This window comes from Malania oleifera, chromosome 9 (genome assembly GCF_029873635.1).
Source record: "Malania oleifera isolate guangnan ecotype guangnan chromosome 9, ASM2987363v1, whole genome shotgun sequence".
Taxonomy (NCBI): domain Eukaryota; kingdom Viridiplantae; phylum Streptophyta; class Magnoliopsida; order Santalales; family Ximeniaceae; genus Malania; species Malania oleifera.
Window position 1 is genome coordinate 5,682,993 of NC_080425.1, and position 72,089 is coordinate 5,755,081.

At 35.4% G+C, this 72,089-nt stretch overlaps 2 protein-coding genes across 2 annotated transcripts; one reads left to right on the forward strand and one right to left on the reverse strand.

Moving 5' to 3' along the window:
* The first annotated feature begins 9,383 nt into the window (after nt 1–9,383).
* LOC131164290 (uncharacterized) lies at nt 9,384–10,264 on the forward strand. The gene has a single exon (XM_058121373.1). It carries the CDS (start codon nt 9,464–9,466, stop codon nt 10,124–10,126), a length of 663 nt encoding a protein of 220 aa, XP_057977356.1. The 5' UTR covers nt 9,384–9,463; the 3' UTR covers nt 10,127–10,264.
* Nucleotides 10,265–12,896: 2,632 nt separating this feature from the next.
* On the reverse strand, nt 12,897–48,358 carry LOC131164547 (regulator of nonsense transcripts 1 homolog). Its single transcript, XM_058121822.1, has 29 exons — nt 47,442–48,358; nt 44,416–44,667; nt 44,154–44,324; nt 43,930–43,980; nt 43,580–43,672; nt 43,340–43,435; nt 43,103–43,153; nt 42,877–42,995; nt 40,765–40,873; nt 38,572–38,694; nt 38,414–38,485; nt 36,143–36,214; nt 35,985–36,051; nt 33,726–33,868; nt 33,582–33,653; nt 33,271–33,399; nt 25,039–25,194; nt 24,639–24,752; nt 24,446–24,544; nt 24,288–24,365; nt 17,443–17,577; nt 16,967–17,041; nt 16,577–16,685; nt 16,039–16,412; nt 14,949–15,011; nt 14,769–14,840; nt 14,076–14,207; nt 13,880–13,999; nt 12,897–13,633 (listed from the first exon to the last, which is right to left on the reverse strand). Exons 1-29 carry the CDS (start codon nt 47,964–47,966, stop codon nt 13,502–13,504), a joined length of 3,804 nt encoding a protein of 1,267 aa, XP_057977805.1. The 5' UTR covers nt 47,967–48,358; the 3' UTR covers nt 12,897–13,501.
* Between the last annotated feature and the right edge of the window lie 23,731 nt (nt 48,359–72,089).

Genomic DNA, 72,089 nt, shown 5'->3' on the forward strand with positions numbered 1-72,089 from the left:
ATTGAAAAAGTTTAAATTTTATTTTTTTTAATGACAATTAATTTAATACACTCTACTCAAAGGTATAAATTAAATTTCCTTGATTCCACCTAAAATGAGTTAATATCATTATTTATTATAGAATTAGTATAGAATCTTGCCAGCAACTTTGATTCATTAATTTTTCGAAGAATTACGAAAGATTACATTATTTTTTTAATTTCCCAATTTGTATTGAAAAGTAGGAAAATATTTTTTTTATTATTCTCGATATTTTTAAATATTAAGTATTCTAAATTTGGGAGTGGGATTCGAATCTTAGATTTTGTTTTATATGGATTACGATGAAATATAAAATAAATTTATATTAAATTTTTTTTCTAAATCCTCACAATCCAAATTCAAATTCCAAAATCTATAATCTCAAATAGTAACTCATACAATTTTTAAAAAATTAAAACATAAATTATTTTTGGAATATATAAATAAAACATAAAAATTATTTTACACAACAGAACAAATTCTTTATTTTTAAAATCCTTTTAATATGCATACTTAAAAACTAAAAAATAAATTAAAATTTTAGTAATTTTTGAAAAACATAAATAAAAAATAAAAATATTTTGTGCAAGTAAATAGGCACTTAAGTTCTTTTTGGAACTCAAATGATCATTTTTATTTTTTAAATAATCCCACATATGCATAAATTTTTTTCTTATTTGCTTTCAATTATGAACATATATATATCATACCCTTGAAGTATTTAAATTTTATTTTTATTATTCACTAAATAATCAATCTTTACAAACATTCTTCATCATATCTTAGCAAGCCTATAAAAATTTTCAAAAAATTAAGTTAATTAATGCCAATTAGTATGAGCTTCTCATAAGCAAAGTTTGAAATTAAAATTTCTGAAAGTCTTATAAAGAAAAGCCAAATCTCCAACATATTCTAATAGCATTGAACGTTTCAAATCTCCAACACGGTCTTATGTTATAAATATACACTATGATAATGATATTTATAATTAAATATTAATTATATGTTGTTTTACTTAATAGAATGTGTTTAAATAATAATAAAATATATTTATTAATTATTAATTAGAAATTACTAATAATGTGAATTCAGAATATTACTTTGAGAATAATTATATGGTTTTTACTGACCTAAAGAAAGCTTAGATAGAATACCTAAAAAAATATTTTGGTGGGTATTAGAAAAGAAAGGAGTTTGCACTCGATATACAGAGATCATTATGGATATGTATGATAGAGTAATAATTAGCGTTAGGACTATAGGAGGAGATTCTAAAGAGTTTCCAATCGCAATATGTTTACACTTTACATGAAGGTTCTACGTTGAGTCCTTATCTTTTTACTTTAGTAATTGATGAACTTACTAGGAATATCCAAAATATTGAGATCCCTTAGTGTATGTTATTTGTAAATGATATTGTGTTAACGTTGATTGATGATAGTAGGAGCGAAGTAGAATCTAACTAGAACCTTGGAGAGACACTTTAGATCGAGTCTAAATTAGGGATAAGACAGAATATACGAAATGTAATTTTAGTAGTATAAGGAGTAGCAATAGAGAGAAGATTAAATTGGATAATCAATAGATTAATGACATTGATAAATTTATATATCTTAGATTTGTTATGCAAGCTAAATGGGAAATTGAAGAAGATGTAGTACATAGAATTAAGCAAATCTCCCATCGGACAGCGCCCCTAAGCCCCCCCCGGGTCCTCCTCCGGATAAGGTTTATGAGGCTCCTCTTACCCAAGCTGGTCCGTCCAAAGACCTGGGTATCGAAGAACCTCTATCTCCTACTCCTAACCTGAACCCTCTTGGCCGGTTGGTTAGCTGCTGACTCTTTGCAATAAGTTAGTTAAACTAGAGAAGTGTGTTAGGTGTGTTGTGTGATCCTATAATACTCTCAAAATTAAAATTAAAATTTTATAAGACAGCTATAAGGTTAGTTATGCTTTAGGGTTCTAAATGTTGGACAGCTAAAAAATAGCATTTACAAAAAATGAAAGTTACTAAGATGCATATGTTAAAGTGGACGAGTGGTTTAACTTTAGAAGATAAGGTAAGAAATGAGCATATACGCAATAATTTAGATATGACACCAACTTGAAACAAGATAAGCGAAGGGCGACTCAGATAGTATTTGAGACATAGGCCTAGTAGAGCACCTGTGATAATGAGTGAGTTAATTAGTATTTTTGACATGAAAATGGGTAGAGGTAACTCTAAAATAACTTGAAATAAGTAAGATAGTGAGGAAAGATTTTATAACTCTTAATTTAATAGAGGAAAACGCTCTGAGTCGGGTGAATTGACAAGAAAGGATTCATGAAACTGACCCCACATAGTGAGACTTAAGGCTTGTGTTGTTATTGTTTAGAAAATAATCAGACGTTATTTTACTATATATGTATTATAACATATTAATTATTGAGACAATATAATAAATATAAATTCATAAATACTTATTACATATACTTTGTTAGATATGTGAGTATTTAAATATCACTTATTTAATCTATACTTATAATCAACAATTATTTTTATATATTATCAAATAACATATGATGGACAAATTACCCTTTTGGTGTTTGTGTGTCCTCAAATCAAAGAAAAAATACTAGGTTAGACAGTTAAATCAATTGCAAAAATTTTGAATTAAAAAATAACCATTTTATTTAAAAAATTTTCAAATTATAAAAAATCATTCAAAATTCAAAAAATGTAATTGATTATTTAAAACACGATATAATAAACTGTTTAACCTAATAATATTTTCAAATGAATTATCATGAACAGACAACACGCCACATGCATTACATTTAAATGTACCTGCGGCTCTTCAAACTCTTCCTTTCCTTGTAGTCCAACAAAAAGTAGAGCACAAACATGGACAATAATTAGTAAGATTAGTTAACAAAAAGTAGTACACAAACATGAACTATAATTAGTAAGATTACTTGCTTTTGTTCTTTGGCTGTTATCTTTTTGTCTTTGGGTGATTGTCATATGCTATATGCCTCCCATTTTCAAAACATAGTGGGTAAAAATCAAAACACATTCCGTGAATCATGACTTTTGTTTGGACTTTGAATCATAATTGTGTTGAATTTTACCTTCACTTTTTTTTTCTTCCATATTTGTTCAATAATGGAAGGTTGCAACAGTAGATTTTTGATGACTAGGGAACTCCAGCCACCGACGAGCCCTTTAGACCCCCCGGTACGGCACCAAATGTAACGACCTGCTTAATTAACATGATTTTTTTTTCACTGTAATAATTATCATACTTTGATACCATAACATTATCCTAAGCAGCGAGAAGTATAATACAAATAAACATTTCCATACATAATGATATACCATACTGCACAATACTAGAGTGCTATCATGTTTCCCAAAAGAATATATACATGTGATACTAAATCCCCAAAATTGCCCTCAGCCAGTTAGGGCAAATACAAAAACCCTCTACTGTACTCACTTTGCTGTCAGGGCACTACAGACGCCCCTCTACCTGCGAGTCTGATCTGCTCGCCTACCTGGATCACCTGAAAAAGGATTCAACACTGGGATGAGCCAACGCTCAATAAGACGATATATGCTATTACTAGTGTGTGGCAAATGAGTCATCATATCATAAAAATCTGTTACCATATAATCATGTATATCTGAATCTATAAATACAGTACAAATCATAATATTCATTACCATTTTCATAACATTTAACACATCTGTATTTAAGTTACTATTGAACATACTTCTAACATACATAAGTAATTCCCTTATCTCTGTAAATTAGAATATACATAATAATAACTGTAAACTTTCCCCTACGGATATCTGTATGTCATGATTTACCCCTCATGACAGAGTTGTGCGGCCCGTAGGTGGGATCTACACTGGCTGGCCAACCAGGTAAATCACTATACTCCCTTGGTCGATTTGCCCACCTTACCCATATCTGATGGGGAGCCTGTCCACGTCAAGGGCACTATACGATCGACCTACAACCTATTATCTGAATAGGCGGTTGCACTCTGTAAACTATATACTGCATGTAGATACGGTATCGTGCTCTGTAAACTGTATGGTCCAACAGGGTCTAATACTATATACATATTCATATATATACTCTTTCATTGTTTTCATCATGTTTTCAAAATTACCATAACGCTATCTTTATGTTCTGTACATACTATAATTGTAGCATCTCGATGCTATCTCTGTATAACTGTCTATATATTCTGTAAATGTTCTGTCTGTATACTTTGAATGTTATGGTAATAGAAAACATGGCATGCTTTAAACTCTGTAAATCATAATAATGGAACTACGTAATCATAATACTGTATCCGTAATTTGTATAATCATGGTATTAAAATCCGTAAAATCATGGTACTGTAATTCACATATTCATAGCACTAAAATACATAAAATCATGAAACTACAATTCATAAAAAATACTCTCATACTACATACATATTCTCAAGCCACACAATACTTGAGTACATAATTTTCATAAATAAATACACTACATAATATTTAGAAATTTCCTAGCATAGCATATATCCTTTACCTTATCTTTGAAAAACCCCTACTGTACTCTAACCCGATACCCGCAGGGCCTCCTACAAAACACCCTGAAACCAATATTTGTTAGAACTAAACATTAGTATTTTTCTGCCTGTATCATTTCCTATAACTACCACAAGGCCAAAAGGAGACTAAAAGGTCTTACCCTGAATTTGGGATGATTTCCAACTCCGATTTCCCGACGATCCGCTCCGGTAGATGCGTAGAGAACTCCTCCAGGAGCGTCGTGGTAGTTTCGGATCATCGATCCGGCGACTGGTGGGGCCGAAAATGAAGAGAGAAGGGAGAGAGAGTCATACGAGAGAGAGAGGAGAGAGAGAGCGGCGAGAGAACTGATAAAGAATCTCGAATTTCCTCCTTTTATAGGGCCAGGTTCGTTGACAAGACACGTCACCTCGTCGACGAGCCCTTCACAAATTTCGTCGATGAGACCCTGTGTTCGTTAACGAAATTCAGAGCAGCTTGAACCGTCTCTCGGTATTTTCTCGTCGACGAAGCCCTGTGTTCGTCGACGAAATTCTGAAGACCTTCGTCGATGAGACCCTATGTTTGTCGATGAAGCTGGGCAATTTCCTGAATTTATGATTATTTAATATTATCTCCAAAATGCAATGTCGTCGACGAAATCTACGGCCTCCTTCTGTTTCTGTTTCTATTTTCTCTCCCTTTTTAATACTTAAAATACTATTATTCTTCGGGTCACTACACCAAACCCCGGAGCAACGATCCCCTTTGAATCGCGCCCTGTAAATCCGGATGCGATCACAATCTACTCACAGTTAGGTTAGACGTTCGTCCAACTCGCATCTTAGGACACATCTCAGGACACAAAACCTCTAGACACGGTAGACCCTCCGCATCAACAGCAGGCTCACTGAGTGCATCTACTAGGATTCGAATCCCCAATGCTCCCACTAGATTGCCTGATTGCTTTCCACTACGCCATGCCTATGGGGGCAATGAGAAAATTGTAGTTAATCACGATGTCGGTGGTGGTCTCAGGTTATTATCATCTCAGCTCGAGAGTATGTGAATTCCTTTTTTGGTTTTTCTTTTTCTTTTTTGAGTTTTACTTTTGTATTTTGATTAAAAAGTAAAAAATGACAACTATATCATTAATATTTAGACCATTAAAATCATGCAAGGCTTTAGTGACTATATCTGTGGTGGACTCAGGTTAGTGCTCGTAAAATGTTTAATAGATATTTAAAGAGAAAATTGTGATTAATCACTATGTCAGTGATGGTCACAAGTTATGACCACCTTAGCTTGAGAGTACGTATCCCTTTCTCTTTCTTTTTTAATTTTTTTGTTTTTTAGAGTTTCATTTTTGTATTTTAATGAAAATTTTTTTAAAAAAATCCTTATAAGGAATGATTTATTTATGTAGCCCACAAATTATAGAATGTTACATTAATATTTAAACCACTAAATTCATACAAGACTTTAGTTACTTTAGGGTCTCGGGTTCAATTCTTTACTTATGGTTTGTGTAGTAAATTATCATAGGCAGGCAACAATGTTTAATTTTCATCACCGAGGTTTGTCTAGTGCAAGGTCTCGGGTTCGGTGCCGTCTAGATAAGTCTGAAAGGCTTGATAGGTTGGAGCTCGGGATCATAAAAATAAAAAAATAAAAAAAGTGTCATGCACAACTTGCATATTAAAATAGTTCGAGAACCACAAACACTAAAACATTCATCTCCCTTGTGCTGGTTAAATGTTAATGCGGTATATTTCACTAAATATGGGCTAATGATTATTAACCTGCCCTAGTTTATAAACAAAATGCATCCTAAACCATTAATCAAATTGAATTTTTCGTTCTTGAAGAACTAAAGACAAACTGAAATTAAATTTCATTTTATTTCAAACACATTCCATTTGGGCGTGAAGTGCTTTCATAAAAAATAAAATCTTCATCATGATATTTCGAAATAAAGAATGATTGAAACATCCAATCATGCCACTGTTCAATTTTTTTAAGCATAGAAATTTGATTATCTTAGGGGTGGCTGTCAATTGCCATCCTATGCTGCCCCTCATTTTCAAAACATCCATCATGTGTCAAATCAGAAAAACATATTTCTTGAATAATGGCCTTGCTAACAATGCTTTCCTTTCGTTTTTTTTTTTTTGAATGATAAAAAATTGTGATCTTAAAACATTCAAATATGTGAAAATCGAATTAATTGATCAAATTCAATCGATTCGATTCTGTTAATTTTAAATTTTATTCGGTTTGATTTTATATTTCGGTAAATTTTATTATTCGATTTTTGATTCGGTTATGAAGAAATTATATTTCGTTTAACCGATTTATCCGAATTATATGATTAATTAATAATTAAATATAAATTATATAATTTATAACTAGAGTTTCATAATTATTTTATAATTAATAATTAAATACAAACTAAATATTGAAAGCATACAATCATATTTTTTTTTATAATTAATTATAATTTGATTCGGTTAAATTTGGTTAACCGAATTAACCAAAAATTTGGTTCAATCGGAAAGGTTTGAGTAAGAAGAACATTTAATTTTGTTATTAGGTTCGATTAAATTCTGGTTAGGTTTGATTAAGGATCTTTAGTTCATGTTCGGTGAACATAAGAGTAATAATAGGATTAAGCAAGAAGAGGAGGGTTGCACCATTGATGTGAGATAGAGTTGGCCAACCTTGTCTAGTCTATGATTTTTCCAAATTAAACAATTTCTTCCCCCACCTCGACGTCCCGTCGATATCAACACTTTATGTCACTCGGTTCCACATATTAGCTCGCCTTTAGCTCCGAAATCTCTGATCTTGCTCTTGTGTTTCAACTTCGAGCTTACTTTTTAGCTCGTGCTCTTTTGTCTCAACTCAATCTAGTATGCCATTTTTAAAATTTAATGATAAAGAAAAGTATAAAAGAAAATAAATATATGTATATATAAAATTGATTAATAAAATTTTGCTTTATGCACAATTAAAATTTAATTTTTAAATTAAAGTTCCGTTTATTAGAAAACTAAGAAAATATATATATACTTTTTAAATAAAATTCTTAATTTAAATGAATCTTAATGGCATCTTATACTTCTTTGATGAAGTTACAATGGCATTCATAAAAATTGATAAATAATAAATAAATAAATTTACCGACACAAAATTAGGAAATGTATAAATAGGTGAGTTTGATGCTTTGATCCCTAAAAAAAATAATAAAATAGCATCAAATTGTTCTAATTTTCTTAATTTAAATAAAAAAAACAATACGGTTTCAAGTAGAATGCAAGGCTCCAATGGATGTACGAAAATAGAAAATGACTTAATTTATGGTTTTATGATTTGCATCAAATCCTTATAATTTGCTTGATACGCAGCGGACATATATATATTTTGATAATTAATTTTAATAATATTATTAAAACTTAACATGTTATTTTACACCATTTGTTTAGCAGGATTGTTCGTATCTTTGTCAAAAAAATAGAAAATACATATAAGTTAAATTTAAGAAATGTAAGACTTAGAACCTACTAATCATAAAATTTGACAATATCATATTGATGGTCAATTTTTTTTCTACTTAAGTGCATGTTTGATTTCTTAAGAAATCAAATTTTAATTAAGATGTTAAAAGTTAAGGGTTTATTGTCTTATTAAAAGTTTAGGATGTTTTTTTTTTTTTTTTATTACATAGAAACTCCAGCCATCAACGAGCCCTTCGGACCCCCTGGTGCGGCACCAAACCTACGGATCATCGTCCTTCACCCCCAGGTCTTACTGATTGGGGTAAAGTTCGGAATGCGGACACGGCTTATGTGCATCAGTTAGACATTCAGTCAACTCGACCCTCGGGATACATTTCCATTACCATCCACGGTCTCCGCTGGCTCACAGAGAACTCTCACCATCTATGGTCCTCGCTGACTCATATAGTAAACTCTCACCATCCACAAGTATCGCTGACTCCGTGAGTGTATCTACCTGGAATTAAACCCCCAATGTTTCTTCTTACTTGCTGATGTCTTTCCACCGCGTCATGCTCATGGGGGCAGTTTAGGATGCTTTTGATTCACTGATCAGGTTATTTGTCATAATTCCATATCAAATGTATATTAAAGAGATCTTGAACTTATAAGGATTAAAGATAATTTAGACTTCAATCATGTAAGACGCCTTTGAGGTGCCTTATATAGGTCAAAATGGATAACATCTCATTAGAGTTAGGTCTAAGACTGATACATTATAGTAAATTGGATTAAGAAGTTTTAGTCTACTTGGTATAACACATAAGTAGAATAGGATTGACCAAGAAAAGAAGGCTTGGCCCATTCATATTGGATAGAGTTGGCTAGCCCATGATTTGCCCAAATTGGACAATTTCTTTTCCCACCTCGACCCCCTATCACCTTTAGTCTTAGAACCTCTAATCTCGCTCATGTGCTACGATTTAGCACCTAAGCACATGCTTTTTTACCTCAATTCATTCTCATACATCTTTTTTTTTTTTTTTTTTGTTTTTGACTATAAAGAAAACAGTTTTAGAAAAATGTATATATAAAATTAAAAAAAAAATCTAATTTTAAATGTACGTGAACAAATTTTATTTTTTCTCATCTAAATTTTCATTTCTAATAATAAAAATATATCCTTAATCTAAATGAATCACATCGAATTCTTCTTTTATGAGGTTTATAGGGCACTCACATATATTATTAAATAAAATAAATAAATTTATATAATAAAAAATGAATAAAAGGGTACGTATTCCGACAGTTGTTTGATGCTTTGATTCCCTTAAAAATTAATAAAATAACATCAACTTGTCCTAATTGACTTGATTTAAATACGAAATGACACCGTTTCAGTCGGAACGCAAAGCTCCAATGGGCGTACGGCACATAGAAATTAACGGTATGAAGCTGGCGATTCTCGAAAGCGACGACGTCTACGACTCGGTTACCGGTCGTCCACTCACCGGGTCATGGCTGTGGGACTCGGCCCTCGTCCTGTCTCGCTGGATGGCGAGTCACGGCCAGGCAGAGTTCAGCCTGCAAGGCAAAACCGTCCTCGAGCTCGGCGCCGGACTCGGACTTCCTGGGCTGACTGCCGCCCTACTCGGCGCCCGCCGAGTCTTGCTCACCGACGTCGGGTCGCTGCTCCCGGGGCTGGAGAGGAACGTGGAGGCGAACGGACTCGGGGACCGAGTCGAGGTGCAGGAGCTGGTGTGGGGATCGGACGAGTCGATGGGTCGACTCGGCGAGTTTGGAGACTTCGACGTGGTTCTGATGTCGGACGTGTTCTTCGACGCGGCGGAGATGGCGGCGCTGGCGAAGACGCTGAGGTGGGCGTGCGGGAGGGAGACTAGGTGTTGGGCGGCGAGTGAGGTTCGGGAGTGGACGTGGGTATGCCTGAACGAGTTGGTGACCGAAGGTTTCCGACTCACTGAGTTACCGAGTCTCTCTGGTCAGGATGTGTTTGCGGTTTATCACATATTCCCACCGTCCATATCCTAGGCTTATGGGATATGGAATCCTGTACTTTTTATTTATTTTTTCTTTTTCCTTTTTCTTCAAATATTATGCGTTCGAAACCCTTAGGACGCTCGACCAAACCCTAAATCATGGAATAGCGAAACACTATCCTATTCTTTTTCACTTAAATATTAAAATTTAATCTCAATGAAAGATTAAGAACTTCATAACTCCCAAAAAAAAAAAAGCATCGAGTTTATTATGATACTCTAAAGCCTAATCTAATTTTCAAAACTAGGGATGACTGAATCGAAAAATTAAAAACTTCAAACTTCAAAAAATAAAAAAATTGAGTTTATTATAATACTCTAAAGCCTAACCTAATTTTCAACACTTGGGATGACCAAAGCGAATCACACCTGTGAACCTGTGATAAGCATTTTCGAAGTTTTATATGAAATTGTTTGAACTTCTACTATTTAAAACATATGTAAATTTAGATTTAGTTGTGGAAATATTTTTTTATTTTCAAAATCTTTCTTTTTTAAAAAATTACAAATATTTTAGTTTATTTTTAAAATTTTTCAAGATTTGTATTGAAAATGTAGAAAATAAAAAGTTTGTTTAAATGCGTAAAATAATTTTTTATTTTATATTTTTGATTTAAAATAATTATAAAAAATTATAATTTATTTTTAATTTTTTTAAAATTAAATAAACCAATATTTAGAGTCATGGATTTTGAACTTAAAATTGAATTTATATGAATTTAGAAGAATCTCTATACATAATTCACAGATATTAAAGTTCAATATCCAAATTTCATGTTTACATATGTTAAGTAAGAGTTACAAATCTACAAAAATAATGAAAAGATAGTTTCTAACTTTTATGCGTAAATTTGAAATATTGAAAAGCAGGTGTATTTTTATTGAAAAATTAGAAACAAAATAAAATTATTATCACAAGCATATAGTGTCAAAACCATTTGTTGTTGTTTATTAATTTCATAAAAATGTTATAAAAATGAAATTTTAATTAATTTTTTAATTTTTTAAAAATTTAATAAAAAAATAAAAGCTGTATTTTGCAACTAACCGGACCCTTTGGAATTATGATTAGCATTAATGTTGTGGAAAAATGGATTATAGAGGATGTTAGAGATGGAATTTTAGGATTAAAATGATTTGCTAATTTCCAACAATTATCAAATTTAAGCCAACTTCATATATTTTGTTGTTTTCCTTACTTTGTGTTATTGTATTTGGACTATTTTGTATTTGCATCTCTTTGATTTAATATAATCAATCTTGCCTTTTCCCAAAAAAAAAAAAATCACAAAACTCGAACCCTCATGCTGAATTAGGGATACAAACAAATAAGTCGCATTAAATTTTACTATGTTCAAAGTTGTTTTTTTCAATATTTTTGAAGTTTGAGAGGCTTGAGCAGAGCTCACAACTAAGTTTTTGTTAATGATAGCAATTTATAGGATTGGTATAGGTTTAATTTCCTTCAATTCGTGAACGAGTAAGAAGTAAAAGACGAAGAAGAGAGTGAAAATGGTTGATTGAGTTTATTAAGATTAATACGTTCATTGTATTCATATATTAGCCTTTAAATTAACTCATTAGTGAGCTTTTAAAGTGACATAATCTTAATCCAAATTTGTGTATGAATCCAAAACAATCTTGTTGAAAAACTATTAATGTTTGAAATAACTTAAACTTGTTTAAGCTTGACTTCGTAAGTTATTGTCAAACCAAGACCAAATAGGTATTGAATGGATTAAAACATAAAATACAAATATAAAGTGAGAAATTGAAAACTTTCTCAAAAAAATCAATTACTGAATATCTCCTCGAGAAGACAAGACACTATCTTTTGAGACTTTCGAAATTAATTTTTTTAAAAAGCTAATTTCGCATTCTCATAATATCTTGTACTCCTCAAACACTTACAATATAATTTCTTAAATGCTACCAAATCTTTGGGTTTTTTTTCTTTTGAATTTTTTTTCGTGCATGTTTAGGGTTGTTTCTTATCGTTGTTTTTTATTTTATGTTTTAATTGTCGATTTTTCAGCTGTTTGCCAAAAAATTAAAAATCAAAATTTATAATTTTCAATTGTTTTGACAACTTGTTTCAAAAATTTTAATATCCAACAATTTTTTTAGATCAAATTATTCATTTTATACATTTTTAAATTAAAATCAAAATTAAATAATCATATAAATTTAAATATAATTAAAATAAAAATGTACATAAATCTCAAAAAATAACAATAAAGCCAATTATAAAATATTTTTACTATTTTCTAATTGTCATGTTTAATAAAATTTTTATTGTTAAGTAAATTTTGAAAGTAGAACAATTAAATAAAATAATTATATTAAATTTTATGACTACTCAATTCTCCAGAATGACCATTATGCTTGAACAAATTGAGTGATTCTGCATGAACTAGCTGTACATTATTAAATGAATGAAGTAGGGCATCCTGCACCAGTACGTTAGATAACCAACAAACTGCTGAAAATTTGGAAGGGTGGGGGGGGGGGGGGGGGGGGGGGGGGGGGGGGGGGGGGGGGGGGGGGGAACGAGGGAAGGTCGTAATTAGAACCTATGCAGGTGATGGCACCATTGCCATTTAACATTCTAGTAAGCCTGAAAAACAGCCCAATCAAAAATAAGAGAATGCAATTGGCGATTCATGGCCTCTAAAATCCGAACCCCAAAATTTACAACCAAAAATAACAGAGAATGCGATTAGCGATTAAGACAGAATTCAAGGCAAATCACTCCCACAAGAAAATCAGTAATCACACTTCATATATATCTTCAAGGCCTAAAAGGTAGCAACACCGTAGCTGAGATTTAACTATAGGATATCGTCACCGTCTATTCAATAATAATTATCTAGAGTATAAGTACATGTCAGGATGAGCTGAAAGGGTTAGGTGACTTCACTTCCTCCGCATATGCTGTACAAAAATTCCCATTGGTAAAACTGTTCTGTACGAGTAAAGTGGGCTTCCTGTGTTAAAGTCAACCAAAGCAAATGGGTCTGCTTCCTCATAACCCCAACCCTTTCGACAAAGCCATTCCATGTAATGCTCCCTTGCTTGCACTGATTTCACCATCCAAAACAATACACAACTTCAAGCCGACAGGGTTATTCTTCTCTTCCTCTGCCCCAGGTGTGCCGCCCGTGCTTTCTTGGAGATCCACAGCCATTTGCCATCTCAAACTAATTGATTTCCACCATTTGGTATCACATGATATTGGGTTTTGGAAAGAATCAGCTGCCTCAAGAAAATGGCAAACCTTAACTGCATTTTAGGGCGTGACAGCACACACCAGGTTGCTGGATGCAAAACTATAACCCATCACATATTCAAACTCACCCCTGGTCTCTCAACCACTGTAGTGTAGTTTTTGGTTTTGAGAGCTTTGGCCCTGTTGGGGTGATTGTTGTGGAGCCTGCATGTTCACTGGCTGAGTACTGTAGTGGGCAAAGGGCTGAGAGTAGAGAGGATTCATCAGGCCCTGTATGCAGGGTACGAGTTTAGTTATAGTTTCCTTTAGTGTAAAAACAACAGCTAAATCAAAGCTAGGCTGGCAATATTAACAGAGGCAGACTAATGGGCATTTAAAACTCTTGCCAAATGAGTGGAGAATTGCACAAAAAGGGAAACAAGTTGCAAGGGATGGCCAATAATTTCCCACACTGCCATTTGATAACTAATCCAGAGTGTCTTAAAGACTACAAAAAGCATTGGAATAAGAAGAAACCTGAGACTGAAGAGAGTTGGGATTCGTCACTCCAAAGTGGGCTTGAGAAGCATCATCTTGTGATGGGTCATTAAAGCCCACCTGTGTGAATAGAGCTTGTGATCCATGAGTCATATAGTCCTGTGATAGAAGTGCAAAAAAATTTCACAACAGGAACACAAACATACAAAACCAAAGGGTGGTAGCTTCACCAAACCTGAGACATGAAATCATTTCCACTACCAAAACGTGAATATCCTGCTTGAGAATTCTGGTTCAGAAAGTTTCCAGGGAAACCAGCTTGTGCTCCTTGTGTAACATAATCGACAGCATATCCACTTTGAGAAGCCTGTGAAGCAAAGCAACAATCATTTAAAATAAAATTAAAAGGAAAAAAAAAAAAAAAAAGACCAACAATGTCATTCACTATCGAATCAACACATCCCTATTTTTTTCTCCGTTTCCCTGGCCACAAAATTTCTATTAGAACACATTAACATAATTTAAACTCCCTTTAACATCATCTTCTTGCCATCATGGAATGGACATATGAATCGTGTTTCTCCAGACTTCCTGAATATATCAGCCATGAGCCACCACCTAAGCCCATCTTATTACTGTTCTCCCTTCAATTCTATATTACAATAAAGGCCAGCCATATTTGGCAACTTGGAAGTAAATACAATTTGTTGTCCTGTTTTGACTTCTATACTCTGCAAGGGTATGACCGTTCACACCTCACTATTTCTACTTCATTAATGAAAGTCTGCCTATTAATTAGACAATACAAACACTCACACACACAAATATACAGCTAGAGAGAAATAGAGAGAATCAGTAAGCATTCCTTCAGTTCCAACACCGCTTATCAATTTAAATAAGTAAATGCTGCCAATTTTCCCACATGTACCTGTGTAGAGAAGTCTGCAACATTATAAGGAACATGAGATCCTTGGCTTTTAAAATCATCACCCAAGAAATCCTGATCAAACGCAATTGGGAGACAAATTTTCAAAAAGTAAAAAATAATAAAGAAATTTTATGACAACAAATTATATATCAATGTGGGAGGAAAAAAGGAAGAAGATACCTGAGACATTCCTCCAATGGAAAAACCATCACGAAATGATTGGTTTGGTCCTTGAACTGGCATCTATCATGCACCACATAAATATATACTTTCAGACACAACCATCAAACAACTGAGACAATGGCATCATTGTTTTAAATAGCTGCAATGAGTAGCATAGCTGACAGTACGAGAGTAGTGGGAAACAGGCATAGTGGGAAATGGGTATAGTAGGGAGTTTTTTCCCAAGCACACACATCCTTACCTACATTGGAATATTTTATGCTTTAAGCCCTTATCCTTATTATAAAAAATAAAAAAAAATTTAATGTATTGTGGATCATGTAGTTCAACCAACTTCGTCAGGGTAATAAATTTTACATGGGTTTTAAATAAATTAATGATACAGAAATACAATAGCTTATAATATATAATATGATATACTCCATTAATCTTGTCAGACACATTAAAAATACAATAACTTAAACAATTTATAATATTTTATTAGTAAAAGTAATAAAAATCTCATAAATTTATACCAACAAATTATATAGCACAACTAACGCTTCAAAATTACAATATCATAATCATAATTTATCACTTAAAAAAATAAAGTATTTACAACTTAAACGAAACAAAAACTAGAAAAGATAATAAGGTTGATGTTATATAGAAAAGAAATATCAAATAACAGATATTATCAAAATAAATATTTATTTTTAAATAAAACATTGTTCAATCAAATTGCTAAACATAAAAATAATAATTATGTGGCATTACCATCCTCATTTTACCCCCTCTCTTCACATAGCTCATCAAGAATGATTTATGAAAGGAAAAATAAGAGAAAATTATGAGTGAAAATAAAAATAATTTTGCATAGTAATCCTGTCGCTGCAATAAAGACTGTTGTATAACGGTAGAAGTCTATAACAGCCGTTACAGCCATATGATTTTGCGGTCATGAAATCATAGTCCTAAATTCTAGCTTAAAAAAAAAAAAAAAACTTGACATAACAGCATTATGCAAGTGTTGCAGTTGCTACTATAAATCATGGAAGGTATAAAGCTAGAAGTGAACATAAATAAGTGGGGGAAAAGAACTACGAACATTGGCAACAAATCCAGGTTGAGATAATGGACCGCCCACAGATGGCTGGCTATTAGGATTCTCCAATGCAGGAAAGTTGAAATTTGATGCAATATTTCCAATGGCTTGCTGTGATCCTTGCTGGTGTGGAAGATGACTGCCTATTGGAGTGCCAGCATTACCACGCCCAGCACCAAATCCCCGGCTACCTGTGGGAGGAACATGAGGAACAGCTCCAACTGGCCCATGTACAGCCCCACGAGTTGGAATAGCATATGGCTGTGATGGGGGACCGCCATGAAATGGTGCAAGGGGAACCCGAGGCATTGTAAAACCAGCAGGGTGTAGTCCAGGCTTATGAGTACCATTTGGTGGGCACGATGGCATATAAGAACCTGTTGTCAGAAAATAATAAACATTTGTTCATTAACATGCAAAAAGTCATTAAGTATCAACAATAGAGAAATTAGAATTAAATGTTAGGCAGTAAGGCTTAGGCATTAAACATTTTTCAAAGCCAAATTGGGATTCGTGTAATAAATTTGGAAATTTAACATACCCCTGGAACGACTGCTTCTTCTATCAGCATGTGGACTTGATGAGGCAACTGGGTCATTAGATACTATTCCAGGTCCTCCGCCAAAGAAAAGCCTACGATCGTTGTAGATCTGTCCCACAAAGAAGAGCAATTATAATAAACACATCGCGTATACTATAAATCATGGTCTAAACTGTCTGCTTTCCACCACCCTTGAAATCAAAATGGCAATCAATTTCCATTTTACAAAATTCAGTAGAAATTTCCATTAATCATCTTTGTTATAAAAAATATCAAAATTTAAGCAAAAATGTCAAAATATATAATGAAGTTCCCTTGAAATTGAAATTTGATATTCAAAACCTTACTGAAATTTCTCTCTTAATTTATCTTCTTTTCCTTATTCTATACCTTTTTCGGCTTTTGAAATTGAACCATACTCTGCTTCAAGTTATTCAGAGGTCCTTCCACCAAGCATTCATGTTCCTGGAGTAAACAAAAAGAATGGACAACTATTACATAGAATGACAAAAAACAGAACGTTGAGATACAGTTAAAACAAGTGCAGCTCCGCAATATGCACTGCAACAACACCAAGTCAATTTACTTCCTACCAACGATGAGCAACTGTTAGCAGTTGAGTTGACCAACGTACAAAAGGTAATTTCAGTAATACACAAGTATATAACCCAATCATAATATAAAAGTATATAACCAATTCCAATAACATTATATAACCAAAACTTTGAATGCAATATACCATCCAAGTGCCAAAAACGGTAAGGACGCTTAAATACCCAAACTAGCATTCCAGCACCATTCCAACCATATGCAACTGAATACACTGACAGTAACAAAATGACACAGAACAACTATTTGAGAGATACCTTGTAGTGTGTCAATAAGCTATTCCATAGCGGCTGTTTGCTCAGAACCTTTGGATTACCCAGGATAACGATACCATAACGAGCACGAGTGAGTGCAACATTCAACCTACGAGGATCATTCAGAAACCCAATACCCTGTATAGAAAAAAAAAAAAAAACCCAGCATACCAGCCAGCCAACATCAAAAACTTGAGTTTTCATATAAACTTACGACTAAATACATAAATAGAGCCCATAATATCCAAGAATTTCAAGAAAAATTATAGCTATGAACACACAAAGCAAGGACGTGCAATCCAAGTACAAAAAAACAGAAATTACACAGAATTAACAAAATCAATAGCACACCCTGGACATCAACAAAATGCTGCTCACTAAACCAAAAAGACCTGTTATACCATATATCCTTATAAATTACAGTAGGGAGGAGGGCGTTAGGTAGCTGACATCCAGCGCAAAACTTGTCTGATCTCTATGATATGAATCCTTATCAAGTGGAGCTAAACAGAGAGTATACAATAATTTATATACTAGATTAGATACAAAGAAGGGGAATGAGACATATTTAAACTTGCTAGAGCAAGAGAATGAAAAAGCAAGGACTTTAAAATGTATAAAAAATGAGGGTGATAGGGCCTTGGTAAAGGAGATAAAGAATTACAGAAAGTGACTTAAATAAGCTATTTAATGGAAACAAAGTAGAAGGTTTAAACTTAGAATTGACAAATGAGGAAAAGGCTAAAAATTTGAGATTTATTTAAAAAATTAGAGTTAATGAAGTTATGCTAGCATTAAAAGAGGAAGAATGCAAAAGCTAAATGATGGCATCCCAATTGACGTTTGGAAATGCCTAAGCGATAGCAAATTTACATTGTTAACTAACTTATTTAACACAATTATAAAAACTAAGAAAATGTCAAATGAATAAAGGAAAAACACTTTAATACCTATATAAAAAAATAAAAGGGAAATTCAAATTTGTATAATTATTGTGGAATTAAAATTAAGATCCATGAATGAAACTGTATGAAAGAGTAATTGAACAAAAACTAAGTTTAGAAATAAGTGTTTGAGAAAATCAATTTGTATTTTTGTAGGCCTAGGAGATTGACTATAGATGCTATATATATTTTAAGAAGATAAATGGAAAAGTTTAGGCAAAAGAGGAAGGACTTGCATATGGATTTTATTGATTAGAGAAAGCTTATGATAAGATACCTAGCCTAAGTAATTTCTATGGTGGATTCTTTTAAATAAAAAAAAAGGAGTATGCAACAAGTATACTGATATCATTAAGGATATGCAATATAGAGTAATGACTAATGCTAGGGCTACCAGCAGACAATCTAAGGAATTTCTTATCACAATAGGTGCTTACCAAGGATCTACTTTGAACCCTTATCTTTTTGCATTAGTGATGGATGAACTTACAACAAGCATCCAAAATGAGGTTCTGTGATGCATGTTGTTTGCAGATGATATTACCTTGATTTATGAAACTAGGGGAAAAGTAGAATCTAGGCTAGAATTATGAAGAGAACCTTTAGATGTAGTGGTTTTAGGATAAGCAGAAATAAGAAAGGATGTATGAAATGTGATTTTAGTCATGATAGGAGGAATATTTAGAAAAACCTTGACGGTCAAGAAATTAATAGCACTAATAGATTCAATACCTTGACTCTAGAGAGGGGGGAAAAAAGAGGAGTATGGATTAGGTACACCTATGTCATTAAGAATATATATGATAGAGTAATGACTAACGTTAGACTTACTAGTGGACATTCTAAGGAATTTCCAATCACAATAAGTGCACATAAAGAATCTGCTTTGAGCCCTTATCTTTTTGCATTTGTGATGGATGAACTAACAAAAAGTATCCAAAATGAGGTTTCGTGGTATATGTTGTTTGCAAACGATATTGTCTTGATTTATAAAACTAGGGGTGAAGTAGAATCTAAGTTAGAATTCTGAAAAAAAGCTTTAGAATATTAAGGTTTTAGGATAAGTAGAAATAAGACAAAATACATGAAATGTAATTTTAATCATAGTAGGAGAAATATTGAAGAAAATAGTAAACTTGATGGTCAAGAAATTTATAGCACTAGTAGATCTTGATACCTTAAGTCCATTATGCAAGCTAAAGGTGTAATTGAAGATGTAACACGTGTAATTCAAGCATGTCAGGGAAAATGGACAAATGCTTTGGGTGTGTTGTGTGATAGTAGAATAAACTTAAAATTAAAAGGAAGTTTTATAGGATAGCTATTAGACCAACTCAGCGATATGGATGAGAAAGTGGGCAACTATGAAACAAAATATCCAAAATATAAAAGTTTCTAAATGACAATGCTAAAGTGGATGAGTGGTATAACATTAAAAGATGAATTAAGGAATGAACATATTCATGGAAAGTAAGGCATATCAACCATAGCAGATAAGGTAAGGAATGGATAACTCACATGGTTTGAGCATCTACAATGTGGGTCAAATAGTACACCAATGAGGAGTGGGCTAGTTATTCCTAGTGGGGAGTAACAAGGGTAAAAGGAGATCAAAAATAAATTGGACTAAGAGTAAGGATTTAATACCCTCAAATTGTTAGAGGAAATTTCCAGTAATCATGCAAATTATTTGACCTCACCTAGTGTGATTTAAGACAAGGTTTGTTTTTTAACATAACAAAAGCTTCATCTAAGACACAAACACGAGTATCCAACACAATATGTGTCCGACACATCGAGATACGAAGTCTTACAAAATTAGGACACAAGAAGGCAAGGACACGAGAATTTTTTTATATTTTTTAATACATAATCATAACAATAAAGTTTTATCCAATTATGACCCGTTTAGGTGGGGGGGGGGGGGAATCAACATTAAACTAATTATATGAAAAGTAAAAAATCTTAAACTTGAAAGATAATAACTCGATAATCTTTTCTTTTATTTTGATAAGAATTTCAAATTTTAAATTTATTATTTTGATAAATTGATCAAATATTACTTGATAAATATATACTTTTAAAATATCTTTATTAAATTTTGAATCTTCTATATTATTTAAGTTTGGTCCTTTCCATTCTATTTTGAGAACTTATTATTTAATGTTGACAATCGTGTCTGGAGGTGGTGTTGGAGCTGTGGTCGTGTCCAATGTCTTCTTGGTTGGAGTGTTGGTGTTTATACAACTTGATTAATGCAAGAAAATAAAAATAAAAAAATTATAGGAAAGACTTATGGCTTCATTTGTTGTTGTTTTATCAACCCTAAAATCTTTTTACTTTTTTTCCCGATTATAAAAAGAAAGTATATGAGATAGGGAAAAAAGAAAGTACAACGTGCTGGGAACAAGGAGCTCACAAAAAAACAGAAAAAAGAAACAAAATTAAAAATAAAAACAAAAATACCAACGATCACACCATGAAACTAGATAAAATTAACCAAGAAAACCCCTTTTCAGACCCTTTCAATCGTAATTTACAGAACTCTTCAAACTTGCTAATTCTTTTTGACCCTTCAATTTACGACTTTTGCCACCATCCAAGCGAACCTCATTTCCTCAACTAAAAATCCAGCTTATCCAAAAGATCTTGGGATTCTAAATCCTCCTTGGGAATTTCTTCAAAAGGAGTAAGCAATATTCCATCCCTACGTTGTGAATTGTTGACTAAACCTTCTTTTTCGAAAATAGACACCCCCTCCATACCATCCAATGGGACAGGATGAACATAAGATAAATCCCCTACTTTATCACAATCATCAAAAGTGTGCCCATTTTGTTTCTAAATCTCATCCAACAATAGTCCCCCACCAGTCACATTACTCAAATCATCACTTTCTGAATCCAGAATATCCCCTCATTCCTTAACTACCTTTTCTTTCCTTTCCCAACTGTTGCACCCAACCTCCTTTGTAAGACAGTCTTCAACTATGTTAAATTCTCCTCTAGAGTCTGTCCTTAAAAGCTTTGTCCCTTTTGCACCAGAATTTTCTCTCTTCTTATTGAAAACCTTTCTCATCTTCGTGCCCATACGAACTAGCCTCCGGCAAGCATACACCTTACTACCCTGAAATATCAAAATCCAAGCACAAGATATAACCATCCTCCCCCACAATTGCTCCTGGATTTTTAGATCTTACCTCCCTAAAATCTAAAGGGGAGCCTTGGCGCAACGGTAAAGTTGTCGCTGTGTGACCTAGAGGTCACAAGTTTGAGGCTTGGAAACAGCCTCTTGCAAAAATGCAAGGTAAGGCAGCGTACTATAAACCCATCATGGTCTGCCCTTTCCCTGGATCCCACATATGCAGGAGCTTTGTGCACTAGGCTGCCTTTTGCCTCCTTAAAATATTTCATCCTTTTTCATTTGTCTTAATACGCCTCTAGACCAATTTCACCAAGCAAGATGATGGTGCACTGTCATAATCTTTCTCATATGAAGCACCTTTTTCACCATGACGCTCATTTTCTTCTTCTTTTTTGGGGGGAGAGGGGTAGTTTATCCATTCTTACTCCCCACTCCGACATCCAAAAGATAGTCCTGTGAAGTAGCTTTTCTCTATTCTTCTCTTTCTTTTTTTTGTGGGGTTTTCTTCTCTTTTGTGTGTGTGTGTGTGTGCGTGTGTGGAACATAGCATATTAATTACAAAGGAGACGAGGATCCCCAAGGGCTGAGAGTGAAAAAACATTCGATGAACAAAAATATTTGAATTGTAGGCCTCTTCAAATGTCATGAGGCAAAAAATAGCAATTTTTCCATTTTCCTTTTATAGGTACATTATTTGATCCATGAACAACATTTTTTATTCAACATTTCAATAAAAAAAAAAATGGGAAATAGCAATGAAGCTCAAGAAACTAGTAAAATTGGCAATAAGTAACTGTTATAAAGTCAAAATTTGTAATGACATGTACACATGAAAACTGTGTGGTTGTCACAGGAAAAAGAGCACACTGGTGCATGTGTGCAAGATCACCATAGTCGCATCAGCAAAAATTAAATATATGTAACTTTAACACGCTAGTTTATGTTAGTAAAACCCTATAACATGAGGGACAAGCTTTATTGTTGCAAATAGGTGAGAAAATGGGCTACAGTGTTTCACAATTTTAAACTCAAAATACAGCTCATATTACAGTGTGCTCAGATGTATATCATACACCCATAATGGCCTCTTAAGTTATAGACACGGCTTTGCCCCCGTATGTATACAGCATGTACTGGAAATTCCCTCACAATCTATTTGATAAACACAAATTAACAATCCTCTTTCATATGATTGGCTCGATAATTATGAGATGCATATACAGACAAATCATTTGGGTGTGGTAAAATTGTTTTAACTTTCTTAAAATTGTCAACAGAACTTGTCTATAGGTACAGTTCTTGGATCAAATCATTGACTTGGCATAATAAGAACTATAAATATTAACATTACCATGACTTCTCCCCTAAAATTACTCTCAATGGACTTCACTTAGCATGACTCACAAAGAAAACTCACCATAACTTAATAAAAGTGAGTTATTCTTTAAATTTTTTGAACTCACTATAAGTCAAAAACTGTTTTGAAAAATATTCCATCACTAAGGGGTTCAAACACTGCCTTGTTATTCATTACTATTTTTTTCCTAATCACTCATTTTTTCAGTATCCAAATTTCCTACATAAAAATATCTTATTGGCTCAAACAATTTGAAGTCCATTAACAACTGGATTATCCTAATGTTTAATTAATGACACTGTTCCCTAACCAAAGCTCAAAACATAAAATTGGTAACAGAGTTTTAAAAAGAGCATTTCCAAGACTAATAGTAATTCAACAGCTAGAGTGTTACACTCAAATCAGGTCATAGGGCAAATCATGAAAACAGCTTCTCTAAATGTGAAGATAAAGCTACACATACCATGCTCACCCCAAACCCCCAATAAAGCTTTAGGAGCTCTGTGCAGTCAGTGTTTCATTTCCAAGATCAAGGGGTGTTGACAAAGAAAAAGAAGGATAAAAAAGGAAGATAGCGACAACAATGGCAATAAAATATTTTAATTGCAAGAATTACTCCTATTACCAATTTTTATTGTTGCAGTTACTGTATTAAAAATGTTTTAAGATTTTTATTAACACCATACAAAGTTCTACACCAAGAAAATTTCCTACTGCTGATATTATCAGGAAGGCATAAAAATTTGGTGGAGGGGGGGGGAGGAGGACATCACTTTAAAGGATACCGATAGATGTTGGTCCATGGATGATGCATTATGTAAAACAAGTTGTCCATCTAGATTTTTTTTCGTTTTTGAAAGCAAAAGATGATGAGTTCATTAGATAAGAAAGAATATACAAAAAGTGGAATAAGAAACCTTCCTAAACAAAAGGAATCCATCTAGATTTTTTAAAAATATAAAATGCATATAAATTCTAGATGATATTCCATGAACCCAACATGGCTGTTTAAAAGCCTACATCCTGAGTCCATCACCTATCAGCTGAAAGGTTATGTTAATGAAATCAAAATTAACCTTAACTAAAGTGTACATAATTAGGAGGACCAGTTACCCATGCTCTCTAGACATTTCTGATTCAAATCCAGCATAAGAGAAAGAAGACTAAAAAGGGAGAGCTATTTCACTAGAAAATATGCAGTAAAGTGTGATGACAATCAATTGATTATCTTGTATCCAACTTTCAAAACAGTTCTCATGATTTGCATTTTCAATAAACTTCATTTTGCGCAAGTAAACAAATGTGACAGTCAAGTGCACAAAATTTGCATTCCACACTCTAGCCAAATGTTGAACCCTTAAATGGCAGGGCAAAAGAAAAGTTTAGAAAATAGAGCAACCAACCTGATGTTCATTGCTCCTTACGCAAGACAAAATAATGTAATCTTTTTCCCTCCCTTGGAAAGAATCTACACTAGCCACCTATAAGAACAAACATCATGTTACAGTGACAATTATGAATCAAATGGTTTCAAATATAGCATGTTATACACGAAAGCTACCTCAATTTCCTTGTAAAGCTGCTGTCTAAGAGCACCATTTCTCGACATATAATTCACAATATATGCTCTCTGTCCTTCATATGGAGTAATCACCCCTATCTGTTCAAGTGCTGAGTGAATTAACAATGAAGGATGATATAGGATTCAGTAGTACAGATCCAATTCAAGAAAAAAAAAAGAAAGAAAAGTGTACCTGACTAGGAACTACACCACTCCGCAAGAAAGTGGTTACAATTTTTTCAACATTGGCAGCCTCTGTTCTATTAAGATAGGATGTTCCACTGGCGCTGATCTCCTCTTGTCCCATCTGCAAATATAGAAAAAACAAAACTGGTGCAACTTGCTAACATGTTTCCAAAAAAATTTATTGCACTTCAAAAGCAACTAATGTAATGTGTTTCCAGAAAAAGGGTAATCTAAAAAATTAAAATTCAAAAAAAGGAGGGGAGGAAAGAAAAAGAAAGGAAAAAACTTGGGAAATCACATAGTTTTAATGTGCTAAAACTCACAAGCACTAGACCAATTCTTCTGATCAGAAAAATGATCAATATCATATGCACAACATTCAATAGGCAGTTTTGAAATTAAAATACCTGGACATAAAAGAACATTGGGCGGTTTGGCACTGGCCATGGGAAATCAATGCCTGACGATTGCCTTTCATTAATGGTCACTCCGTTTTGCAGCGTACCTTCATAGAAGCTGTTAGAAGGGAATTCTGACAGGGATGGGTGCATGCGGTACTGAACCTGGAAAATTTAAAGCACAAAACATAAGGCTATCAGCATTATGGCACAATGTTTCACTGATACATAATAACAGTGGAGGCTCAAAACAGATCTACAGGAACAACCCAATGTTTTTAAATGAACCAATCTGATCTTAATGGTCAACTGGTTAATCCAGTTTGGTTCAACAAGGGACATCATGTGCCACTTTTGTAACTATATGCAATTATGTTTTCAATCTATTATTTTTACATAAAATAAGAAATTACATTAAGTAAGAAATAATGTACAAAACAGAGAAAAGAAATCCTAGTAAGAAGAAAAGAATACAAGAACATAAGAAAAAAACAACAAATAAGATAACAAAGCCTGCCAATCTTGCTACAGATCCAGAATTACACCCCTTCAAAACAACCACCTACAAAAGACGAAAGTGAAAATATGAATCCCTTGTCAAAGCAAAGAACACATCATCATCTTCCCAGTGAAGACAAGTGCATCCCTTATGGGGATCAGCATGCCCTACCTATGTCATTTTCAGATGTTGTGACAGGTGGACGGCCAACCGATGTCCACATTTCCTTTGCCAACATGATGACTCGTGGATAACCTCCCGATGTCCACATCGATTCATAATTGTTGTAGATTTTGAATGGATTATTTGAAGACTTGTTTTGAAGATTTTTCAGTGTAAGAAATACAAGAGTAGAGATGACAAAGCAAGTTTGAGTTCAAGACCCATGTGGGCCCCACACGGCTCCATTGAGCCCCACATGGAATTGGGCCTTCCTTTGACTTTTGTTTTGTATTTAATCTGTAATCTTGTAAGACAACTTGCTTACTTGCATGTGCATGTCTTAGTAAGTTGTGTTAGTATTTATTATGTCTAGAAAGTTTGAGCATTTATTTTGTTAGTAACTTGTTAGAGTAATTAATATGTCTAGTAAGTTGGTGTCTTTATTATTTGTATCTCCCATGCTTGTGTGGGAATTGTTAGCTGTTTAATGTCTCTGTCCCCCCATGCTAGCTAAGCTTATTAATGCTTTGTCCCCCCATGCTAGCTATATATATATACCCCTTCATTGAATTAAAAAGGTTTTTCCTTTGTAAAGCTTGTTGAACTTTGTCCAATCCTTGTGATTTTGTAGTGAGAGGTTACGTCGTTCTACTTGGAGATCAGGTGGTGAGAGACCACTATTCTATCCAGCGATTCCATCCCTATCCCGCTTTACGACTTCCCTCCATCACCCACACGACCATCACCAAGTTACCCCACAAGGCCAACAATTCACCATTCCACTGCAGCATGCATATTACATTTTAAAGTTTGCACAAAAGACTTAAGGAGAGTTCTATCTTGTGTAGAATATTGCAAGTCAACCATCATTTTGATTGATAAATTTAGCATTCATTTCGATCATTACATACTTACAGCAGTTCCACTTCCATCATTACATTTCAACGCTTGTTCCAAGGAATTTTCTGGTGTGGTCTAAGACTTGTGTTGAACAACGTCAAGCATCCATAGATTCTCGTGGTAACTTCAGTTTCTGTTTGAACCCCTGTTATATCTTACAGCCCCTGCTACTACTAAACCTTAGTTTCAAATTCTGCACTTTCATATTTGATAAACCCTTTGCTGAAATTCTGAATTCCAAAACTTGAATAACATTTGAATCCATTGATTGCAATATTATTACTTGCTAGTTTTAAAATCAATTTTGGGAATATTGTTGTGCTAAACATAGAACTTTCATTCTTGAAATATTGAAATATCTTCTTTTCCGCATTTAACTTAATTCCTTTGTGAAAGAACTCTTGGGACTTATCTCTGAACAGCATCATAAACCTTTTCAAAATTTCCCAACATGTGAAATGTCCTCTGATTTATTGTGTTTATGTTTGTTAATCTAATTCTTAATTTAAAGTGTTTCGAATGTATGTGCTTGTGAGGGTTGAACCGTAAGACATAGGCAACCCTCTCCCGTCCTACATCATCTTGGTATCAGAGCCTAGGTTAGAATGGGCTAAACCCTCAAAGTCTCACCTCCTTAGCTCCCAGGATTTTAGTTTCAGACTGAAACAACCGCAGGATTTTGCCCAGAACAGCCCACCTATATTTTGAATTTTGGATATTTGGAACTTAGTTTGGTTAGGCACCATTCCAAGGGCTGCCCTAGTGTGTCTAAATCCTTCCCCAACCCCTAGGATGTCTACTCAAGTTGGGAATCCTTACCGAGGTCGTAGGATTGATGTTGAGAGAGAGCCACCTATGCCTTCTAGAGAAAGATCTCCCCTCCCTCCACAAAGGCGAGTGAATCACCAAGATGACTTTGCTAGGAGACCCCCACGTTATGAGCCCTATGCCCAACATTGGGATGATGAGGACTATGACATTGATGACCTTCATGTTAGGAGATCTTACCGAAGGGGCCATCGCGTTCCTTACAAGGATGTAATAAGGATAGAAGCCCCAACCTATGATGGGCAAATGGATCCTAAAGTCTTCCAAGATTGGTTGATCGGGATGGATTCCTATTTTCATTGGTGTAAGATGATTAACCCTCATCGGGTTAAGTTTACAAAAATGAAGTTAACGAGGCAAGCCAAACTCTATTGGATAAATGTCGAGAGGCAGGAAGCAAGGTTAGATAATAGACCCATTGAGAGCATTAAGATCTAATGAAGGATAGGTTAAGGGAGAAGTATGTACCCCTTAGTTATTGAGAGCACCTTATAGATCGACTTTACAGCTTGCATCAAGGTAACATGACTGTTTCAGAATACATGAGTCAATTCGATGAGTTGTCTATAAGATGTGGTATCTATGAGACCGTTAGTCAGCAGATCTCCCGATTCCGCCTAGGATTAAAGCCTGAACTGAGGAGAAAACTGTTTCCCCATCACATTGAATCCCTTGAAAGGACCTATAATTTAGCTCATGACTTTGAGCAAATGACTTAAGGGCCCATGGGAAAACGGTTTGAAACCTCTTCAAATGAGTCTTACTCTTGAAAGATACAAAGTTATGACAAGTCCCGACCAGCGCAATCAAGTCAAGTTATCTCCCGATGGAGCAATTCCACAATCCAACAACCTATGGACAAAGGAAAAGCACCCATGACTAGATCCTCTGACCAAACTTCTGGCAGTGTCATGTACTTCAGGTGCCATAAACAAGGACATTTTTCCAAACAATGTCCCACCAAGAACTTGGCACTTGATAGGAAAGATGGTGAGAAAAATAAGAAAGAAAAGAAAGAAACCAGTGGACAATCCTTGAATATCACAAGTAAAAAGTTGTGTAAGCAAGAAAGTCAAGATATGCAAGAAGTGAATGTGGTTGTTACTAAGGAGATTAAAACTCCCCTTCCTAAGCAGGAAACACCCCTAGAAGTATCATCCCTACCTTCTAAGTTTAAGGATGTCATCTTTGAGCCACCTAGTGAGTCATCTCCCATGAGAGACAATCAACATGTCACCGACCTTGTTCCTTATTCATCTCTTCCTCATTTATCACATCATAGAGTGAACCCAATAGAACATGAGGAGCTGCAACAAGTGAATGAATTGAAGGAACATAACTTTATTCAGAAGAATTTAGGTCCACTTGCTTACCATACTTTCCCTAATCCCAAGGAAGATAACACTTTGAGCACATGCATCAATAATAGAGCAACCAACAAGATTGTCATCAAAAATAGGTTTCTCAAAACCATTGTTTCCAAAGAAGATGTACAGCTCATCGGTTACTTCTTGAAAGCCTTGAGGACCATTTTAGGCACCAAACTTAAATGTCCTAGTGCTTATTTCCCGCAAACCAATTGGCAAGTTGAAGTAGTGAATGGGACCGCATGCCTTAGCCCATTTCAGGTTATCACAGGATATAGTCCTAGGAAGCCTATAGATCTTATTCCACTACCACTTAAGTTTAGAGTGAGTGAGCCGACTAATGCTTTTGCAAAGCATATACACAATCTACACTCTGAAATAAGAATGAAGGTTAATTTGAATTTTGAACATCATAAATCTTGTGCTGATACACATTGCATGTTGAAAGAATTTTCAAAGGGTGATATGGTTATAGTCTTTATTCATCCTAAGCAGATTCTTGTAGGAAAGGTGAGGAAGTTACATGCTAACAAGATGGATCATTTCAAAATTTTAAAGAAAACTGGTTCTAATGCTTACATGCTTAATATTCCTATTGATTTTAGCATAAGCAATGTTTTTAATATTGATAATCTAACCCCATTTCTTGTAGCATTTTCTTTTGTGGAACCTTCAAATTCTAACCCTAAAGGTGACCCCACTCCATTTTCCACTCCTCTTGAACCTGAGAAACCGAAATTGTCGCTGCCTCCCCTTACCCATGCCCAAGAACCTTGATGTTCTTCGATGACAAGACAAAGTTCACACAAGTAGGATCATACCAGAAGTACTTGGTCAAGTGGAGAAGTGAGCCACTTCTTGAAAGGAGCTGGAATTTTAAGAAAGACCTCCTTCATCTTAACCCGAAATGTTACTCCTAGTACTTCACCTCTTATTCTTCGGAGAAGAATTCTTTTGGGTCCGGGAGAGATGATGGGGATCAGCATGCCCTACCTATGTCATTTTCAGATGTTGTGACACTTGGACAGCCTCCCGATATCCTTTGCCGACATGATGACTTGTGGACGACCTCCCAATGTCCACATCGGTACATAATTGTTTGTAGATTTTGAATGGATTATTTGAAGACTTGTTTTGAAGACTTTTCAGTGTAAGAAATACCTGAGTAGAGATGACGAAGCAAGTCCAAGTTCAAGACCCATCTAGGCCCCACACAGCTCCATTGAGCCCCACATGGAATTGGGCCTCCCTTTGATTTTTGTTTTATATTTAATCTATAATCTTGCAAGACAACTTGCTTGTTTGCATGTGCATGTCTTCGTAAGTTGTGTGTGTTGTAAGTTGTGTTAGTATTTATTATGTCTAGAAAGTTGGAGCATTTATTTTGTTAGTAACTTGTAAGAGTAATTAATGTGTCTAGTAAGTTGGTGTCCTTATTATTTGTGTCTCCCATGCTTGTGTGGGAATTGTTAGTTGTTTAATGTCTTTGTCCCCCCATGCTAGCTAAGCTTGTTAATGCTTTGTCCCCCCATGCTAGCTATATATATACCCCTTCATTGTAAGAACTATCTAGAGAGAAAAGTATAGTTATTGAATTAACAAGGTTTCTCCTTTGTGAAGCTTGTTAAGCTTTGCCCAATCCTTGTGATTGTGTAGTGAGAGGTTATGTCGTTCTCCTCGGAGATCAAGTAGTGAGAGACCACTATTCTATCCAGCGACTCCATCCCTATCCCACCTTACGACTTCCCTCCATCACCCACACGGCCATCACCAAGTTACCCCCAAGACCAACAATCTACCATTCCATTGCAGCATACATATTACATTTCAAAGTTTGCACAAAGGACTTGAGGAGAGTTCTATCGTGTGTAGAATATCGTCAAGTCAACCATCATTTTGATTGATAAATTCAGCATTCATTTCGATCATTACATACTTACAGCAGTTCCACTTCCATCATTACATTTCAACGCTCGTTCCAAGGAATTTTCTGGCGTGGTCTAAGACTTGTGTTGAACAACATGAAGCATCCATAGATTCTCGTGGTAACTACAGTTTCTGTTTGAACCCCTGTTATATCTTACAGCCCCTGCTATTACTAAACCTTAGTTTCAAATTCTGCACTTTCATATTTGATAAACCCTTTGCCTGAAATTCTGAATTCCAAAACTTGAATAGCATTTGAATCCAATGATTGCAATATTATTACTTGCTAGTTTTAAAATCAATTATGGAAATATTGTTGTGCTAAACATAGAACTTTCATTCTTAAAATATTGAAATATCATCTTTTCCGCATTTAACTTGATTCCTTTGTGAAAGAACTCTTGGGACTTATCTCTGAACAGCATCATACACCTTTTCAAAATTTCCCAACATGTGAAATGTCCTCTGATTTATTGTGTTTATGTTTGTTAATCTAATTCTAAATTAAAAGTGTTTCGAATGTATATGCTTGTAAGGGTTGAACCGTAGGACATAGGCCACCCTCTCCCATCCTACATCAATCCCGTTCCAACCAAACACCCCACACAACTTGGAAAAATCCTCCACAGAGCCAGCAATCTCTTCTAATATCAAAACCTATATATGAAATAGCCAACAAATCCTCCATTAATTCCAGATAGATGTAATCCTCTCCAAGCAAACAAAACAACTTATTCCAAACCCTCAAAGAAAAAGAACAATGCAGAAGATGAAAGGCAGATTCAGAACTGTTAAAATATAATGGACACGCATCCAGAGATAAGGCCTTCGAAGGCCTCCTACTCTATAATAGATTGTTGATGTTAACTGTGTTAAGAACAACCAACCAACTAAAAGCCTCTTGAGGGCTCTTCAGCCCTCCAAATGGTATCATGAAGCATGAAGGACATGTCGGCACAATCAAATGCTAAAAAAATTACAAGAATAAATGCCTAAAAAATCTAAAGCCCAATACCAAATATTCCCCTCCCCCCCTTTTTTGAAAGGAAAATAACCCTCCAACAACAAAAAACAAAGAAGAGAGCTCCTTCACCTCCCATTATCAAAAGACCTACGAAAATGGAAATCCCAGGAGACACTTCACATATTCAAGGTCAAAAAAGAAGAAATGACACCATTATGCACTAAAGAGAGATAATACAAATGAGGAAAAAAGTGAAAAGGTTAGAATGCCCAACCAAATATATTATTTTTATAAAATTAATGTAAAATAGAATAAACAAATTTCCTATATTATGTTTAATAACAAAAAATATTTAAATAATACATCATGCGTTTTAAGTATATTTTTAATGAAATTAATATTTTTTTTAATGTAGAAAACATTATTTTTAAACCGGTTCAATTTTTTACGGTTTTCACCTGTTTAAACAGGTTTTGATGCTCTTTAGCAAGTACGTATTTTTAGTTCAACACAACCGAAGGCTGGTCCAGTTCCTGGTCCTCTGGCCACTTTACTCCAGTTTTGAGAACACTTGACTTGACACAACCAGGAAAAAGCAGAATAAATCTAACTAATAGCTACCAAATGTTACAAGCCCTTGAAATTTTTTGCCTGATGGTTGTTGGTTGTATAAGACTCAACCAAACAAAATCAATTAGTTACATACGGAAGGTGGATCACAAAAATCATAAGCTAAAAAAGAAGCCAAAGAGGAAACACATTAAAGAGTAAATTTCATATGAAATTGTTGCAGCCGATAAAAATTCGTAATCAAACCATCTAAACAAAATGAAACTGTTGCGGAGTAAATTGTGTGCTGCAAAAAATAATTCATCAGCTTTGCTTTATTTCAAGTCATTCTCAGAGTGCTCAAGTCCAGAACAGTAAGGCACCACACTATGAATCTAATTCATAAAATATCATAGTAATGAATAATGATATACTGTCGCCATCAATTGCCATATTGTTTGGAATCTTGATGCATAACTCATTCAGTGCACTTCCCAAGAAACATGGATTAAATGTCAAAATCTTGAACAGCATGTGAAGCAGAGACAATGCAGCGCAAAATAAATAAAAAAATACTTCAAAAATTAATATAGTTGTGCCAAGAAAACCAACTGTGACAAGTATGACACACAGAAACTTCCTAGGCTCATATGAACAGAGAAAACTCTAGCAAAAAATTTTCAAAGGATTTAAAAGGAAGGCTTAAAACATGGCCTATCAGAAGTCACATAAACATCATATCAAATGAAATGGTAGATGCTATACAATAAAATTATGAAAAAGCTATTTAACTCGTCTAATCTCCATCGTCCTCATACGAGAGAAATGACTAAACAAATAGTTTAATAATATTTACAGTAGAAGAATTGCATAAATAAACATTCAACAGCCATATCTCTCAATAAATAGATCTGCAGTAAGAGAATTCCATGGATAAATTCCAACAGCTATATCTCTTAGCAGACAACAATAATCCTGCCAAATGGAGTAACGTACATGTGCAGAAGTATATAGGATAATCTTTCAAGCACTAAGTGGACCATCACCTGTAATCGTATTGGCTTCACACCAAGCAGCACAAGGCGTTCAAAGAGAGACTGAGCCAACCCGGCCCGAGCAGCCTTCTTGCACATAATGACGGGACCAAGCTGGCAATGGTCACCAACAAGAACAACCTAATATAAAAGTTTCTTGTTAGAAGGCAACTACACAAAGCATGTTATATCAATGTGAGAAACTATGGTTGCATATTGGTTGGATACTTGGGTTGAAACTGTGCAAACCAAAGCATGTTGGACACAACAGCCAAATTGATGTTTCATTGAGCTAGGATGCACAAAATGTAATAACTAATTACCTGCTTCACTCCAAGAACCAGAGGAATGAGACATTCAGGCTCAGTTGCTTGAGTAGATTCATCAATAAGTACCTGAAAGGCAAGAAGGAAGAGGTAAAGATTCAAAGGTTGGATGACCTCTGGATTCACTTTCAAATAATTTACCTGGCGGAATCTAAAATTTGCCAATCTAGGATCTCCAGCACCAACACATGTACAACAAATTACATCAGCGCTCTGGGAAATTTCCCTCTCTGTCGCTCGCTTCAGAGCTTTGTATTTCTTCTCATCACTGCTGGATAATTCTCCTGTAGCAATTCATATAAGAAAAGAAACAAAGAATGAGTATCACATAAACATAGATGTAAAAGGAAAAAAAAAATTAAGTACTCAAAATGAATATCTGCATCCCTCAATATAAAGAGATGCCAAGCATCAAAGTGGATGATAGGTGCAATGACATTTTGGGGTGAAAAGAAGCCTGCTTTGCTAACTACAGACAGAAAAAGGACACGTTTCCATGTATAATTACTAGCAAAGATAAAAATAATTTATTACCATTTAAGTAATTTATTCCATTAAAAATGTATAACATATTCTAAGAGAAAATGATATTCTTTAATTCTCATTTATAGTGAAAATTACCTACAACTTTACCAAATAAAGCATCTCAGTATAGAATTTTATTCTCGAAGTGGGTTGGTAAATGAATTTCTTATTTATAAAAGCAGTTTACTTGAGGTATGAGAACAAAAGAACATTTCAATCGATCTAAATTCTGCAACTATTGCAACAGTACATGTTTACAACAGATTATCACCAACATTGTTCAAAAGTAACACCGCCAAGAAATAACAATCTTCCCAAGCCACAGGGGAACTAAATGTGCAAAAACGAGCCTTAACTTCCGACTGTTGATTGCAAAGAATTAGTTAAACAGACCACAAAGTATGCAACAATATAACAATTAAATAATAAGAGGGATAGAAAACATCCACCAATTCCCCCAATCAAGAGCATTTTCCTCTATTAGATTAAGGGCTGTTAAATCTTTCCTAACTACCTCATTCCAAATTATTTTAGACCACCCTTACCCCTTTTCATGCCAGAAACAATAACTAACTCGCTTCTCCTCACACGTGCTCTACTAGGCCTGCATTTCAAATGTGCCCAAAACCATCTAAGCCGCCCCTCCCTTATTTTGTTTATAACCAGTGCTATGCCTAAATTATTGTGTATATGCTCATTTCTTACTTTATATTTTAATGTTAAACCACTCATCCACCTTAGCATTCACATCTCAGCAACTTTTATTTTTTGTACATGTTGTTTCTTAACCCTAATGACTATATTTGCAAAAAAAAGGGAGAAAGAGAATAAAAAAAATCATTTCAAGCAATTCAAATTTTGTATCTTAATATGTTCCCCACCTTTGCAATCTGCAAACAAATCCTCACTATTTGCAAAACCAATAGGCAAAATAATCCAAAGCCTTAAACTGTTGAAAAAAAAAAACTCTTTAGCTCTAGCTGCAATGAGGCATCCACAGCATACACCAAGCCACTAAGCTTGTGGCCTTGTAGCCACAAAACTCCATCCCCACCATAACACCTCACATATGATTTCAAATCAAAGTAGCAATCATTGCATTCAGTATATTATTTGAAACATCATCTTTATTCAATTCCTAATTCATATAAATTACAAATTATGTACTAGTTACACATCCATAACACTAAATCAGAACACAAAATCTTACACCACTCAGTAGTAATATATTAATGTCCAGAGAGTTTTCATCAAGTACAATAAAGAAAACATTTCCTGACAAACAAATTAAGCATTACTATTCCCCAAATTCACATCTTTCGGAGTTAACCCCTTTTCATAAGAGCAAACCCCCACCCAAAAATTAGTAATAATAACAAGTAGTAACAACAACAACAACAACAAAAAAACAAAAAACCAAAAAAAAAAAAAAAGATTCTAATCCCAAAGCTAGGCAGGGATCGGTGTCACCACACATGTAAACTTAAGGACCCTGATCACAGCCCCAAAAGAATCTCATCCACTAAAGGGATAAGCAGTGAAGTCAGTTTAAAATAAGTAAATAAATAAATAAAAATAAGTTGTTCATTTTCAATTGTTGTCAAACCCCCACCCAAAAATTAGTAGCAATAACAAGTAGCAACAACAATAACAACAAAAAAAAAAATTTTATTCTAATCCCAAATCTAGGCAAGGATTGGTGTCACCACACATGTTAACTTAAGAACCCTCATCACAGCCCCAAAAGAATCTCATCCACTAAAGGAATAAGCAGTAAAGTCAGTTTAATAAATAAATAAAATTAATTTTTTGTTTATCTTTCAATTGTTGTAACAGAGTCAGTTTAAAAAATAAATAAATAAAACTAAAACTAACCTTGTTCATCTTTCAATTGCTGCAACTTATGAAGTTCGCTCTTTTCAGATGTGTCAAGGTGTCGAACCTGCGATACATTGTTACTGAGATACATGATGCAACAAACAAAAAACAAATACACAACAGAAACACTCAAAAGATATTATATATCAATAAACCTGATAGTGAAGAGTCAAATGCTCCACAGGAGAACTAACTGCTTCCCTGGATTTTGCACAGAGCCTGACAACCTGAAGTAATAAAATGTTTATATGATCAATTAACCCAAAAAATTCAGCTAAACGAAAGCAAGGGAAAATTTATCTTAATAATTGAGAGAGGGGGGGTGTGCCCTATGTTACAATTTCCAAGAACATTTATATTACAGCATACAGCCAAGTTAATACAACAATGTAACAAAGGAATGCTCTCAAAATGCAGTAGCAGTGTTTTAAAAGGCAAAGGCAAAAGGCAAGGCATTTTACTCATGATAAGGCGAGGCATAAGCCTCAAGGCGTTGAAACATAAGCCTTTTGGAAATTAAATTTTTTATTAAAAATATGCATAAAAAAACTTTTAATATTAAATTTTATTAAAATAAAATTTATTATATAGTTTTAAACCCTAAATAATTTCAGTGGAGCTAAAGTCAGAACTTCAAGTTCAGATCTCAGCATATGTGTGCTTTTCTTGGTTAAAAAGAGCCACGTGTCCCTAACATATATACACATATAAACTCCACAGCAGATCCCAATCCCACATCTCTCCAGTCTTTAGTCTCTCTTGACACTCGTCTCTCGGCCTCTCTCTCTCTCTCTCTCTCTCTCCCTCCTTGCTTGCTTCTTAGACCCCGTGATCTCTTTCTGCCGTACAATCTCCAAATGCAATGGGAGAGAGGTCATGCAGTGGAAGATAGGTCGTTCAACAGTCATTGCAACTCATGGAATGAAATAGAGGTCACAAAGATGAGAGAAGACACTGGAGATTTGGAGGTCTGAAGTACTTTTAAGTGTTGAGGATCTGTCAGGTCCTTGACATGGAGAGAGAGCACCCAAGAAGATAAAGTTGCAAGAGTAGGAAGATTTGGAGTCAATTGATCATCTGAAATGCTGTCGAAGGTCATGAGAGAGGATTGTTCCTTAACAATGCTTCATGATTTGAAGAATCTCAATGAACAAATGAGCAAGAACCCTAATTTACATTCTGTACACAATCTATAATGCATACGCATCTCGTCTTTTTTGGGTCGAAGCATACGCCCAGCGCAAGAAGGCACGTGCCTTTGGGGATTTTTGCCTTTATAATTGTGCCTTGGTGCGTTTTGGGTAGAAAAAGCATTGAGGCGCACCTTAATAACGCCTTTTAAAATGCTGTGCAGTAGTAATACAGATTCTAAGCTAGGGAACCAGCATGCTTTTTAAAATATCATCTAATGGATAACAAAATAACTAATGAACTGCACATATAGAAATAATAGTAGCTGTACATGAGAGGTGACAAACTACAAGCTTCGAAACAAATCCTACAGCATGGGTTAGCCAGTTGCCTAGCAACATATTACTCCTCACAGTACATGCTACATCATTCATAAAGTTGCATTTCCATTAATAACCAATTAGTGGCAATTTATGGTTCACAATTAATATGTTCAAGATAAATCCACCAAAAAAAAAATATTGTTATTTAGAAACATCCAAATAAAGTAAAAATTGAAATAAATCTCCAAAAAAACTCAACAACAAGTAGATTAAAAAATATGAGGATGGCTGCACAAAATTCCCGCAATCAATACACCCTTCTAACAAGGTCCATTAAAAAAATGGTTACACTTAGTCCTATGGAAACAAGACAGCATTCTTTAGATCAAAAGCAATTTAAGAAGAAAGCTTTGGTATTTTTCTAGTCAACTAGGAAAAATTGAATCAGGAAAAGATATTACACCATCTTCAGGACCATTATATCATACTGTAAAATAATAGAAAATTATTCCATGTGACCAATTGAAGAAACATATCTTAACAAAAATTATATCTTTTTCCCATGATGCAATGCAATAGCAGAAACCAATGTTTCTCTTTAAGAAACAAAAAGAAACATTCTAAATTACAAACAACTCTCCCTATACATGATATTTGTATTTATTAAAAAAAAAAAAAACCAGATATTTATTTAGAAGATCAAACTAAACAATCAATGACACAAATACACAGATGAATCAACCTATAACAATTCCAGAATTGAACAGTCAGTGTGCAGTGATAATGAAGCAGATGCATGGGCGTGTCCAAATTAAGAAGTAATAATTCAAGTAGCCACACCACTGCCATGTTCATAAATGGCAATAAACAATACAATGAAAGGGGTGAACATTACCACCTGAAGACTAAACAAATACAAATTGGTATAGCTGCACAAAAAGCTTTAAACATTGACAAAAAAAATGTATTTACCTTCAATCCTGTGGCACTTATCTTTTCAGCTAGTTGGTCAACAGCCACATTACTTGGAGCACAAACCAAAACCTGGCAAGTGAGAAAATATCAAAACACCATTAAGTGTCATTATAATCAAACATATGCATGATTAGGGTATGTATGAGCAAGTTTACCTGCCCTTGACCTTGTTTGGCCATGTGATATACAATTGCAGCAGATGTGACGGTTTTTCCAGTTCCAGGTGGACCCTGAATCAAACTTATTGGTTTTTGAAGGACACTCTTTACGGCAAAAACCTATCAATAAATGACCGTAAGTGCAACAAAAGTGGCATTTTGAAAAAACAATATAGATATTAGATGTACACTTCAAAAATGAAAAGGTTGAAAACTAATTTGAGAAATACATTCAATATACAGGATAATTGAGAGAACGCACATGACCTCACAGAGACAGTAAATATGCAATTGGAAAAAAAAAACTAAATATATTAAATTATACCAAAGAAAGCAGCATGTGCACTGAATTACGAACAAAGCTGGAAAAAATTCCATTATAGAGTTGAAAAAAGAGGGACCATGGAGCAATGGTCCAAACATTGATACTGATTGTTTGTTTGGTCCTTCTCAAACATTTAAGAGGGATCATTGGGGTCCAAAAACTTCAATGCTGATGGTTTGTTTGATCCTTCTCAAACATTTTGGATTAGTACAGCCATTTTATAACATATGTTGTGAGAAAGAGCAAAAAAGCAAATAAATGGGGATAAAAAAACAGTTTTGTATTAACAACAAAGAAATCAGAGACAGTAGCTAACAGCTTCTTAAGTGCAAAGCATTTGAGGCTGATCATCGAATGCTTCATAGGCCTTCGCCAACATACATAGCAGCCAATAAATGAACATGAGATCAGTACTAAATGATCAGTCCATTTATATCGCACACCATTTCAAACAACAAAACATGATTCCTTCACTCTTTAAACCAAATTACACACTTCAATCCTCCTTTCTATAAAGTATGCAGTACTAATAAAATGCTTTAAAGCCAAGAACCTGTAAATCTAGACAATTTTTAACTTCTATTAACCAGTGTTTTAAAAGGTGAAGGCATAAGGCAAGGCGTTTTACCCTCCGCGAGGTGAGGCGTACGCATTTGGGATTGTATTTTTTAAAATAATTAAAAATGAGAAATATTAGAATAATGGAAAAATATATATATATATATATAATTCTCAAGTATTAAAAATAAGTCATAAGTTTTCAAACAGAATAGAAAAAGCCAAATTACAAATTTCTCCAGCCTGTTAAGGGGCTTTTTGGAGACGCCTGAAACTTCTCCAGCCTTGAACCCAACTTTCATGAGAAAATGAGAATAATTTTTTATATTCATTTAGTCAACTCTTGTTGATTGTAAAAATAATATAGTCAGACCCGTCGGAGAGAGAGAGAGAGAGAGAGAGAGAGCAGAGGCTTCGTCAAGGTGTAAAAGAGAGCAGAGGCTTCGAGCTTCGAGCAGAGGCTTCGTGGATGCGTAAGAGAGAGCAGAGGCTTCACCGAGCTTTGTCAAGTCTTCAAAAGAGAGAGCAGAGGCTTCGAGAGAGAGCAGAGGCTTCGTCGAGCTTCGTCCAGGCTTCGAAGAGAGAGCGAACGCTTCGTCAGGCTTCGGTGACAGAACAGAGGAGAAGAAGCTTCATGGGAGAGAGTGAGGGAGGATAGGGCTTCAGTGTGTTTTGGGTACTGGAATTACGAATACCGAAAGGCAGCCTTGCATATGAAACATAAAACACCGTGTTTTTTTGGATGAGGCGTGTGATTTTTTGGCTGAGGTGTACGCTTTATTGGATTTACGCCTTTACACAAACGCCTTGAGGCATTTCTTGTCCCAAGGCGCGCCTCAAAAAAGCCTTTCAAAACACAGCTATTAACAATTAATTTTGGGAAATCAGCATCATTCCCAATCAGATAAATCACCTGCCATCAAACCAAGATCCCCGAACTATTCTACATTGACTACCTCTATATGAAACAATTTCAAGACATATATGCACATGCCTATATCAGTATATGTAACACGAGCAATATAAACATGAAAATCTGATATAATATGCACATACTTGCACATAAATCACCCCCAAATTCCAGAAATTACTGTATATATAAATCCGTCTCTCTTATTAAGGAGACAGTTTTCAACATTCTAGCATAACTGAAACAATAAACCAAAATTCTTATGAATCTCCAACACCTCAAACAAATTGCACAACTGCAACTTTTTGACATAGAAAACCCATCCAAGATGATCAAAATGTCACAAAACCCACAAAACAGTACACTGAAATGGATTAATTTAGTAAAGATGACATACTTGAGATGCATTAAGCTCTGGGAGACCAGGTGCACCAAAACGGCGAGGTAGCGTATTACGAACCATCTGAACCTCAACTTCATGACCCAACAAGTGGTGGTAAATATACCTGTAAATATGGAAAAGTTTTCACAAATACATAATGCAAATTCAAGATCAAAGAACATAAAAACCTCCAACAATGACCTACTTAAAAGAAGTGTCTCTTAGCTGACACTAACACTAGCCACTTTATACAAAACTGGGCAGGCTAAGCTCATCTCAGGGTCAGATTTCAATACTCTTGAGGCTGCCTAAGGCTGGGCCTATCAGCAACACTCAATCCATTCCCAACTCATACCAGCCTGTCATGAGCCAAGTATTTCACACCCTTGTGAAGGATTGTGGCGCTAGCTACAGCACTCTTGTTTAACAAGCCAGCCAAGAGTTCATCACGGTTTGGTCAGCATGGTCTCTTACCACTACTTAACACAATCTCACAATGAAGGCAACTGAATTCATAGCAACTAACTAGGCTTTGATACCAACTAACAAGGGCCGAGTATTTCGCACCTTTGTGAAGGGTCATGTGACGCTAGCTAAAGCACTCTTGTTTAACTAGCCAACCAAAAGTTTACCACGGTTTACCAACAAAACACATTCTTAGCAGTTGAATGAAATGTAAGCGAAACCAATAAGCAATTCATGAAAGAAATGGCAAGTAAGCGGTAAACATTGAAGCAACGCAAGTCATTAAAGCAACACCTCTATTAACCATGTGTGTCTAGCGAGGGAGGCAAGTAGGCCAAACACGATTACAATGACTATTGGATTTTACAGATTGATGAACACTCACCCACGCCTAAAGAGCTTTACATGCAAATCTAGCTCTAGCACTAGGAAACATCAAATAGTCTGAAAAGTCATACTCCCATTTTTGCAAAAGGAGTATAGGACAGAAATACCCTTCAGAAATAAGCCTACACTAGTATATACAAGATGGTAACCCATCCCATGCACATGAGACAAGCAGTAAAAGGCAAGCATAATGCCCCAAACAAGCTTGGCTCGTGACACCCAACATAATTATTGTTCACTATTTCTTTTTGCGTTCAGATAAGTAACAAAACAAAGAAACCTTAGATTCTAAAGGCATTTCTACCAACTAGACAACAGAGCCCTCAATTATGAGATTATTGGCCTAGAAACAATAAATTAGCAAATGAATGACTAGCTAAACATATAAAAAGAACCTAGGAGACTATATTAAGTAAACTTACTACTACTACATTCAACACATGTGTAATCAAGCTTGGAATAGTTGTATTAGAGGTCATGCATGCCCACAAATCACGCACACATGCATATACATGATACCTTATGTCCCACGGTGGATTTGGATGGAAGTTGAAAAACATGAAAACATACAGAACGCTTTCACACAAAGAAAAGCAAAGTATCCTTTGAAAATGTAGGTCCAATAAAAAATTTCAAAATGGAGTACATCTGAAAAAAAATTCAAATTCTGGGTTAGTCCAACACCATGGTTTCATACAGGAAGGTAAGCCTCAACTTAGCGCGTACATAAAGGTCAGAAGTTCAAATCACCTAAAAATCTCCTCAAGCATGGAGATAAGACTGCATACATCTTTCCTTCCCAGACCCCCAACAGCATGGGAGCCTTGTGCAGTATGTGTTACATTTTTTTTATATGCATTTTAACACCATGGCTTCATAAAATAGATTAAAAAATGGCCCCTACTCCCTAAGCATGAGTTCACAAAACTTAACCTCAAATGCCAATTGTAATGCAACCAACAAAATAATAACAAAATCAAGTGCATTTTTTGCCATTAATATATGCAACAAAGATAAAGCAAACAAACTCCAGTGCGCTTAACATCCTAAAACAAGAGGCTACAACATCAAAAGTAAGGCCACAACTACAGATAGTATCAACCCCATAACTTCAAACAGTTTCAACTTTAATTAAACCCAGTCAATTATAAAATTCAACAGAATGTCAATATGAAAAACTATTTTTCTGATTTCAAATTTTCCTCACCAATACTTCACAATACCACAAGCAACACATCTAAAAAAGTAGAAGTAAGAAGCTGGCTGCAAACTCACCCACTGACACTTGTTTCATCCACGGCAAAAGTTTTCATTGCCCCTTGCATCCGATCAAAACTGGTACTCTTCCATACAAAATCAACACTGAAACCATGGTTTACATCAACAGGGACTCCCTGGAGAGATATTAGCAATTGATATAAGTGATGAAAATTGCAAAGACTAGAACCCTTCCCCTGGAAAATAAATAGAGACAAGGCAGGGGCACTTCAAGAAAGATTACCTGACTGGCACGAAGCTCAAGTGCAACCTCCTCTTGTGCAGTGAGTTTGATCTGAAAAACAAAATTTAAAATGTAATACCATCCACAGTATGCGGTTGAAAATTTCACAAAAACAAAAAAATCCTTGCAGACAAAATAATCCAAGAACATCATTAAATTCAACTGCTGTAACCATTAGGGAAAAAAATTAAACTCTACAGCCAAAGGACAATTAAATGTACAGATCATGACAAGTACCACATGCCCCACTGATTGCCATGCTGGATGAGCAGCATCTCCAGAGTAACGTAAACGCAACTCATCGCCAGGTACAAGACGTAGCTCATTATCTTCCTGAAGTAAAAAATTAAAATTAAATTTAAATAGAAAAAAATACAAACAAAAAACAAAGTTGGGACACAACAAGAGTAGTACTATAGTCCTGAAATTAGAAAATGACACAGTTGAAGCAAACAGAAGGGCAAGAACATAAAGCACCTTGGGAAAAACAAAATATGCTATGCGTTTCTTGTTAAGACCAATATCCCAACGTATCGTCACATTGTCTTTGCTTTGAGATTCTTTCATCATCTAAAACAAGAATTAAAACAATAAGATGCCAAAAAAATATAACAGAAAATTTAAAAGGAAAAAAAAAACACAAAACAAAACTAAACTTGCATAAGTTATATGTTATTCCCTGAAAATGACAAAGGATAGAACATCAAACTATCAGAGCAGCACAAGCTAAATTCTTCTTTAACATTCTTAAATAGCAAAAGGAGGGGCAAGAACAAAGAAATGGAATGGCTTAAAAAGTCCAAAAATAAAGTTACGACAATGCATACTTTATCATAGTCAGCTTCAAGCTTGATAAGCGGTGCAAATACATTTTGATACTGCAACAGGAAATAAAACCAATATTATTAAATGGCCACAATATTTTTAAAATAAAAATGCAACTCTCTACCAACCTACTCATGCTATAAAACAAACATATTCTTGATAACTGGCTACAAAAAAAGCGATAATATATTTAATAATTAGGAATTTTAATTACGAACACAAGCACCTGATAGGCATCTTCATATTTCAAGGCTACAGGTTGAGGCTCATCATCAACACCAGGTTTCTCAAGATCTTCTAGCGAAGCATCAGGATTTGTTTTCCAAAGTTCCTCTACCTTGTTTATTTGTTGAGCGCTGATCTGGCGTGCCCGTAACTGCTCCTGTTCAGATGGGACCTGCAAACAGAAACCAACTAGTAAATTCAAGAAGGGATAGATAACTTCCCAAAAAAAGAGACATGAAGCAGAATGAACAGACGATACTAACCTTAACAAGCCACTGCAGAAAACATCTATCATCAATAAGGGGACACCACTGACTCAGGTCCCAATTCATGTCCTTCAATGCATTAACACTCAAGCAAGGTTCCCTGCAAAGAAGAACAACAACACTCTCCGTCTTTGCAGAGATAAATCCAAGAAGGAAAACATTTCGGCACCCACAATTGTAGCATTCAAGAATTGTTTCTCCCAAAGGACTGTCTTTATGAAGACAAACTTCCTTATGCTTTGCTCGAACCTAAAAATAAAACAAGAAGACATTAATCTTATAAGAGAGAGAGAGAGAGAGAGAGGGAGAGAGAGAGATTTGAGCAAAATGAAATCTCCTTTCTCCCATCATAGGAAGGACTACTAGAATGGTATCCAGTGAAAGAAAAAAAATAATAGCGTGGGAGAAAGGGAAGTGAAGGAAGCGAGACCACTTCTCATCAAACTAACATTAAAAAACCAGCTATATCTAAACACCAATTAATCTTTACATGAAAATAGAAAATTGCTAAAGGGCACTAAAATAATGCAATAAAATAACAAATAATGTATATTTGATGAACAATACATAATGGATATACAAACACCAAAATAAATGGTCCGATGTTACAAGCATTAGCAGAAAACTTAAGTCACCTATTCTGAAATGATAAAGCCTAAAGCATTTAAACACACAAAATTTGAAAGCAATATCAAACAAAATCTTTTAAAATTACAATTATAATGCCTACCCAAAATCAGCACTCTTCCCAAGAAAATATTTTCCAACCAATGATCTAAACACTGATATCCACAACAAAAGAAAGAAATTGTCATCAGCCTCAATCAAGAGAAGAGCTCCTTTGAGCCCAATCCCATTAAATCTTCTTTAATGGAGTAATCATTCTACAACCTCAATTTTTTTATAAGGGGCGACGGTTGCTAAATGCTACCCATCCTGGCCCCAGGATTGCACAGGCACTAAAATATGAAATGGCAATTCTACAGTTGTGACTAATAAATAAGTTAGCAACCTCAGAATACTACTCCAATTGTATCAACTGAACTTTATCAATTCGGTTTTGTCAAACTCAAGTGGGCATAAAACTAGCTCACAGTTTCGCCAACTCCAACATAAAGACCATTATTCAGGAAAAAAATTGATGCACTTCCAGCAACTGTACACTGGTAATACCTCTATAATTAGTAATGCAAGATACAAGCTCACAAAAATAAGCTCATGTATGTTTCCCAAATGACATTCATTTTCTAAGAATTTTCACATACAAGATATCCAGTACAAAAATTCAAAGGAGCTTGAATTTTTCAGAACCCAAAGTCCTTCAAATTTCATCATATGTCCCCAACCTTGTCAAATGACATATAAATGAAAGATTACTCCAACCTTGCTTCCTCCCACAAAACTTCCATACCAAAAAATTAGCATACCAGGAAAATTAGGGACAACTCTGAACACCCCAAGTTTTCTTCTTGAATTAAGAACAAAGAATATTTTTATTAAAAGAGATAAGAAAGATAAGGGAAAAGGAATCACCAAAAGGAAAAGAAATTGAACACCTTAAGCTTACACAGCCACATCCTAGAAGCTTAACCCAATTATAACTTATAAACCATGCTTGATTTGCAGCTTTGCTTGATCTACTTAGTATTAATTTGTATAGCTTTATCATCCATTAAATTTAGGACAGCCAAGTATCTATAGACGATCACATTTTCTCCTAATTTTATTGCTTCAATTTCTTTAGTAGATAACAAAGCTATGCATATGCATACACATACAAGTACACAGAAAGGTCAAATCAATACCCTTGATCAGCAGTTGATCTCCCCCTATGTTTACCTAAAATTTATATATGAATTATTAATGTACTCGTTTATGAAATAATACAACCAGAAACCGATGGCTCTTGTTATTTGATCAATTTCTTGTGTATGTTTATTGTAAGCACTTCCCAATATTGGGTCAGAGATTACATATCTTCTCAAATGACCTCTATATGCTACCTATATACTCTTAGTAACTTAAAAATTATAAATATGTCGCTCACTAATGCATATAAGCATCAACGTTTTTAGTTGCAATGCAATTTTGTGCTTCAATGGAAAGAATAAAAATGAATCTAACACGAAAATTAGTTGAGTAGAAGACTAGGTGAGGGTTCCCACCACCCGGGGGTGGGGGGATCGACATACTAAAAATTAAATACTCCATTTGTCAAGACTCATGATACTCGTAATTTAAATTAACATCTACATTCTCTATAATTTCATTCCTTCCTCAAATTTTTCATTCGCATCCTTTTTATCCTATATTCCAGCTGAATTGCTTTTCTTCTTTTTTGGATATGAGAAAAATCCTATTAATAATCATAAAAAAGTATAAAGAAGTCTGAGGACAAGATATCCACATAGAAAAATGAACAAAGACCAAAACAATTACAGAAGGGCTGCCATCCAATCCCTTCGAAGAACGGACAGCAACAATCCACAAAAGAAACCAAGACTATGATTAAAAAAAGATGACAAGAAAACCACTCTACCCTATAATGAACATGGGCAAGATGAGCGTCCCCTGAAAGTTCTCACATTTCTCTCAAGCCAGAGTCCAAAAGATCACAAAGGTTGGCAAATTTGGACAGCAATTTTAAAATATATATACATTGGCAAGATTCGGTAGCTCCTTGAAGTAATCTCAATTGCTCACATTTCCACCCATTCTGGTTCAAAAAATAATATGATTTTAAAAAATAAAAGAATACTTCTTTACAATATACTTGTTCTTGGTATCTCTATCTCCAACAGGCATACTATGATTTAATAATGATCACCGTATGTTCAACTCTAAATTCCAAATATTAGTTCTACTTTCATCAAACGCATATTAAACCAACCAAAGTTTAAAGTTCCACTTTGATCTGCAATCCTTGCATTTCCTACATAAATAATGGCATTCGCAACAAAACATGTAAAAACGCAAGACATGACCCAAATCATACTACATCTTAAAGTTCGTAGTCTACTCACCAGGTGATTGACTATGTGCGAACCAGAAGTGTTTCCTCGCGAATTACAAAACCACTTGCGACAAGAAGGCACATTACACCTCACAACACAAGCCGGGTTCTGCACCCCGCAGTACCGACACGCGTGCTCCGTAAAATCCCCCTTACCGTACTCATAATTTTCATCGTCCCCAGTCTCCTCGAAGTTCAACCCACTCATGCCGGCCGCCAGAGCATCAACGGCGCCACTGCTACTGCCGCCACCACTGGCACCGCCCCTGGCCTTGGTGGCGCTACCAGGGGCGGCGGAGACCGGCGATGCATCCGACTGATGATCGGAACCACTGACGCTACGGTCTGTGGGGTCCGCAACGGAATCAGATGGCGTCGGCCACACGGAAGAGGACCTGATCGGCTGCGAAAGCTCGGAGAATTCAGGGTAATCAAAGTCCTCCCCCTGCGTGTTGAATTCGAGAAACGTGTAGGCGTCGCCTCCGGTATCGGGCTGCGACGCCGTCTCGAAGAGGTTGTTCGCTTGAGAATCCATAGAAAACCAAATCCAAAACTGTTCAGCGGAGAGTATTTGCAGTAAAAAAATTTGAGGTTATTGTTAGAGCTAGGGTTGGGGTCCTCGGTTTCCTGGCTCGGGAGGCAGAGTTTGGTTCGACTATGGAGTAATCGGGAAGGTGCTAGGGTTAGGGTTTGGAGGTTTGGGAAAGAGAAAATGAAGAAGTGGGTGAGAGGGAGGAGGGAGAAAGGAGAGGAGAGACACAGAGGCGGGGGAGAAAATGTGGATTGATATTTCCATTGGTCAACGTCAGAGGTGGGCACTGTGCGACACGAGCCTCCAGCTTCGGGCTGATTGGACGACGAACAGTTGGCACCTGAGTGGATACGGGCGTATGGTCTGCTCGCGCGTGAGGCGCGTAACATTAGGATACATACCGTGCCCCAAATGGGAGAGGAGTGACGCAGTGAAGCAAATGGAGGGCAGGGATTCCCTGTGCTCAGCTACCTGTTTAGGGACTCCAGTATGATTTTTATTTTTAAAGAACGCAATTTATTTACGTTATTAGTTTTATATTTAGATTCTTGATTGTTAAATGTTTTCAGATAAATTAAAAATTATTTTATTTGATATTACTTTACTTTTTTATTTTTTATTTGTTAAACGGCGAAGAAAATTGTTTATGACAATTCATTTATTTATATTGTTAATTTTATATTTCTATTGTCAATTTTTAATTATTTTAAAAAAAAATCATATTTCTTAATTTTTAATTATTTTATCAACTTATTATCAGCATTTTTAAATTTTTAATTAAATTATTTATTTTTTTCATAATTTTTATTAGAATTGAAATAAAATGAAGCGGGCATTTAAAATATATTTAAATAATATTTTCATAAAATTTCTAAAGTTTTGTAAAAGATAATAAAAGTCATTTAAAAATTAGTTTTACAATTTTTAGCTCTTATGTATGAGTATAGACATCGCAAATAATATAATGACGATTGTATGTTTCGAAAAAGAGCTATCATCCTCCACTACTCTGAAAGGTAACATCTTTTCCTCCATATTTGTCATTCTTGAGAAGTAACATTTTCTACTTCAGGGATTCAATACTATTTATGAACTTTTGATTGCGTCTCTGCATGCCTACGTTTTCTCTTCTATATTTAAGGGTTAGAAGACAAAAATAAAATAAAATAAGTCTGAGCAACTCATATTATAATTTGTAATTCCCTGTCATCCTCTGTTGTTGTACTCAAAGTTTTAGTTATTTTGACACCTTTTTTAGAATATTTTGTAATTTAGACTAAACTTTAGCAAATTAAATCATCTAAGTAACTCAAACCGCAATTTGCAATTCCCTACTATGCTTTACTAGTGTACTTAAAGGTTATAGTTATTTTGACACCTATTTTTAAAATATAGCAACAATAACAACAATAAGCCTTCTGTCAATTTATCTTATCGAGAGTGTTTTTCTTTATTAGATTAAGGGTCATTAAATCCCTCCACGCTACCATATTTCAAGTTATTTTAGGTCTACTCCTACCATTTTTTATGTCATAAAGAATAGTTAACTTATTCCTCCTCACAGACACTTTACTAGGTATGTGTTTCAAACGTATAACCCATTTAAGTTGCCCCTCCTTTATCTTGTCTTCGATCAGTGTATGCCTAAATTATTGCCCATATATTCATCAATCTTAACCTTTACATTTCATCAACTTTTACCTTTTGTACATGTTATTATTTAGTTGTCCAACATTCAGAATCATAAAACATAACCATCCTTATAACCATTTTCTAAAACTTTTCTTTTAATTTTAAGAGTATTCTACATTCACACAACACACCTGTTACACCCCTTTAATTATATGTATTATGTCTTCTTCAATTTTTCCTTTTGTTTGCATAATAGATTTAAGATATCTAAATCTATTAGAGCTACTTATCTTTAGATTATCAAGTTTCATCTTCTCTCCACTATTACTCTTTACATTACTAAAATTAGATTTCATATATTATGCATTGTTCTTATTTATCCTATGACTCTCAAAAGTTATAACTTAGATTCTTTGTCACTTATACTTTAATCAATCAATATGATGTTTACTATGATATGTGACTCATATACTGAGTGGAACGCATGTACAAAGAGAAAACATGGTAGAAAACAAAATGTTGGTCTATAGGAGGGATGGTTTCCTTGTAATCGTCGACGATTTGGCACAGGTGCAGTGAAATTGTCAATGGTTCTGAACGTGTTACTTCGACTATTTGTTCTCAATATTAAACAGTCGACAGTATCTCTGCAAACCGTTGACAGTTTGACTCGGGAACTCGGCGATTGTTTTCAAATTTTGGATTGGGATGTTTGAAAGGTTGGGTTTTGGAGGGAAAGCCTCCGAGAACTTTATATATACGTTGTATATGTTTTAACTATGATGTTGTTCGTGTCTTTGAACACGAGATGTAGAATCACATTGTCGATTGCTCATATGGATGTAGGCATTGCCGAACCACGTAATTCTTTGTGTCTTTGTTATTGCTTTCATTATAATCCATGTGATTGTTGTTTTATATATTTCACCGTTAAATGGTGCGTTGTATGATTGTTTTATTCTGTTGTGCATTCGTTTTTTTTCACAACAAATTGGTATTAGAGCATTGTTGTAATGACCTCTATAACTTATTCTGCAAAGTTCAATGTCATAAAGTTTGATAAAACCGAAAACTTCGGTTTATGACATAAAATGGTGAAGGATCTGTTAGTGCAGCAAGGCATGATGAAGGCTTTATACGGAGTTCAACTGAAAGGCATGGATGATACAAGTTGGAAGAAATTTGAAGCAAAGGTTGTGGGGACTATCAGGCTTTGTTTGGCCGATGATGTGTTGTATCATGTCATGGAAGAGGATTTTTCTATGGTTGTTTGGCAGAAACTTGAAAGCTGGTATATGTATAAATCTCTTACAAATAAATTATGTCTTAAGCAAAAGTTGTATTGGCTTAAGATGGTGGAAGGTTTGGAATTGAACCAACACATCAATGCATTCAATCAAATTATAAGTGATTTAATACGGGTTGATGTGAAATTTGAGGAAGATGACAAGGCACTAATGCTATTGAATTCTCTACCTACATCTCACACGTATGAAAACTTGGTTACGACACTAACATGGGGTAAAGAAACATTGGATTTGGAAGAAGTAACAAGCAGCTGGACTTTCATCAAAGAAAGAAGGTCGACAATGAAATTACACATGGGGAAGGGCTTGTGGTAAAGGGTAATCATGAATATGGAAGAGAAAAATTCAGGAATGGATCGAATTATAATAAGTCTTGATCGTAGTCCAAGAAGAAGAAATATATTCGGTGTTTTAAGTGCAAGAAAAAGAGGCACATAAAATCGGAGTGTCCAAAATGGAAGAAGTGGAATGCTGAAAAACAAGAGGGTACTTCAAAATTAGCGAATGTAGTAGAGGAAGGAAACTCGGAAAGTGGTGATGGTGATATGCTTTCCATTTCATCGAGGTCGAATTGCCTCACGAACTCTTGGATCTTAGATTCAGCGTGCTTTATCACATGACACCAAATAGAGAATGGTTCAGCCCCTACACATTAGTTAATTATGGTTCCATTCCGATGGGCAACAATGTTTCATGCAAAATAATTAGAATAGGAAACGTCATAATTAAGATGTTTGATGGTGTTATGAGAACATTATATGATGTAAGACACATATCGGATCTATGGAAGAGTTTAATTTTATTGGGCACTTTGGATTGTAATGGATTAGTTACAAGTCCAAAAGTGGAGTTATAAAGGTGTGTTAATACATTCTAACAGTGATGAAAGAGAAAAAGTTAGCAAGAAATATCTATAAACTTCTGGGCATTAAAGTTGTAGGTGGAGCTGCAGCCATAGATTCTAAGTTAGATGACACCGTTTTGTGGCATATGTGGTTGGACGTTTGCCATGTTTAAGTTATGGAAAGCTGAGGTGGAAAACCAGACCGGGAGGAACCAGACCGGGAGGAGAGTTAAATGCCTTAGGTAAGACAATGAGACCGATTACGCTGATTCGAGGTTTATGAGTTTTGTGAGCAACATGACATAAGGAGATATTTCACAATTCTCCAAACACCACAACAAAATTATGTGACAGAAAGGATGAATCGAACTTTGGCTGAGAGAGCTCGGTGTCTTAAGTTGAATGCAGGGCTAGCGAAGAACTTTTGGGCCTAGGTAGTTAGTATGACATATTTCTTGGTAAACTGATTGGCAAAGGCATGACTAGAGGGGAAAGTTATAGAGGAGGTATGGAAAGGTAATGTGGTAGAATACTCCATTTTGAGAGATCAAAGTTTGATGCTAAGTCTAGATGCTGCATTTTTCTAGGGTATCAAAAAAGTGTGGAAAGTTTCAAGTTGTGGGATCCAATAGCAAATAAGGCAGTGATTAGTAGAGATGTGGTTTTTAATGAGAAAACCATGGTGAAGCTTACTCAAGAAGAAGATGAAGAGAAACAGAAGCCACAAACTTGGAACAGAGATGGGCATGTTGTGCAGGTAAAGTTAGAGACTCAGGGCAATGATGATAGTCTCTAGAATGCAAGGAGTTTTAGCTCGAGAAGCCAGCAAGTTGACAGTATTCCTATACTTAGATCCGGACACACTATTAGGGCACCGCCTAGGTACGGTTTTGATGATCTAGTGTCTTATACTTTCATTACTAGTTGAAAGGATCCAACTACTTTTCAAAAGGCAGTGCATGGCTAGAAAAGTAGATGGATGGATGCTATGATGGAGGAAATGAAGTCATTGCATAAAAACCACGGGATTTGATGGAGCTTCTAGATGGGAAGACGGCGATAGATTTCAAGTGGGCGTATAGGACAAATGAAGCAATTTTAGAAAAGGAAAGAGAGAATTTCAAGGCACATTTTGTAGCAAAGGAATACTCACAAAAGAAAGGAGTTGATTATGATGAAATATTCTCACCTGTGGTCAAATACACTTCCATCAGGATGGTGTTGGGATTAGTGGCATATTTTGATATGCATTTGGAATAAATAGATGTGAAGACAACATTTCTCCACGGTGATTTGGAGGAGCAGATCTATATGGCACAATCAGAAGGAATTAGTCAACCCAGACATAAGCATTTGGTTTGTAAACTGAAGAAGTCGCTTTACGGGCTGAAACAGTCTCCGAGGCAATGGTGCAAACGTTTTGATTCGTATATGATCCGAATAGGCTACAGGAGATGTGAGTATGATTGCTGCGTGTATGTAAAAAATATTGATGATCGTTATCTCATTTTCTTGTTGCTTTATGTTGATGACATGCTAATTGTTGCGAAGGATATAACCGAGGTAAATCAATTGAAGACTTTGTTGAATAAAAAGTTTGACATAAAAGATCTTGGCATAGCCAAAAAGATACTTGGGATGGATATTCGTCGAGACAGAATTGCAGGAAGATTGTGGTTATCTTAGGGTTGTTATGTGGAGAAAGTGTGGATAGGTTTAGCATGATTGATGCAAAACTAGTAAGTACACCTATTGCGAACCACTTTAAATTGTCTACTGCCCAATGCCCAAGGATAGAAGATGATATCTGGGACATGTCAAAGGTCCCCTATGCCAATGCAGTGGGGTGTTTAATGCATGCTATGGTATGTACAAGGTCGGACCTGGCACAAGCTGTCAGTGTGGTAAGTAAGTTCCTTTCAAATCCGAGTAAACAACATTAGGATGCCATCAAATGGATTTTCAGATACTTACGGGGTACGTCTTACGGGGTACGTCTTACTATGGCATCATGTTCGGTAAGCAACAGAGTAATTCGTCAGTTGTGGGGTATGTTGATGCAGGTTATGCAGGGGATCTAGATGACAAAAGGTCTACAATAGGGTATGTATTCACCCTTATGGAAGGACCTATTTGTTGGGAGGTTCATGCTACTATCTTTGGTGGAATTATCAACAACTGAGTTGGAGTATATGACGGTTGTCGAAACTGCAAAGGAAGGTCGTGGCTTACTAGTTTAGTCAAAGAGTTGGGCATACAAGAAGGTGGATTTAAGCTGCGTTGTGATAGTCAGAGTGTCATCTATTTGACGAAGAATCAAGTGTGTCATGTAAGAACCAAACATATAGATGTAAGGTTCCATAGGATTCGGGAGTTGATTTCTTCAGGTGAACTCATACTTAAGAAAGTTCACATATCTGAGAACGCAACAGATATCTTGACGAAGCTGGTTACCACAAAAAAGTTCAAGCATTGCTTGGACTTGCTAAATGTATCCAATTGCTAGACAGGAGACGGTCCTAACATAATGTCCCAAAGCCAAGGTGGAGCAGTGGGTTTATGTTTTTAGTTTTTACTAAGGGGCGTATATTCGCCAAATTGGAGATTGTTGTGATATGTGGTTCATATACTGAGTGGAATGAATGTATAGAGAGAAAACATGGTTGAAAATAGAATGTTAGTCTGCTCGAGGAAACCGTCGACGGTTTGGCTCAGGTGCAGTGAAACTATCAACGATTCTGAACTCATTACTTCTACTATTTGCTCTCAGTATTAAACCGTCGATGTTATCTTTGCAAACCATCGATAGTTTGTGTAATAACCCAAGGAATTTTTTTCAGCTCCTCATCGACGAACACAGGGGATTCGTCCACGAGGGTATAAAAGGAGCTCATCAATGAGGACAAGATTCGTTGACGAGAAAATACTGAGCAAAGGTTTAAGGGATTCTTAATTTCGTCGACGATGAGAGTGTAACGACCCAAAGAATAATGATATTTAAATAATAAAGAGGGAGAGAAATGGAAATAGAAAAGCATTCGTCGACGACATTGCACTTTGGACGTAATAACCCAGACGTTTTACACAGGGCCTCGTCGACAAACACAGGGAGTTCGTCAACGAGTTCATAAGTAGGCCTCGTTGACGAAGCCACGCCTCGTTGACGAGAAGATGCCGAGAGGGGTTTTTGGGCAGTTTGAATTTCGTCGACAAGGAGGTAGGGTTCGTCGACGAAATTACTTAAGAACTCGTCAACGAGATGACGTGTCTCGTCGATGAATTCGACCCTATAAATAGTTGAAACCAGGATTTTTTATGAGATTTCAGTGCAAACTCTCTCTCTCTCTCTCTCTAAAACGCTTCTCCCTCCTTCTCTTTTCAATCCTGGCCCCATTTCTCGCCGGATTGAAGATCTGAGGCCACCACGACGCTCCTGAAAAAGTTTTCTACAAGTTTGCCAGAGCTGATTATGGGAGAAGTTGGTTTGGAATTCATCCCAAATCCAGGGTAAAACAATTTATTTAGATTATGCCTTCCTCGTAGTTATAAGAAATATTGTGGGTAAGAAAATACTGATATTTTGTTCTGGTGGATGTTGTTTTCAGGGTGTTGAGTGGAGAACGCTGCGGGTGTAGGGCTAGAGTTCAATGAGAGGCTTTTCAAATTTAAGGTAAGGGAAATATGCTATGCGATTTACTTACGTTATCAAAAATTTTATGTATATATGCATGTATACCAGATATTGTACAGGATAAGAATTTTTAAAGTATGTGTGGCCTGAGTACATGATATTGATATGGAGTTTTATGCAGTTTTTCAGTATTTCAAGTTATACAAATATAGTTAGATAATTGCAAATTTTAAACAGACAGAATATGTATACATATACAGTTTTATTCAGATGATTACATTGATAAATATATATATAATAGTATACAGATATTTATTCAAAATAGTATATCCAATGTATATAAAAAGCTATGTTTTCCTAAATGCCATAACACTCACATTATACAGAAAGAAAGTACAGACAGATTATACAATTATAGCATCAAGATGCTACAAATATTACAACATTTACAGTACTGCAATATAGTGTTATGGTTATTTTGGAAATATCATGAAAACGATATAAAGAGTATAGTATATATATAGTATCAGGTCCCTATGAAAAGATTATCGATAGATACAATACAGATATAGAATACAGAGCAAGGTACCGTTGTTAATACAAACAGAGTGCAACTACATATCTCAGATAGTGTGTGGGTATCGTAAACCGTGCTCGGAGAGTATGCAGCTCCCCAGTTCGCTGGGTTGAGGGGACCGGTTTGACGAGGTAGTAGCCAATCCCGCGCCTAGGAGAGTATGCAGTTTGGCCGGGCTGAGGTAGTGTAGGGTATAGTGACTTACCTGGAGGGCCAACCAGGTTAAGTCCTGCGTACGGGCCGCACAACCCTATCATGAGGGGTCAAATCATGACATACAAAGTCCTAGGGAAAGAGCACAGTTATGTATATGTATATAGTTTTACAGTTTTTGTCGTATGTAGTATGATATAGCAGTATGAATGATAGAAAGCTCAGATAATACAAATGTTTTAAGCTTCTATACCTGTGTTTACAGATTTGCCAGATCATGCAGTTTTAAATACTATTATTATAGTTTTACGATTCGGTCGCCACACACTAGTAATAGCATATTTCCACTTACTGAGCGTCGACTCACCCCATTACTTTACCATTTTTCAGGTGAGCCAGCTAGGCGAGAAGATCAGGCTCGCGAATAGAGAGTCTTCTTAATTACCCTGGTTGTAGGGTGAGTTTGTGACAGAGTTTTTGTATTTTTGGGGTAGTTGACACTGTAGAGAGAGAGATGTAATATGTAGCTATGGTTTGAAAATATTGAATTCTAGTATTGTATATATATGTATATGTGGTTATATGATTTGTGTTTTTCACTGCTTAGGGGTGCCCATTACATACAGATATTGGAGCAAATTTTTTTATAAAAAAAAAAAAGTGATATAAATTTTGAGGACGTTACAAAGAGAGTTTGTCGACAAGTCTTCTTCATGACCTCGTCGACGAGGTGATGTGGCTCGTCAACGAAGGCCAGTGTATAAGTAGGGGTAAAATTCATTTTTAGCCAAAAACCTGCGCAAATACTCCTCATTCTCTCTCCTCTATGCCCCTCCTCCCTTCTCTCTAAGATCTCGGACCGATTTTCTGCCGGTTTGACGATTTGAAGCCACCACGACGCTCTTGGGAAAGTTTTATGCAAGTCTACCGAAGCGGATCGTCGGTGGGGTTTAGTTGGAAACCATCCCAAATCCAGGGTAAGGCTTTCTACTCAGTATTTGGTTATTTGACAGTTGTAGAAAACGTAGTATGAGTAGAAATACTAAACTTTAGTTATGGGTAATGCCGCTTTTAGGGTGTTGAACGGGGAACCCTATGGGTGTAGGACAGATTTTCTTAGGGGCTTTTCAGGAATCACGTAAGGGAATAAATTAAGCTAGTATTTTATGAAAAGTATGTATATTATTATAGCATTTGATTTCAGGAAAATCAATATATTTATATATGATTTATATTTGGGAAATACTGTTGAAAATGATGGTTTGTTAGATATATGAAAAACCTATTCGTGTGGCATGAGTAGAAATTATAATGAAAAACTATTTTCTGGGGAATATGATAAAGATATGGATATGATTTGTCAGCGTACGGGTTGAGCTATGTATATGATTTGCCGGCATATGGGCCGAGCTATGAATTTGATTTGCCAACGTACAGGCTGAGCTATGGATATGATTTGCTAGCGTACGGGCTAAGCTATGGATATAATTAGCTGGCGTACGGACCGAGCTATGGTAAAATGTGAAATATCGACGTACGGGCTAATGATTTTCATGATATACGTATATATGCAAAATGATATGATTGATTTGATAATTAATGGTATGAAATATCCATGTATCACAGTTTCAGTATATGCTATATGATATCAGAACCTGGTTGGCTTGGTTTAAGCTAGCACTTGCACGGTACCGATGCTATGTGTTCATGATTTATCATGATATTTGTGTTAACGTCGCTGTACGGAGTGGTGTAAGATTGGATGGTCGATGTGGTTTTAAGAAGTGTGTGAGTGCCCCTGGTGTACGAACCAGGTCTGGCAGACCCATCCGACTTACAGACTGTACTTTTGACTTGGCAGTGGTCGGCCAACCATTGTCAAGTCCCGCCTTCGGGCCACACAACCCAGTCATGTGGGGGTAATACATGACAATAGCCAGCTAACCTACCAGGGATGTTTGTTTTGTATTACTATTTATATGAGATGAATTATGCTATGAAAACCATTATGTTCTGCCATGTTTTGATTATACATATTTTTTTTCCTATAAATGATATATATACAGTTTTACTGGTTATGTTTATGATTATATGTATACCATAGAAATGCTTATATTATCACACACTAGTGTTAGTTTATTTCCCTTACTGAGAGGTGTCTCACCCCGAATTTTATAAACATTTCAGGAGCCCCTGATAGGAAAGCAGGTAAAGCTCCGTTGATTTAGTACTATTGATCTGCCCTTTTTGAAGGGTAAGTTTTGGTAGGGACGGTTGGATTTTTGTGGAAATGTCCCTAGATCTTTATTTCGGGTTTGTAAATACTTAAATTTAGTGGATGTAGTGACTTTGGTATTTTGGTGAATAGTTTTGTATTTATGATATTATGATTGTATGTTTCCTGCTGCTTAAACTTTCGCTATGTGTTCTGATGTATCCCTGGTACCCACGGGTTCAGGTGGATTATGATCTGCTAAGTTTTGTGATATTATTTTTATTATAAAAAATATATCTATGAAAATTAAGCAAGTCGTCACAGTTTGGCTCGGGAACTCGGTGTTTGTTTTCAAATTTTGAATTGGAACATTGAGGAGGTTGGGTTTTGGAGGGAAAACCTCTAGGAACTTTATATATACATTGTATATGTTGTAACTATGATGTTGTTCATGTCTTTGAATACAAAATAGTAAAATTACTGTGATTTTTGGTGTAATCCCAAGAGGGGTGTGAATTTGATATTATAAAATTCTTGGTCACTTTTTTTTCCCTATTTTAAAACACAACTAGTATATCTCAAGCTTAGGGTTTTTTCATTCAATCTCAAATCCCACAAATATTTAAAACATATACAATAGTCACAGCAGATTAAATGAGAACATACAAGTGCGGAAAAATAAATAGTGTAGGGAAAAAGAATGCAAACACGAGAGTTTTATGAGGTTCGGCTATTCCCGCCTATGTCCTCGCCTCAAGACAACCTGCTTGAGGATTTCATTATCCATTCCTTGAACAAGGTGGAGCCACCTTATACACACTCCTTCACTCGGGCAGAGCCACCCGTTACACCACTTCTTATAGGCGGAGCCATTTCTCCAAACGATACCCCACATTTGGCATGGGTCAAACTCGAACCGCAAATACAATGAGGATAAAAATTTTGCGTACAAGGAAATACTTCTCAAAAGCTAAGTTGTACAATGAAAATCTTGATGCACTCTCACAATATGAGATTTAAGCTCAATAGAGTATATTTATTTCTCTCAAGAAAATTTTTGAAATATAAGAAAGTAAATGATTCGTGAGTAAAACGTGTATAATAAATGTTTCAAAGATTCAACCCCAATAAAAGATTTCTCCAGAAATATTTTTCAAGAAAGAATAGGAGAAGCCAGGGCTTTGATCTCAAAAGGATTTTTACAATAAATAGGAGTAGATGATAGTAAATGATCTTTGATGTAAAAATAAATGCACAATAATGCTTCTTCAAAGATTAAAGAGCAATAAATGTTTTCTCCACAAATGATTTTCAAAATCAAAAGTGTAGGAAAACCTAGTGTAAGAACCCAACCCAAGAATTTCTAATTTAATAAATAAGTAAAGGGTAAAAAGATAAATTAGTAGGCTTCGTCGACGAAGCCATTGTTCTCGTCGACGAAGGCCCTTACACTCTTCGTCGCCAAGATTCAGAGCCTCGTCGATGAAGAGATATTAAACGAGTTGTAAAATATAGGAATAGGGTTCGTCGCCAAAGGAACCAGCTCCTCGACGAAATGCTTGAATGGTTCATCGACGAAGGTGCCATCTCGTCAACGAATTGGACCAAGTCAAGGGTCAATAAATAGGATATTTTGTTACTTCATTGCTAAGAAACCTCAAAATCTCCCTCTCTCTCTCTCTCTCTAGAACTCGAATCTCTCTCTCTCTCTAGGGATTTGGGCTATCTTTTACCTGAATCAACAATCCAATGTTACCACGTGGATCGGGAGGGGAATCTCTATGTTTATAGCGGATTGAAATTTCATTTCGAGGGTTTTTGACTTTTGATCCAGAATCTAGGTAAAAGTTCGATTTCATTTCTAGTTCGGTAGATTTGTAGTAGTGGTGAATATATTTAAGCATTGTTCTTCTATTTTTAGGTTTTGGGGGTCTCATGTCGTTGTTTTGGACCGATTAGGTTCGTGTTTCAGTTTGTGGGAAAGGTAAGGGGTTTCTGTTTATATCAGTTGTTTTGTAATCTGAATTGGTAAAACTGTAGTTTACGATTCTATGAATGTTTTGGTTACTTATTTGGAAAAATCTATCGGGTGAAATTACGGAATTTTTGGTTTACCGTTTTTGGGAAAATTGGGGGTTTCGGGTATCATCTCTGTTTTTGTTGGAAAACTTTATATTGGTATAAATTGTGGTATAGAGATGGCCATACCTTTGATTATTTTAATCTGTATTTTTGGAACACATGATATGTGATTGTTTGTTTACCAAATGAGTGTAGAATGAGATGGTAAATTTGAATAATGTATTTGAGTAAAGCGTGTCGGTTAACTATCGTAGACTGTGGATTATTCAAATATGATATAGGGACGTGAGTTCCAAAATGTTCCAAGTTTTGTGAAAATGCCTTCGCGGGATAATACTGGTGGGAATATATGAAAGCGGGCCGGTTTAAAACGCCGTAGGCTGCGATATTGAACTGAGCCAAAATAAGATCGCAGGTTTTGTAGTCTGAATTTTGCCGAAGGGTGCGCAATACCACTAGATTGATCGATTTTTACCGAAGGGTGTGCGAACACCAGACCTGCACCGGTTCAACACTATGGGGGCTTATGCTATGCCAGGTTATCTGGTGCACCGGCTTTTGCCGAAGGGTGTGAAATATCACCAGACGTCCAGCTTTTGCCAAAGGATGTGAAATACCACCAGATAGTCCGGTTTAGGCCGAAGGGTGTGATGACATCAGTTCGTATTGCTTTCATATGTATGTATACTGGAACTGTATTTGTGAAAATACTGTATTGTGAAATGTATATTTTGCTGTTAAAATAACACTTTCAGTACATAATGGATAGTAAGTTGTAGTGCTGTTCTCACAAAAACATATAAGCATAAAACAGTATAAGATTGTGAGTGAATTTAATTTACACAGCCATGAAATTACAATGAGTTGCTCCCCCTTAGTTGTGTACCCTACTCATCATCACGGGTTAGGCCTAATTTCTCAAATAATTCTAGGCAACTTCCCTAGTGTGCAATAAGTCTAATTCATGTTTAATTTGGATAAATCTATCCTCTTGAAGTGGTTTTGTGAATATATCGACCCATTATTCATTAGTGCACACAAACTCAAGTGCTACGTCTCCCTTTTGTATATGATCATGAATAAAATGATGTTTAATCTCAATATGCTTGGTTCGTGAGTGTGAAATGAGATTCTTTGAAATATTTATTGCACTAGTCTTATCACACTTGATAGGAACAATATTGTCGTGCAATTTGTAATCTATAAGTTGCTGTTTCATGTAGAGCGTTTGAGCACAACAAGTTTTAGCCGCTATATATTCAGCCTTGACTGTGGATAATGCAACTGAGTTATGTTTCTAGGAAAACTAAGAAACTAGAGATTGTCCCAAGAAATGACACGTACCACTTGTGCTTTTTTGATCAACTTTGCTACTGGCAAAGTCAGCATTAGAATAGTTGACAATCTCAAATGAGGTATACTTAGGGTACCAGAAGCCTAAATCAATGGTCCCGATGAGTATCCTCTTAACTGCTAGTAAATATGATTTTTTTGGTGGAACTTGAAATTTCGCTCACATACATACACTAAACATGATGTCTGGTTTGCTAGTAGTCAGGTATAGTAGACAACCAATCATACCTTGGTAAAACTTATCATCTACCAGTATACCATGCTCATCTTTTTCTAATTTAGTGAAAGTACTCATAGGTGTCCCTAGAATTTTACCATCTTCCATATTGAATTTCTTGAGCAAGTCCTTTACGTATTTTGAATGGTTGATAAAAGTTCCATGTTTAGCTTGTTTAATCTGAAGCTCTCGAAAGAAAGTAAGTTCACCCATCATGCTCATTTCGAATTCATCTTGCATGCATTTGACAAACTCATTACACACCTCTTTATTCGTTGCTCCAAAGATGATATCATCTACATATATTTGCACTAGGAGCATATTTTCATTTTCATATTTTATGAAGAGGGTTGTGTCAATTTTACTTCTAGTGAACCCATTTTCTAGGAGAAAACCACTTAACCTTTCATACCAAGCTCTAGGAGCTTACTTTAGTCCATATAAGACTTTTGATAGTTTAAATACATGATTTAGACGTTTGTGTTTTCCGAATCCTGGATGTAATGACCCAAAAATTTTAATTAATAAAAATAATAAAAGAAAAGGAAAGGAATGAGAGAAGGTAAGAAAAAGGAATATTTAAAAAGGGTGTTAGAGAGGCCTCGTCAACGAACCAACTGGTTTTGTCAACGAACGTTTTTCCTTGACCCGTTGACAAGGGCACATGACTTGTCGATGAGGAGTTACTGAGAGGGTTTGAGATGTTTTGAAACTCGTCGACAAACTCATGGTCTCATCGACGAGTGTTTTTCATGGGATTGTCTCGACGAATCCACATGTCTCGTTGACGAGTCCCTACCTATAAATAGCAATTCCTTTCATTTTTCAGCGAGAAAGTTTCGAGGTTTTCACTTTCTCTCTCTAAAAACGGTCCCTCTACCTTTTCTCTTCGAATTCGGCCTGGATTTAGGCTGATTCTACGATTGGAAGCTACCATGAGACCCCTGAGAAGATTCTATGCAACATAAGTGGAGCAGATTTTTAGTTTGGAGTACTTGAAAATCACTCCAAAATCAGGGCAAGTGAGATATCTTGGAGTTTCCTTGTTAAATATAAATATATGGAACCTAGGAAGCATTAAATGAGTGTTTTTTCTGAGATTTGAGTAAGTTGGGATTTTTGGAATACAGGGTCTTGTTTCCGTTTGATTTAGACAGGAACTTTAGGAGTAGGTAAGGGGAAATACTTTATAACAACTTTTTTATTAATTTTAAATCGATTAGATTTTGGGTATAAAATTCTATATATATTTTGGTATAATTTTATAAACGGTGCAGGTATTGAAAATATTATTTTTGATTATATATAATATTGGGAAAAACTGTGTGACATGAAAACAACTCTGATAATTAAATGGTTGTCAGTGCTGCTTGAATTTGACTAATGCTCATTTGTGGATTCTGTTTGGGTTGCGAATTCTGGTTGGTTGTGATGCTGTTGGATGATTAAATACTGTGAATGGGAAGGCATTGATGTGTTTACCTGTACTGGATGGGTATTGTTTTATGGTTCATGTAAAATTGTGATATAGCATTGGTAGTGATATGAGGAGGTCGTTATATTGTACCTGATATAATCGCCATATAACGTTGGTAGTGGTATAAGGAGGTCATTATATAGGCGTTTATATTAGGGGGTAAAATATTAGCAGTGGTATGAGGATTTTGTTTTACCTATTTACCATGAACAAGGTGGTATGTGTTGTAATCTGTGTGATGATTAGTCATGTGTGGACCATGTAACCTGTGTGGTTGTTAGTCCTATGTAGACCAGTCCTATATGGACATGTATTTTATATGGATTAGTGTCCTGTGTGGACGTGTGTGGATATGAACCCTGTGTGGGTGTGAATGAAAACTGTACGAATTATCCTGTGTGGATTGGTTGTGGTATGCATATATGTGTGGAACTCTATGAAATGACGACATTAGATATTTTTAACTTTAATTACATGAGTATTTATGGTAAATTAAAATTCTCCACCTGAGGGCTTGCTGAGGAAGATTAGTGCTCCGGTAATTATCTGTAGATACTAAAGTAAAGGGAAGCCACTTGTATGGGTGGGTGACCTTCCCTATTCTCGGATACTTTACCTGGATACATAACCCCAGAGCTTACTAAGAAAGGTGATTGCCCTGGTATTTGCACAAGAGCAGAGGGAATCTACTTGTATGAGCAGGTAGACTTCCCTATTCTCGGGAATTATATTTTAAATAATTATGTATGTGTGTATGTGATTGGCTGACAGAGAAGTCGACAATGATGTGATTAAGAATGCATTTTCTCAGCTGCTATTGATAGTGAAATACAATTATATGTATATTTTGTAATTATATATTAAACACTTTAGCCACACATTGTTGTAATTTATTTCTTCCTTACTGAGAGGTGTATCACCCCGACTAATATTTAATCTTTTCAGGTCCTCTAGGTGGTCGAGCTTAGAAAGCTCTAGGGCGAGGTAGTTTTATGAGTAAATAAAAGAATGAAAATGTGTATAGACTATGTTTAATATTTTGTACTGGTTATGTAAAAATGGAGAATATGGTTGTTCCTTTTTATGAGTTTGTATATGTAAATTATATATAGCACTCTGGTATTTTATTTGAGGTTGTTTAAATAGTTCTGCTACGTGAATGGTATCAGTGACGCGAGGATGGTTTCATAACACTCCGAGCCCCACGTGGCAAGTCTAGGGCGTTACACTGGAGGTTGCTCAACATATACCTCCTTGTTTATGTAGTCATTCAAGAATGCAATTTTAACATCCATTTGATATAACTTGAAGTCCTTAAAAGATGCATAGGCTAATAACATACAAATGACTTCCATTCTAGTCACAAGAGCATATATGAAACGACCTGCTAATAAAATAAAATATTTCTCCCTTACTTTAAATTCAATCATTAACCTAACAGCGGTAAGCCAATCATGTAAAATAAAACCATACATAATACAATACCAGAGTGTCAAACCAACCCACAATATACAATCATCACTGTTTTCCTTAAAACTACCCTTACTGATACCAAGGGTTTACAAAAACATGCCACTCCAAAACCAGAATACTCACTCTCATAAAGGGCAGTAAAACAGCCCCTCTACCTGCGAGCCTGCTCCGGTCGCCTAACTGGCTCACCTAAAAAATAGTTCAACACTAGGATAAGCCAACGCTCAGTAAGACAAAACATGCTATTACTAGTGTGTGGCCACTGAGCTATAGTTTGGTAAAAATAATCTGATTTAGGAATAATTTGAATAATTGAATCTGAATATGCTGATATTACATAACGTATAATAAAACAATTAACTATATTATTGAACATGCCAATCTGTATAAAACTATTTTTCATATTAATACTACTATTTCTGAAAAATCTACTTATACTTATAATATCTGAGAAAATTTCTCTAGATGGTTGTATGTCACGATTTAACCCCTCATGACAGGGTTGTGCAGCCTGAAGCGGAACCTATCTTGGCTGGCCGACCAGGGTAAGTCAACTAAACTCCGGAAGTTTGATTGGCCCCCTCAATCCATATCTGATGGAGAGCCTGTCCAGACGTGGGCACGATCGACCTCATACCACTTACTATCTGAGTAAAGTGGTTGCACTTTGAACTGAATATCTAAAAGCTACGATACCGTGCTTTGCTGTCTGATCCATCAGGGTCTAATACTATATAGGTAACTGATATCTGTAATATACTATTTTTACTATAATTTCTAAAATAACCATAACCCCATAAAATTTATCTGAAATTCTAAATAAACTGACTGAAATTCTGATTTTTGTATAACCGAACTGCTGTCTGAATATCTATATATCGGGGCATTAAGGTAATGATAAACATGTTATTCTAAGATTACTAAAAATGCATATTTTTGAGTATACTGTTCTCTAGAAAATTCGTCATTCTATAACATGCAAATATCATGGTATTTTTGTTAATAACTATAAACATGGTATTCACAAATCCTATAAATATAACACTAATTCTGTTATTGACTCAAACCACACAAATACATACTAATATTATCAAGTTCTAGAAATTGTATATATATATATATAATCTGAATAATAATTTGATAAAAATATATAATTCATGCTGAAATCATAAAAGAGTTTCCTAGCATAGCATGTTTCCCTTACCTGACTACTAGAAAGCCCCTATGGTATACTGGTCTAACACCCGCAGGGCTTCCTACTCAACACCCTGAAAACAATATTTGTCAAAATAGAATATCATTATTTCTTTACCTACTTCATTTCCTACAACTACCAGAAGGTCAAAAATTGAATAAAAGACCTTACCCTGATTCTAGGAAGAAATTCAACTCGATCCCATCGACGATCTGCTCTGGTAAACTTGGAGAGAACTTCGCCAGGAGTGTCGTGGTGGCCTCAGATAGTTGATCCGACGATTGATGGGGCTGAAATCAAAGAGAGATGGAGGAGAGGCCGTAGGAGAGAGAGAGAGAGAGAGAGAGAGAGAGAGAGAGAGAGAGAGAAAGAAAGGAAGTTACGTTGATTTTTTTTTTTTTGCAATTAAACAGAGTTTAGGGCTATTTATACTGCAGGATTCATCGACGAGCCACATCACCTCGTCGATGAGTCCTCTAGAAAGTTCATTGACAAATCTGCACCCTCGTCGACGAATTTCAGACTTCCCAAAAATCTTTTCTCGGTATCTTCTCGTCGACGAGATCCTGAAGAACCCTCGTCGACGAAACCCCTATGTTCATCGACGAGTGCTTGGAAAATTTCTTGGGTTATTATATCCAAAATGCAATGTCGTCGATGAACACGAAGCATTCGTCGACGAAGTCTACTGCCTCTTTTTGTTCCTGTTCCCATTTCCCTTTCTCTTTATTATTTAAATAACATTATTCTTCGGGTCGTTACAATATGTTTCTTCAAAATCTATTTCTTGCTCCTGGTTGTATCCTTGGGCTACTAATCTGGCTTTGTTCCTAATTACAATCCCATTTTCATCCTTCTTGTTCATATAGACCCATTTGGTTCCAATGATAGTATGATCATCTGGTCTGGGAACCAAGATCCATACTTTGTTTCTCTTAAACTGGTTTAGCTCTTCCTGCATTGACATCACCTAAGATTTGTAGCGACCTGAAAAATTTAATTGTTATAAATATAAAAATGGTCTGATACCACTCGTAGCACCCTGAACCCAAGAGTGGGCCTGGGGTGTTATTTAAAATAAAATACACATCTTTGATACCATAAACCCACAACCTGCCCTAACAAGGGAAACCGGGTGTTCCTGTAATTACTGAATATAAAGCATACAATGGAAGAAAACACCTTAATCACAATACCAGAGTTCTAACTATCCCCAAAACACACATGTATAACACTACTTGTTAATATATTACAACCCCAACATGACAAAATAAGATATCTGGTATCTCACTAGTTCTGAAAACTACTCCCAAAAGTATAATCCCAACCCCGAGGTAAGTTAGGTATGGTTCCCTGTAGGACCTAAAAAATGAGATTGATAATGGGATGAGACACTTCTCAGTAAGGAAGACTAGACTATCATCAGTGTGTGACTAACATGAGTTTTAGTACGAATAAAATATCTTCATATATTTAACTGTATCTGAAATGACATTTTAAAACTGTATTGAACTGTATATCTAGATTTACATAATTTCTGAATAAAATATTGTTGGCTTAGTATAGCCCATTAATAGTAAATTTGCCCATATATGTATAAAAGAAAACACCATGTACTGTTGAAGTAGCATCGTCATGCTTTCCCATCGACAAGCTTCCCTCCATGATAGGTTGTGCGGCCCGAAGGTTGGACTTAGCATATGGCCGACCGACTATAGCCGCGTCAGAAAAATGTAGTAAGTACAATTGTGCCTACCCTATACCCGAAACTGCATAGGGTGGGTCACCCGAAACTGCATCGAGAGGGGTCCCCCGAAACTGCAACAGGAGTAGTATTGTACCCAGGCTACAAATCGACTATCCCACATCACACTTCCATCCCCATGTGATTGCACTCATTGCTAACACATAGTTATGGTACCGTGCTCATACATAACATCTGGTATCCTTAGGGTTCTTAAATCATATATGACAATTTACACAATAAAAACTGTAATCATAATTCATTTCCATAAATTTGTATAAAACATAAGTTGTTCGTTATTCTATAACATATTTGTCATATCCTGTCTCGGTATAAAAATTGGCATCTCATAACTCGGTATCTAGCCGTCATATCAAATCTCGGCTTATAATCGGCATATCACATATCGGCTTATAGCCGTCACATCACATCTCGGCATATAGCCATCATATCATATTGTATCATAGTTGTATACATATTCTGTTCATTTATGCCCATTTAAACCGTACTCATGTCACACAATTTTTCATCTGATAAATCATAAATATACTTAACTGCTGGGGTAATATATAGGTTACTGAAAATAGAGGTATGAGCATCTCCAGGGTTTAATTTTAACTCAAAATATTTATGTTACTGAAATTAGGAGATGTTCAACCCATTTACGTTAGTTTTTCCCAAAAACGTACAAAAAGTCAAAACAACCATTTTCATATACCTGATTCATTCAGAAAATCATATATACCGTTTTTGTAAACATAGATTGCAATTTAATCGGTCCATATTTCAAAAATTACTGACATAATCTAATCCCCTTACCTGTTCTTGAAGAAACTGCCTAAAACCTTCGAAACCACCAAAACCTAAACGTTCGAATACGTCGAGAATCAATGACCTACAAGCCAGAATGAGGGAGAGAGAACTGAAGAGCCCTTGCAGAGAGTTCCCGAGGCTAGAGAGAGAGAGGGAGTCAAAACCCTAATTTTTAGAGAGAGGAAGAGAGAAAGAGTTATGATTTTTTTTTTTTTTTTATAAAAAATTTAGGTTTTTTCGCACTTAAGTAACTCACCTCGTAGGAAAACCGTTGACGGTTATTCTGGGCTTGACAAAACTGTCGATGATTTGGCACTTAAACCGTTCTCTACAGCTGCAACCATTGACGATTTTTTTGAGCCTCCTAAAACTGTTGACGGTTTGGTCTTGTGCCAAACCAATTTCCCCCTTTTCTTTTCCTTTCTATTTTCTTTTATTTATTTCTTTATTCTATTGGTTTGAGTTACTACAAGATTCATCCTCTATGGCCTCATTCACATTCTTATGCTCTTCCTAAGACAAGAATGTCATGTGGCTACACATATTTCTAAGGGATGAGCGGGTGGCTACTCCGCGTGAAGGTTCACCAATAATTTGATCTTTGGGGTGATTCTTCACAAATTTCCACTCCTTGGCAGTTCTCGAACCTCACTATCTACCTGATTATCCTCAATAGATGTTTCTTTAATTTCTCTGCTCTTTTCTTCATTATTTTTAATGGAAAATTTTTCTAACCCCTTTCTTATCTCTAGATCATCCTCATCAGTCTTTTTGGAGAAGGGATTAGACTCATCAAACACTACATGGATGGATTCTACAATAGTTAAAGTTCTTTTGTTGAACATTCTATACGCTTTACTACCTAGAGCATAACTTAGAAATATTCCTTTATAAGATTTTGCATCAAATTTTCCTAAGTTGTCCTTATCTTTTAGAACAAAACATTTACAGCCAATGACGTGAAAGTAGGAAATATTTGGCCTATGAGCATTCCACAATTCATAAGGGGTCTTGTTGAGAGTGGATCTGATTAATACTCTATTCATGACATAGTGAGCAGTGCTTACAACTTCAGCTTAGAAGTATTTGGGAAGGTTGTGTTCATTTAACATTATCAAATCCATTTCTTACAAGGATCTATTCTTTCTCTCAACTTCTCCACTTTGTTGTGGAGTCCTAAGTGCTGAAAAGTTATGGGAAATGCCATGTAAATCACAAAAGTTTTCCATATCCTTATTTTTAAACTCTCTCCCTTCGTCATCACAGATATGTGTGATTGTATGCCCTTTTTCATTTTGAATTTTCCTACATAGTTTCAAAAGTCTCTCACATGCTTCATCTTTAGATGCTAGAAATAAAACCCATGTGAATCTAGAGTAATAGTCAACAATAACAAATGCATAGAATTTACCTCCTAGACTTTATACTTGATTTGGGCCAAATAAATCTAGGTGAAGCATTTGGAGTGGCTTACTAGTGGTGATAAATTTCTTTTTCTTAAAACTAGAATTAGTTTGCTTACCTATTTGACATGCATAACATATTTTATCTTTTACAAATTGTGTCTTAGGTAAGCCTTTAACTAATTCTCCTTTTACTAGCTTTGAAAGTAAATCCATGTTAGCATGTCCTAATCTCCTATGCCAAAACCAACTAACCTCATTAATTGCAGAAAAAACATTTTACATCTAAAGAGGTTAAGTTGCCAAAACTAGTAGTATAAACATTATCATTATGATTAGCAGTAAACATTATTTTATGCTTAAATGGATTTTCAACAATGCATTTATCATGTTCAAAGGAAATGTTAGAATTGGTGTATTCCCAATAAGGGGGGGGGGGGGGGGCAGGTGAATTGGAATTTTCAAACTTTTCTCCTAGGTAAGACTAGATGTTAGCAGGATATTACAACCTAGGGTCTTTCTAAGCAATCTCAAATGCGCTGATAAATATAATATATGGAAATTTAAATTATGCGCATCATTCACACCAAAACATATACGTGTGGTAAATATAAAGTGCGGAAATATAAATAAATACACGATATGTTATCGGGGTTCGGCCAACTATGCCTACATCCCTGCCTCAAGCTCGCAAGCTCGAGGATTCCACTAAAGGCTCACTTAAGGGTGGAGCGGCACCGATTACAACCAAGTCAATTAGCACAGGGCTGACCTCAACCTTTACAACCAGGTCAATTAGCGGGGTTGACCTCAACCTTTACAATCAGGTCAATTAGCGGGGTTGACCTCAACCTACACGCCTTAACAAGATGGCGCACCTAACTTTCCTAATCGGGTCTAAGCCAATCCGGGACTATTTCAAAGGGCTAGTCTCCCTCTTCAGGCCCGTGCCTGGAATACAATAGTTTCTCTAAATAAATGAAATGGTACAGTGATTGTGCTTTCATGTAAAGCAGATATGTATCCAATTACGCACAATCATATACACCACCAACAAGATATAATATGTAAGCTCAATGTGGTTTAAGATATATTAGCTCTCAACTAAATATTTGCTATCGATGTAATCAGTTCGTGAGAGTGCAATCACTATAATCTTTGTATCACAAGATGTATTCAATCTAAGTGCTCAAACAAAGATATTACTCAAGTTTCAAATATTTCAAAGAGCATAATATGTCGATCACACAAATAGAGTATATGCTTGGTTTGCAAAAGAGATGCAATATTTGTATTCAACGAATGATGTATACTTGAATAAATATTGCAACAAAGATTAATATCACAAACACAAATATCTTTTCACAAATATATCAATGTAAATCCCACAAGATATTTGAGTAAGTTTGAAAACAATTTTGAAACCCAAAAATAAATACAAGCTTCCTAAGATATTGCAATACGAGTGCAACACTAAGAAGCTTAGACAAGTCTTCTTAGGATAGGCTTATGAGCAAAACCCCCTAAGAACACTTAGGTTTAGCTCTTAATGAAAAATCGATTCAATCACACACAAATGGGAGAGCAAACCTATTAAAACAAAACACTCAATCCACTTACAGAGGTTTTAAGCAATAGAAGAGGGTAAGTATGAGTGATTTGAGTATGAAAAAGAGTAGTAGAAAGTTTTTGGCTTGAGAGAGAATTTTTGATTGGGTTCACTAATCTCTCTTACTAATTTTCCCAAATGAAGGGGTATTTATAGACACCTTATGAAATATAACCGTTGGGGACATAGCCGGGATTATTATAAAAGATTAATGATGTTTTAAATATTTTAACCGTGATAAAAATAAGTTAACCACGGTAAAAATGCGGGCCAACCCGAGAGACCTGGTCAACCAGAACACTTTCGGTCGAACGAAGCTCATATGGCTTGGTCGACCGAGACATTTTTGAACTGGGGACTCAGTTGACCAGACGTACATGTTCGAGGCGATTTTTCCATTT

Bases quoted from the DNA above. Each gene is read 5' to 3' on its own strand.
- LOC131164547 (XM_058121822.1), bottom strand. From the start codon at position 47,966: ATGGATTCTCAAGCGAACAACCTCTTCGAGACGGCGTCGCAGCCCGAT. The intron at 17,578-24,287 runs GTTGGTTGCTCT...TTTTCTATACAG, and splicing joins TAAGGAGCAATGAACATCAG to GGTATTGGGTTTCTGAATGA. The intron at 14,208-14,768 runs GTACATGTGGGA...TTTGCTTCACAG, and splicing joins TTGCAGACTTCTCTACACAG to GCTTCTCAAAGTGGATATGC.
- LOC131164290 (XM_058121373.1), top strand. From the start codon at position 9,464: ATGACACCGTTTCAGTCGGAACGCAAAGCTCCAATGGGCGTACGGCAC.